This window comes from Protopterus annectens, chromosome 2.part1 (genome assembly GCF_019279795.1).
Source record: "Protopterus annectens isolate FY-2018-M chromosome 2.part1, PAN1.0, whole genome shotgun sequence".
Taxonomy (NCBI): domain Eukaryota; kingdom Metazoa; phylum Chordata; order Ceratodontiformes; family Protopteridae; genus Protopterus; species Protopterus annectens.
The window spans coordinates 534,427,814-534,499,902 of record NC_056729.1 but is presented as its reverse complement, the minus strand read 5'-3'; positions in this window follow the sequence as shown (position 1 = coordinate 534,499,902).

The window sequence follows — 72,089 nt, the reverse complement described above, 5'->3', positions numbered from 1 at the left end:
TTGATCTGCCAAAAACAAATGTCTTGATAGAAAAAAACATTATTAGTGAGGACATGCTCTGCAAGACCAACAAGAAAGGAATTGAAATCTTGTTCATATAGATGGGCTATATTAAGCCAGTGAGTTAACGCTTCCAGCCGCACCTGATGCCGGAATATTCGTATACAGAGAACTAACATCAAGTGTACACATCAGCCAACCAGGTTCCAATTGTGCTTCAGATATAATGTGTAAAAATTCAGTCGTGTCTTGCAAGCGAGAATGAACAAATGACAACAAAGGCTTAAGATGTCTAGTCAAAAACAAGGATAATGGTTCTGTAAGATAACCTTGACCAGAAACAATAGGTCTATCTGGGGGATGAACAGGATCCTTGTGAATTTTTGGAAGAAAATAAATATATTGATTGATAGGATCCTGAATAGTAAGTTGTTGTAGTGTAGAAGTGGTTATGAGGCCAGTATCTCTAGCACTAATAAGAAACTCATCAATCTGTTTCTTGAACCTATGTGTAGGATTTAAACACATTTCAGCATAGTACCGTTTGTCAGATAGTTGTCTCTTGGCCTCCTTGTCATAATCCGACCAGTTCATAACCACGACTGCCCCACCTTTGTCTGCTGAAATAATAACCAAATCCTTGTTTTGTTGTAGTTCAACAATAGCCTGTTTTTCACTAGATGACAAATTATTGGGTTTAAAACGAATATCAGAACTATTAAAATGTAGATCTTTGAGAATCATATTCTGAAACAAGTGTACAATGGGGTGCATCGGAGGAAGATATTTAGATTTATGATAAATAAATTTATTTTGATCATAAGATGCATCCCCAGCTCCAAACTGTAATTTCAAATTAAGAGTTCTACAAAATGACAAGACATCCTGGACCAATTGGTCCTCAGAAATAACAAACCCAGGGATAAAAGTTAAGCCTTTATTAAGAATAGCCACTTGTGATGAAGACAAAACACAATCAGACAAATTTAGAACATTAGAATTAACATTACTTATTTCTCTATTACCATTTCTAACAGACTCTGAATATTCTCGATTCTTTTTGTGTTTTCTGCCTCCACGTTTATATTTCCCCCTAAAGGGACAAAGCCTTGGGCTCTTTTGGGGTTGGGTGAATCCGATGCTGGCTGTATATAACTATCTGTATATGATGAAGGATCATCGGTAGATGATCCATTTGTTATAGATTTGTTAAGTAATATGGATCTGGGTCTCTTTCTTCTTGGTGTTTTAACCGGATGAGGGTTAAAACAAACATGTTTGGAAGGAAAACTGAAAGGGTTAGCTCCCTGATAATCATTTAGATCCCACTTAAATTTTTTGATTTTTCTAGATTTTAACTGCTCTTCAAGGTTGGTGAGATCATTGGCCACCTTATTAAGATATTTCTTGAAGAATATTTCCCCCTCAAATTTTTGTACATCATTGCATAAGTCTGTTACAGTGTTAATTTCAGAATCAATAATTCTGTCATAATATTTATCCAAAGCTTCAACAAATTGCATAGTAGCATGCTGTTGTATATTAGACCATTGGTTATTGAGATCCTCATCTGGCTGCCCCACATGTGGTTGAATTCGAATTCTGAGACCCCTTGGTGTAATTCCTTTTGCAATATAAGCTTTGAAAAGTTTGGAATGCCAAACATTAGATCTTAACAATTTTAAATGCTTATAAAGATTGTCAAAGGCCAAACTACATGATGGCTCAGGTCCCAAGGGGTCATTAGAAGAGTTGCTAATAGAACATGCACCAAGACCAAATGCACTCAAATCTGCTCTATCAGCAGAAAGCCCTGAAACCAAATTAAAAAGGTCCATTTTATCTGTTAATAGAGATGACAACAATGGCTTCACATAAAAATGCCACGTCAATATGAGGGGAACAATAATAGCTCTAAAGGACAGGCCAAATATCACCTGTCTTATGTTGCTACATTCCCAAAAACAAATATAGCCAAATACCAATGGTCAAAAACAATATATGCTTTATGAAATGTAAAATAAGATAAAATAAGATGAGAAATGAAAAGTATATAATAACACTGCAAAAAGACTTAGGCAATAATGCAAAAAATATATGTATATATATATATATATATATATATAATAATATATATTGGTTGTAAATGATTTCACCAAAAACAATAATGAAAATTCAATTAGATCATACTCAGAAAATCAGGGGGCTAACCCTGACCACTCACTACAAATTGTAAAGATCAAAACTTTAATCTTCACAAATATTGGACCCAAACATGTTAATAAAATTTGAGAGATGATATATACTACCATCCCCTAGATGGAATATTATCATAAATAATTATCACCAATAGAATATGACCCATATGTTAGTAAATAGAAACATAAACAAAAACTATGTTATGTTAAGAAACACTTGTCTCACCCAAATGTAAAATACAAGGGGGCGCTGTGCAAAATACTAAGTTCAGGTATAAACCTGTTCTAAAAAGACATACTATAGAAAAAGACAACAATTGTGAGAAACATGTAACATCCCCAATTAACATGTATTGATCAAGCTGGCAGTAATAGTTCTCCGAAATAATTTAAAAGATGAAACAATCAAATAAATTGAAATACATAGCCTATGCAAAGACCACCAAATCCAATACCTGTATATTATGAATAAAAAACAACAAGGCCTCTATATTGGATATGTGATCCAAAAAGGAAACTGTCTAGCATATAAAAAATGTGCAATGATCAAAATCTTGCTATAATGCTAAAAAAAGTTGCAAGACATTCAGTATGTATTAAGAAAAAGAATGTTACTAAACTCAAAAGTCGCTCAATACTGAAAAATCGAAGCCTGCAACTTGGAATGGTCTAATAAGCCAAAAAGAATCACAATAAGGCTAGATCAATTCAGTATACATAGGATACAAAAAAATAACATTAACAATGCTGAAAATCATATTATACTTATTGTTCAATAGTTTCCTCACAAGTGTCCACAATAGTCACTGATGTTTCAAAACTTCACATAAAGTGTAGATGAAGCCCATAAGCGTTTCTATGCATGAGTTCTTGGTCCAAGAAAGAACGACAATTCAACAAGGCAACAGTTCTCATCGCAAACTGCACTCCATAATATAATGTGGAAGCAACTCCAAAAAAGAAAGAATAACCCCAAAAAAAAAAAAAAAAAAAAAAAAAAATCCAAAATAGTTATGTAGAATGGATATGTAGAAAAAACACAGTACCTTGGTCCAGTATAATGATCAAAACTGGTATGTAGATAAGTTAACCCACAGGCCACGTAGCAATGTCACAAGATGATAGAAAGTTATTATGAACAACCTTCACAATTCCAACAAATAATCAAGTTGTCCATAAATCACATAACTGTAGACATTGTTGCCAAGCGCCAGGCCCATATATGAAGTATTGTAAGCCCCAATGAATAAAATTGCTGGTATCAAATAAAACACCCAAAAATGGAATCAAACATTAAACGAAAAGCTCGGAAATCATCTGAACCCCTGCCATCATCACAACTTCATGTAAAAAATACACTATAAACTACAACCCTATATAGATATATGTATATACATAAGGTCAGTAGTCCTGTAAGTTATTCTTGAAGAGATGCCAAATTAGCATGGAAATACGTCGACAGGAACAAAACAATATAAAATATTGTACAAAACAAATCACACATCCCAACGAACCATGCGCTGTAGTAAAGAGACAAATATAAAATCCAGATGGCACTTGGAAGCAAAAAATGAACCAAATTGAGACAAAAAAAGCAAAAAAGACGGCTGCAGATAAATCACACAGCCAGCATCGGATCCATGGCCCCCAGCAGGAAGTAGAACGAAGTGTACCAGTCAAAAAAATCCTCCTGCACGAAGAAAAGTTGCACGGCAACTAAAGCAAAAGCATCCACACAGCCAAAATGAAGCCAGCAACCAAAGTGGGTCCGATAAAAAATCTTTAATGTTAAATAAACATCAAAAAAGCTCAGACCGGTTTCGGCTGGCAAAAAAGCACAGCCTTCTTCAGTGACAAAAAACACAAAATCAATTGATGCGACTTAAATAGTGTTTTAAACATATCCTATTGGTTCAGTTAAAATTGCTCATTTAATCCAGGTGAAAAAAGAGCACCTAATTTAGTAATCCATTTCTTTTCCTTTGTATCTAACATTGAGTGGCATCCTGTTTTATTAAATTTAATACCCTTAACCAAATCAATCACCATAAAAGAAAATTTAGCAGTGTGATGTTTTACAGTGTGTTTGTACAATGCATTATTTATTTTCTTATTTTTAATATTGCTCATATGTTCAGAAATCCGTAGTCTTAAAGGACGAGATGTTTGACCAACATAGAAGGAGCCACAAATACATGTTGCCAAATAAATGAGCCATTCACTGCTACAATTTGCAAAGAATGAAATATCATAGACCCTTGGGCAATTCCTACTAGTAAATTCCTTAGATTTGACATACGTCACACACCACACATCTGACCCACAAAGGCCCTTCTGTATGTTGATCGCAGCACACATTGAGTCAACTATTGCTCCTAGTTCATAGTCATTTGCAAACATCAATAGGCAGATGCCTTCTGTATTAGTCTATGTGGTATAGATACCAAAGAGGGGGAGTACCAGCAATGAACCCTGTATTACTGTAGCTGGCACTGGTTTGATGTCCGTGTATTAGTTAGACACCTTCTGTAGTGTTGGTTCTGCCAGCAGTCCAGTTGCCAACCACTCTTGTGACATAGGAATATACACCTAGTTTACTGAGTGTAGCTGGAACACAGTATGGGTGATGGTGTCCTAAGACCTGGCAAGGTCATGGTATGCTGTGTGAATCAACCTTACTGTCATCTACATCTGTACTGACTACATTAAATAAGTTGATCACGGATTATGGCCTTACAGACCAGACTCAGAAAGGTAGTAGTGCACTATTTCCCATTATCAGTGGTGTCTCCCCCTTTGTGGGGTGTGATAACTGTTGCTGTGCACCATTCAGTGTGTACACAGCCTGACATGGAGCTATTATTGAATATGATGTGTATGTGGAGAGCAAACAGAGTCACAAATCAATAGATTCTGCTGCCACTATCAACATGATCAGGATATAATCAGATAGTGTAAGTCATCACCTATGAAGCAGTTATTACACATGGGCAGCAGTCTCCTACATCTAACACTCCTACTGCAAATGTTACACTGGAGGTAAAGATGCTATGCAACCTGTTTCATTACCAGTTCTGTGCACTACCTTACATACAGTATGTGCAAGCGGCTGTTAGGTTGGTAATGACAGGTTAGGCTACACAAACCTGGTAGTTCAACCAGTGTGTCCCTACTCTCAATATCCACTCTATGTAGGTGTGCACATAGCCATTTGGCCCAGCCATGTAACATGGGTCGCTACATATTTGCATAACATGTACACATGCACAGCTGTTATTGCTTGCAAACAATACTAGAGAGGTGGATATTACATGTGTTATGTGCATGGATAGTTACCTAACTCTTCCAATTATCTTTGCTATCATGCTGCTAAACTGTCAGATGAATACAAGTGATATGTATCCTGTTATTGAGTATTGAAATTGCCAATAGACAACTAATGTTTGCATAACATGACAGAAATGCTATGTAAAATAGAATACAGATCTGCCTAAAATACTGTACATTACACAGTTATTGGCACAATATCCCACAATGCAAACCATATTTGCACAGTAAGCCCACCTTTGACATGTTCATCTTACTTATACACCCATACATATGTCTACTGTTACAATATATCTGCATATACTATTCCCTGTTATAGCACATACATGTTGGACCAACCCTGACACTGACAGTGTCTGGAAGCGAATTGGTGAGTTCTAAGCCCATATATATCATCCCTTGTGGTGTATGAGGAGTTTGCTTTGTGACTTACATCAGTACATGCATAGAATACTACAAGCATTACTACTGCTCAACAATACATCGCTACAATATAGGTATTTCCACTATATGCATTGATTACACTGTAATTCTTACAGAACAGGTACTACATACACAGACATACTAAATGTTATACATACCTTCTTAGTAATTGGAGGTGTTATTGACTGGTATATTACTCGTTTTCGGTTTGTGTTTCAGTATTTTGTACTGTTCTACAGGTAGATACAGATGGTTTGAATGTGTGACAAGGCAACTTTTTATAGTTACAGATCAGTAACATGTGCTATCCCGATAACCAATTGGTGTTCCTAAGTAGTTAATTACATGCACATCAGCTGCGCAGCTACTGCCTTAGCCAATAGCATGGCAACAGTGGAGTATAACTGAGTACTCCACTTGGGCATTGTCCCTTTGCCTTACTTGTGAGGAAGACAGCCTGGAAGTGTTGTTTGAAATCTATTGCAACAGCTATATGGAGACGAACACTAATATATTGTGTGTAATGCCTAGAGGATTTGGTCTAAATGTGAGTACTGCTGTTATATTTCTGAACATTGCTACTTGTGCAGGGTTTGTCTGTACCTAATACTTCTGCATATGTTTCAGTCTGGCCAGGATGTTTGACCAGCTCAAGACTGCATAGCTATGCATATAATGTTAGGGGGTTTACAGTGTGCTTACCAGACATCTTTAGTTTGGTGTTAATGTGTATCATATTGTGCTGATAATCAGTAATCGGTAACATTTCCAGGTGTACTATCCTTTCAACCCTCTGAAACGGGATCAGTTCAAACAAACCCTGTAACATCAGCAGCTGTTCCATTGTAAAACAGTAACTATTTCACATAGGGCCATGTTAGGGTGTCTGTGTCCAGGTATGTTAAGGTTTCAGCAGATGTCGTACAGTGGTTGAATAATTGGTTATGGTATGACAGTATGTATTGATGTAATTAGTTTGGGTGTGGGGGAGATGTTGGTGGGTGTACATAGCAGATGCAGGTGTGTAGGAACCAATTTTATACATGTTCTATATGTGTGTGGGGTTTCTTTCCCTATGTGAACACCTATCCCTTAGTGGACTAATACTATGGTAATTGCAGGCTGATTCATTAAGGCACTGTTAAATGCTTCCTGTATAGCATGCAGGTACTGTTAGTCCTTGGATCCTTTTAGCAATACATTGGAATGTAATAAAGTTTTGCTAAATGAAAGCTGTCTGTGTATTTCTGTCATGCATATTTGCAGTCATTGCAGTTGTGTTGGTGACTGTGTCCATAGAACATATTTGTAATAGTGTATTGGCATATACTCTTCATATGTTATGTTCATATTGTTTTGGGGGGGGCAGAATGTGTGATTGCTATGGTCCATGTTATATTCAGATATGAACACTTCAGATGCTGTCTACACACATGCATGCATGTGTGTGTGTAGATATACATACATATATATATATATATATATCTATATATATATATATATATATATATAATGTGTATATGTATATAGTTATGATATATAATATATATTATTGCATACATTTATCTGTACCTCCATAGATGTGTAGATGTTTTTAACCTATCTATATATCTACATATATATGTATATCTCTATATATCAACATGTCTCTCTCTCTCTCTCTCTATATATATATATATATATATATATATATATATATATATATATATATATGAGCATACACCTTTCATTAGGTACATGGCGGTTTGTCCTATTTCCACACATTCCTCCCTTTTGTGTTTTAACCTATCTGCATACACAAATGGCATAGGTACATCTCAGGTAGCTTAGTGGTCGGTTACTCTGAGGATGGAGCACATGGTTACAGGTTCTAATCGTGGAAGGTGTTATTATTTTACCTCTCAGAGTAGGCACTGGTATGAAACGTTTGAATAACGCACATTTAAGCGGTTGTAAGCAGGTTTGCCCGTGGTCTGCGCAACATTAAGCAAAGGTTAAAACTGTGAAGCGCTTCTCCGTTTAACCGTGCTTACCATCGTGCAAACCTGTGCAAACCCGCTTACAACTGCTTTAATCCACCTGCATTCCACAGCCTTTATTCCGGCCTTCAAAAGAACTTAACAGCCCTTGCAGGTCTTGAACCCGGGAACACGAATACCACAGTCACTGACTTTACCACTAAGGCATCTGAGATATGTACAAATGTTATGGTGTGTAGAATATACATTTTACTACAGGCATTCCTCACTACTGAAAACAAATGTGGCAGTCAGTTGGTGTACATATGTCTGATTCATGTTAATGTTCATATGTTTTTGGAATTAGGTATTGCAATGTGACATGACAGGGTGATTTATGGATGAGATAAGTTCTTGTATTTTGTCCTTTTTATATTGTCCCCATACTCCATGTACACCCCTCCAGTTCATTTATTGAACATCCGACCCAGGCTTTCCTTGATGCATGATTTCATTACCTATCATTCCTCCCCCACCCCAATCTTCACGTACACATCAACCATCCCTTCTATGGTGAATTAGGTTAATATTAATAGTTATAATACCAGAGCTGCATGTGTTTTGTGTACACGTCAATTCTGTTGGATTGCTTCTTTATCACAAGGTGTGTTCATAGATGTTTTTATATATATGGCTATTGATATATATATATATATATATATATATATATATATATATATATATAGTTATATTTATATATAAAAATAAAAAAAATAAAAAAAAATATATCTATGTGCAGACATCACTGACGTATTATATATATATATATATATATATATATATATATATATATATATATATATTTCGTATTAATTTGTAATAGTTATACATATGTAGACTTGTATATGTTGGTTCACAAACTACAGTACATGACAATGTACTGTACATATGTACACAAAGTGACTGTTCCATTTGTCGTCATTACTGTGGAATGCATATGGCATAAGGTGTAGTCTAAAGACCAGGAAACATGTATACACCTCAGATGGCTTAGTGGTAAGTCCCATGACTGTAGTGTGCATGGTCCAGGGTTCAACACCTGCGATGCTTTAAAAATGTTTCTTACTCCAGAATAAGGCTCATTTAAGCAGTTGTAAGCATGTTTAAAGGTGTTTGTGTGTCATTAAAGCAGCGGTTAAACACAGCTAAACAAACTTTGTAACATATAATCTGTTTGTTCTGGCTTTGAGGCGTGGCCGGCACAGCTCCACAAGATGCTATAGGGTGTCCCTGTCCACCCTGTAATACTCTACTGTCTTCAGATCATGTAGACCCTGGTAGTTTACCCTGGGTCTGAACACTCTTCTCCTCCTCTGGTGCCTGAGGTGGTTGTGTGCATCAACCTCCACACCACCTTCAGTCTCCAACACATGCTGGTGGATCAAAGCTATGGCAGCCCCTAACATGTACATACTAAAAGTTCCCCGTCTATATACACCAATGGTGCAGAGTGTATGGGAATACACAAGTGTGTGTGAGGTGCTTTCACACTTTATACTATTTTGCTATGTATGCTGCTGATGTCATTGGGTGTGTATGAGCAATTACAGCTGCAGGGTATTTTAAATATGGGTTTTACAGTGAGTACTGCAAGTATGGGGCCTTTAGTTTGGAGTTATGCTTGCCTGCCTTGATTAATCTGTTGCCCTTTAATTCACTTTTAAGCCTGGATCCCCTCCCATTATCAGGCATGCATCCACATGCTGTCTTTCTTGTTTTGTACTTTCCTTACCCAGTCCTGTGTTGCAAAATGTGTGTTGTAGCTGATATACTGCAAATCTGCTTTGTTCTGCTGTGACACTTTACTGTTTTCTTTGCAGTACAGCCCCTCCCCTTTCCTGTTCTGCAGGTAGCTGCTTGCAGCCTTGTTAGCTGTTGTCAGTGGCCCAGTGTAGGTTTCTAGGTGTTAATTAGTCATTTGTACTCCAATTTCCCTGCTGCAACATTTCCTTCTTTCTTTCCTATACCCTTCCTGTTTCAGCTTCGGTGCATGTCGTGCAAACCCATTTACCAGGTTTAAGCTCGTTTTCATCTCCGTTAACATGCATACTCAGTTACCTTGTGTACTCTCAGCTAAGCAAAGCTATAGCCAGTTCGACACACCCCTATCCTACAGCTTTGCTTAGCTACGGGCAAACCGGATTAGCAATGCTCCAATGTGCTTACAGCAAAGGTGACATACCCGTCTCTTGATGTCATCTTTATCTCAAGGGCACACTTCAGTGTTATAATGCTATGCTGTGAGGTACATCTTTACACCAGTGGGGAATCTGTGATTCAATATTAGTCCTCTCATTTGCATGGAATTGCCTACTAATTCCTAGCTACCATGCATAACACTGTCACAGCCCCTTAGCAACCCTTGCGCCATGGTGTGGTGTAGCATGCCTGCCATTCACTATTATGGGGAAATCATGATATGTGTTACATTGCAGTTTTATTCTATATTTTTCTATTTTCCTTGCAATCCCGTTTGTGCGCCACTGCCCTGCGCTTCAACTTCGCAATAGTGTGAATATAAATATTAAATGTTAATTTTATATTTTGTACATGTTTTTTTTTTTTTTTTATGCCAATGGCTATATATTTAGCCATTGGCATATATTAACAATATAATGCATGTGTCTGGTCGGCTGTCATGGCTCCAATTTTATGTTTGCAAAAATATAAACCATTTTTTACGGTTTACATTTCTGCATGCTTACACTACGCCTGCACCACTTCCTGGATCGCTAAATACCTTCATCTGCATGCTACACTGCTGCAACTGAGGTAATTAGCATACAGGGGCCGGGAGCTGTGCGGTCGTAGCGTACGCAGGTATTGCACGTGGAAACAGCTCATACCTGGATCGCTTGCCGGCCATATTTGGTGTTGGAATGCCAATGCTACACCTGCACCTGGCACAAGCATCATGAATCCCGGGGTCAGTCATTTTGGAAATGTCTATAACAATTTAAAAGCACAGCATATGTCAGCTTTACATTTCTGATAACTCCTGTTACTGTAGCCCACACTGATTATGTGGTGGGTGCTGCACATCATTGCACATTTTCTATTATGACACATGGCAGTTTTAATGCATACATAAGCAACCATGAACATTTAGGAAAATGCTATTGCTGTAAAACATGCAACAACCTGACATGCCTAATTAGGAGTCTCAGCCTCTGTGGGCAACGTTATGACTTCTCATAGTACTGACCTGCGTCAAGTAATATAAAAAGATTAATAGCAGCATTTCCCATGATCAATTTTTTAGTATTTTACTCTTCCATGCAGGAGCCATGTGACATTGCCTGCACAGAGCTAACTAGATCACTGCCATAATGACTTACTTCATACTCACCTCATCAGAGTCACCCTGCCTTACTGCACTTTGTCTGCCTGTTATCTTGTGCATGTGGAGAGGTAGATCACCCTGTTCATATACTCCCATATGAATTTCTACTATTGTATTTAAAATGCAAACAATAGACAGTGCTACACACGGCAATAAATATCCATTATCCATATTCTGCAGATATGCACATTTGTTGAACAATTAGTAGTTAATATACACTGGTTGGATGACAAAGATGACTGTTATATTCTCATGTAGCACCTATGTTGTATGTGCAGCTGTAGGGGGTGATGTGTACTATAAAATTAATGTGGAAGCATCGACTAAAACCCTGCAATGTACCTTATAGTAGGACTGACGACTCACTTACCCCCCCCATAGGATGGCACCTGTTTTGTTGTATTCATTGTTCCACCTGGTGCTATGCAATATCCTCAGATGCCATGCAATGCTGTCAGCCTATCAGCAAATAGTTCATCATGTGACTATAGTGCATCTCAGTCACATATCCCCATAGGACTCTTTGTGTTACAGGAGTCAGTGCAAAGTATAGACAGTATTTATTATATTTTATAAAAAGCGATTATTATTGTAGTATTGTATACTGTTAATTATGATGCATATATTATCTATTGACATATTAATATGATAGTTATGCCAACCAAAGACATTTATTGCTATAATTTAGCTCACTGGTACAAGCAACTACAGAAACAGTACAGTTCATTAATTATGTAAAATTACTTTGAATTACATTCAGCTGCAACAAGAATGTTTCTCAGAAGCCACACATAATCATAGATTAGCAGTTATCCCTATGACTAATCAGCGTGTACTACACAGGTAAACAATTATGCAAGTAAACAATAAAATGCAAACAGAAACATGACAGCAAGCTCTTGGATAGTGCAGCAAGTAATATTCACAATGTAACCACTTGCAGACATAATATTGCTTTCATAGTCTAAAGCAGGGTTTCAGAACTGGAGCATAGTGGCTGTTGAACTGCAGACATGTAACCAGTGTATTGGCCATCCCCAGAAAGGGTCATGGCTATGGGTATGTTGGGAGTAATTTGAGGGGTTATTCTCAGAGTTACAAGGCCATTTGCTCAAGATGTGTTTTTGCAAGTTGTACTTGAAGACAGAGTTCTCAGAATTTCCATGAGGCTAGCCCGTATGGTTTTGCAAAGACAAATAATTACATTATTCATGCCACTGTCACCAAGATGCTTTAATTCGAGGCACAACCATCAAATTATGTGAGATTAAAAATCAGAATCCCCCATGTGAGGGCAGTGCTTAAGTGCACTGTCTCGATGTAGTATTTCTGAACTGCATATTATCTTTTTACTGTTTTGCAGTGTAACCTTTATCCTTGTAAATACTGTATTGCTGTTGTTATCTTGCTATTTTATGTAACAATGTTGTAGCTGAAAAGAGACCCCTTGTTCCAGTCTTTCTACTGGAAATAAAATAAATGAAAATAACTAAAACATTTGGCAAGGCACAAGATCAGAAACCCTGAAATTTTCAAAACAGTGGAGCAGTAATGTTGCCTGAAACATGTTGCTAAATATATTTAGCCAAATGCACCTCTAGGGGGTGGAATTAATTGATGTTACTAGCAGACACATTATCTGTTGGTAATAGTCTGCATTCAAGTACTAAGTATTTTCAGGGTAGCTATCTTATGTGTGCTGGACATGAGAAAATGGATGCAAACCCCAAGCTGTTATATGAGCTTTAAACACTGTCCGGGTATTTAAACATAAGGAGGAGATTAAACCAGACACTGTTACTTTTTGAAGGAATTAACTGTTTCTGAGTGTTCTCTAGTGTGTGTGTGTGTGTGTGTGTGTGTGTGTGTGTGTGTGTGTGTGTGTGTGTGTGTGTGTGTGTGTGTGTGTGTGTGTGGGAGAGGCAGGGGAGTTGTTACAGCATTTGAAAGTGTCCAGGTGTGCAAGTCTGTCCAGAATACTAGAACCGTTATTTGAAGAAGTTTGCTAAGAGATGTAGTGATCTGCTCACAGTGAAATCTCCACATAACTTTTCATGTGTGCTAGAGAATACCTTAGAATCATAGTAACACTGCATGATATGCACATGGGAATATTTATATGTTGGAGGTATCCCAGGTTAAATTGTTAAAAGAAGCAGTCCATGGGTGAAGCCTAGAAGCACTACAGGAATACTCTGTCCTAGTAAGGGGAGTTGTCCTTTATCTTGATAATAAGCTGCCTATCACCTCCCACTGATGTAACTGCCAAACTATTTGGCCATACTCACACCAAAATCAAGGTACTCAACTTGTCCACTAAAAGCAGAATGGGTGACAAAGCCAAAGACTGTTATCAGGTTGACAGCTCCATTACCTGCTGATACGTAGTCATCAATTGGATAGCTCCGTGAACTGCTGATACTATACTCTATCACTTACAGGTCATCTAGGGAGCAGAACTAACTGGAGCATTGTTACACAGCAACAATGTTAGGTTATCCTGAAACATTACATAAAGGCAAAGGCAATTAATTACAAATAAGCAGTTTTTTGAAGGCGGCTATTTTAGCCTTAAACTGTAACTGTAAGACTAATATGCACAATGATGCCATTTGCTGCAGCATTTTTCTATTAATATCAATTTTCTTAATCTGAGACACATAAAACACTTGATGCAAATATATGTGACAGTGATGCCAACGTCACAATATTAAAAACATCAAACGGAATGAAGTGGTGACATTAAGCATTAGAATTACATCTGCATTAAAAATTTAGTTTTAATGACATCATTTTTGTAACACAAAGATACACACACACACACACACACACACACACACACACACACACACACACACACACACACACACACACACACACACTATTTGTCTGCCATTATACATTCTCCATGACACTGTACTTACACTGTGTAAATGTATTGTTTCACACTGGTATGCTGTCATATTGTGTAATATCATTCTTAATATGCTCTGCCCCCAGACTGAGTGCTATGCCCATAACTGATTATACAAAGTAAGAGGAAGTCATTCTAAATGCAAAATGACAGTTCAACACAGCCTTTTGTTCCCTAGTGACACTTTTTTCATAAGCGATGTCAACATTATTATTATAAGAGGCAGCTTAGGAATGTGCCTTTAGGGTGTAGCTGTTTGTTATTAAAGCTGCATGTACATCAGTCGGTATTAATGCACTGTGATTATGGCATTCTGGGAGGAACCCAATGTGGTATTGATACAGTCACTTGTTTGTTTTTCATAATAGACAGGAACTGTTTGTTCTCAGATACGACTATGGAGAGTTAAAATATAAATGCAGTGCTTACACATTTGTAAGGGAATTTATTACCAACATTCAAGGCAGATAAACTGTATATGTGTAATGCAATGTGGACAGTACAAACAATAGACTCCCTAATAAAGAAACTATAGAACATATCAATGCTGAAGCAAAGCAGATGGGATCAGGTTTACAACAACTGCACTAATAGCATAATGTGATATGGAAAACAAATTTAAACAAATAAAGAATAGTACTGTACTATAAAATGTTCAAAATAAGTATCAGCCATATGCTACCTAGCAGATGCACAGAAGTACCCTGAGCCTCACTGGGTAAACATGGGGTGTAAGGGTCAGCTAGTCATTAGGTTAGCACAAGGACAACATTCAGAAGTTGTCCTGTGGAATCTGAATAATTCCGATTTGATATGTCTGTCCCTCAGCTGTTAACCATCTGATCTTCAGTATTATTAAGCTGAAAGAGTCTGAATAAACCTGTGGCTGCAAAAGTAGGAACATAGCTTATTAAAGCACAAATATATAAGGGAAGGAACTAGAATAGAGTGGGTTTGCTGAAAGATGTTAGATGACTGCAGCCAAAAAAAGGAAGATGTAATAGGTTGTACAGTGATGTACATAGAAAATCGGATAGGACACTGAGCAGGAAGGTGTGTGTATGCAATATCCTGATAGCCACATATTCCATGTGCAAGTAACTAAACCAAATAAACGGTCACCTGGTATATTCAAGTGTCCATGCTATCAGGAATTGTACCTAGAAATGCTGGTAGTAAAACTCCACACTACATATGTTTATTATATCCCTCCTTGGAAATTATAAACATAAGTAAAGCAGATCTATTGCTACCCTTTGGACACACAGTAAGTTGCATTTTGCAAAAATATATTTTAAAAGATCAGTGGTCTCATTAATTTACATTTCTGTAAAGCACTCATGAAGAAATAAAAATAATTCCAGCTCAAAATAATTTTTAAATACATTTTTTTTTCTTCTTTAATTAAAAATAAGCAGCTAGCTTTTTCTCAAATATACTGTTAAATGTTAAGAAACTAATGGATTGCAAAAGGAAAAGCAGGCATTTGTACTCTAAACATATACATTTTGTGGGTGAGGCATGACGTGCCACAAACTGATTAATTTTGGTGACCTCAGAGTAGATGCCCCAAATATCACAGGACAATATGTGGATTAAAGACAATGTGTACAGGGCAATGTTGTATTAGGATTGTTTCAGTTTGTTTTAGATTGCATTTATTAGCATCCTGTCTGTCATATTGTTTCAGACTGATTTATTTGCTTTAATACTTTTGCTGTGTTTCATTCACTGAGCATGCTTTGGCATTTTAAATTGACATATTTTGCATTATTTGAACTAAGTTTGCATGCTTGGTCACCTTGTCATTCAACGCAGTAAGCAAAAGTCACTTCAAGGTTGCTTGTGCTATTTTTTTTATGGGTGCAGTACTATAAATAAATCATATATATCCCCATTCATTAATAGTCCAGTAAAATAAAAAAGCACTTTTTGTTTACCTTTCTTATAATATTATTAAATGTTGCCACTGCATACTTATCTGTGCCATATTTCATGTAGAAATGTAAAAAATAGTGACGATTTTTATGCTTCTTCAGTATGGTAGACAGATGAAAGAAAGACGATCAGTTAGTAGAATGCCTTCCATAGTTAAAACTGTAAGTCATTTTTTTTTATTCCACGGCCAGGATTATATGTCACTTGGCCTTGTCAGAAATTCTATGAATATTCAATGAGGATTTTAATGCATTGTCATCGGGGAGCCAGTTGCTGTGCAGTCATATTAAATATGTTGTCATTTCTTCAGCAGGAATACATTGTTTTGTCCATGAACTGACCTCAGGCATATTCTGAATTTCTCTTGCTTTATGACAAGTGCCAAGAATACAAACATTTGGAAGATTATTGCTTTTTAATCATGTCATACTTACTGCTCATATGGGGGGGTCTCTCATGTGTTCCGCTGTTTGCTCAGCCCTGTTTTTGTTTCCTACAGAAACATATCTAAATAATGACAATGCTGAGGACTATTTTAAAACATTACATTTATTTAAGTAATCATCACAACTGTTTTGGGGTTAAGAATTACATCGTCCCATATAGATCACTATATTTAACAAGTGTAGTTTCAGTACTACTTGGGGTATTTTAAACCAAATTCATTAATGTTATTGTTGCTTTTTTGGGGTCTTTTGTTTGCCTTCTGAGTCTTTCTCATGCAAGCATTCAGATTTAATGAAATGGGAGCTGCTGCAATTTGCATCCTGTTTTGAGAACTGCAGAAAAAGGGAAAATGGAGATGAGGCATATCACTGAGGCTGCACATATGCATTTACTCCCCACCACCTCACACCATTCTTACTGTCTACACTAACAATCTACATACCTCCACTCAGCATGCCACACTCATACAGTATGCGGATGATTTGACTTTAATCTACTCAGCCCCTCTCTTTTCATTCTCCAACAACAGACCCAGGAATCCTTTAGCTCTGTGGAAAGTTGGATCACAAATATCCAACTCATCCTTAACCCTAATAAAACTAAATTTCTTTTATTTACCCCCAACAAATCAAAGTATGATCCGCTTTCCTTTTCTCTTACTTCCAAAAATGGTACTATCATTTCTCCTTCTGCCCATATCAAACTCCTCAGTGTTGTGATCAACAAAAACCTTCTGTTTGATGTCCATATCTTTCAAACCAACAAAAAGGTTCACAAAAAATGGGCTCATTATACAAACACAAAAACTTCCTCTCAGATCAAGCATAGATCACTTAGCCCAAACTCACCTTTTGTCCACACTAATGTATACAGCACCAATTCTTAACTATATCAGAAAATGTGACCTTGACAAACTTGAGTCAAGCTATAATAATATTGCCAAATTTGCTAACATCGCCCCCTTCAGGTTCCATCATTGTCTAAGGGACTTAAAATGGTTAGAATTTCCTCAACCACTAAATTACCACCAACTGGTTATTGTCTATAACATTCTGAAGTATCCTGATAAAACCCCATCACTAAGTCAACTACTTACTTACTATGCAACAAATCGCAAACTCAGCTCTAGTGACAAATCACTTCCATGCATCTCTAATGTAATCCAGAGATACTGTTCTGTCCTCCTGCCTAGGCGTATCTCCCTATCGAAAGGTAGCCCCCCACCACTACCACACACCGCGTGGCACCTGGACCCCTACCGCTGCCCTACGGACTCCAACCCGGTGCAAATGCACTAACCTGACCACCGCATCTGGAATAAAGACTCCTCTTAGAGAAAGACATTTCAGGGTAGCCCCCCACCACTACCACACACCGTGTGGCACCTGGACCCCTACCGCTGCCCTACGGACTCCAACCCGGTGCGAATGCACTAACCTGACCACCGCATCTGGAATAAAGACTCCTCTTAGAAAAAGACATTTCTGGGTAAAACACTATATCCTGTAGCCTAACATTATTCAGGAAAGTGTCCCACTAGCAGGAACCAGTCAGTACCTCCACCCAATTCAACGGCATATGCTGCATAATCAAATAATTGTTAATTCCATTTCTGGTAAAGTAGCAGCCTGGAAAGCAAGCAATCTAACAGTACTCACTACCAGCTGCCTTTAGGACCCTGTGAACTCCTGGCGGTATATTCTGGCCTGACGTCAGTGTGTTTTCAAAAGCTCTAGTGTTTTTCCACCAATTTCCTTGTATTCTGTAATCCAGAGGTACTGTTCTGTCCTCCTGCCTAGGCGTATCTCCCTATCAAAAGGTACGGTACAAATATAGAATCCTGCAGTTGCTACTTTTCGCTGCCTATGTTTATTCTAAAAAAATGGTGTTACTGTGACTATAAAGCTCTCGTACACATTTTGAAGTGGTCTACTGTGTATAATCACTTATGAATGCAGACAGGGATTTGCTAGTCGTGTTGGCTGTAAACTGTTAAATACTGGTCTAACTAAAAATCGTGATGTTTCTGCGACTATTATGCTCTCGCACATGTTTTAAAGCGGCTGTTTTATTTTACTAATGAATGCAGACAGAGATTTGCCTAGTCGTTGCTGGCTGTAAGTTGCAGAATATTTGTATAGCTTCTGTATTACCTCTAATAACCGGACATTAGTGTAATGCCTATGTCGCAGATAGCGTCAGTGCCAATACTAACTTAGTAAAACTGCAAGCAGTCTCAGACGCCAGTACGGCGTACTTTACCTACCTCTACACAATAATCTGACTAGAATAAGAGTGTTTTCTAGGGTTGTCTCTAGATGCTAGTGAATTTCAGTGTATCGTAGCTTGTATATTAATGTTCACAAAACAAACTAGCTAACCTGACATAGTAAATGTGCAACCTGGGCCTTGCTTACCGCGTGCCCATTAACTCTTATGTTAGACTGTGCATAAGCTCTACTGCTGTAAATTGGTAGGTGCCTTACAACTGAAACTTAACCATACAGGCTGGAAATAACCCTCTCTGCTTAGAATGTTTAGCGACAGTTACTGAAAAGTGTAATTGCTTCTTTGTTCCTGAATACAATTTCATTTGCCTAAATAATCATTAAGCTGTATTTTTGCTATATTAAACCATGTCTCTTGCTATTGTTCAATCCTAGGTAGCCCCCCACCACTACCACACACCGCGTGGCACCTGGACCCCTACCGCTGCCCTATGGACTCCAACCCGGTATGAATGCACTAACCTGACCAACGCATCTGGAATAAAGACTCCTCTTAGAAAAAGACATTTCAGGGTAAAACACTATATCCTGTAGCCTAACATTATTCAGGAAAGTGTCCCACTAGCAGGAACCAGTCGGTACCTCCACCCAATTCAACAGAATATGCTGCATAATCAAATAATTGTTAATTCCATTTCTGGTAAAGTAGCAGCCTGGAAAGCAAGCAATCTAAGAGTACTCACTACCAGCTGCCTTTAGGACCCTGTGAACTCCTGGCGGTATATTCCCCGCTCCGCTTCGCCCTCGCTTTGCTCGGGCTTGCTCCACTCCCCACCCTGCCCCCATATCCCACCCGCCCCCACTACCTCTACATTTAATCAGTCAAATAGCCCCTCCCACTACCCTCCATCTATAACACCCGCCCCCACTCTGCCACTACCCCTCCCATACTTTCAGCCTTATTCTCTCACCAAGTAAAGTCTTCTAGCCCTCCCACCTTGACTTTCTCTTCCTCAGGCCATCATGGGCAAACTCACTTTTAGCATAACCCCTCTCATAGCAATTTACCTACTCATTCCCTACTACTTAACTAGATATGAAAACCAAACTCTACTGGAAATCCCCTTCCCAAAGGGACACACTTCCAACCATCCAAACCTATCCTCTCCTGTTATCTTTACTTCTCCATACCTTGACAATAGGTTAAGTTCCAAAATGGTGCATCTTACCCTCTACCACCCTAAGATATCAACCAATAGAGCCTATCACAAACTGATCTGTAAACTTCAAAGATTCTTAGACCACCTAAAAAAATGTATTACCACATATGGCGATATCCACCCCAACCCAGGTCCTACCAAGATCCTGGACTCAAACATCCACAAACTCACCCATACTTCTTCAACCTCCCTGCTCATATTCCATCTCAACTTAAGAAGCTTGAATAACAAAGTTCACAATCTACATGCTATCTTAGCTACCCACACCCCCGATATTATGTGCTTATCGGAAACTTGGTTAAAACCCTCCACCAAGGACGAAGAGATAATCCCACCTGGGTATAATATCCACAGGTTAGACAGGGGCAACAAAAGGGGGGGGGGCATAGCTGTTATGTATAGGAATACAATGAATGTCACCAGGTATTCAATACAACCTCCCAAAGCCTCTAACATTGAACTATTGGCTCTAAAGCTCTGCCTAAACTCCCAAAAATCGATAAATCTTATTGTAATGTATATTCCACCAGGGAAGAACACAGAAAAATTAGAACAAACTCTTAGCTGGTTAACATCTGACTACCCTCAAGAAACTATAGTACTTGGGGACTTCAATATTGACTGGTCTCACTGCACATAAAAATTAACCCCCTTCCAATCAACCTACATGGCTTCTCCCAAACTATCGCATCACCAACTAGAATAGGAAATGCACAACAAAAAGAAAGCACCATTGACTGGATACTAACCAATAAGGATCCACAAAAATACACGTCGGGAACCCTTCCCAATGACCTTAGTGACCACCTAATCACCTATATTATCAAACACAGAAGCTCAATAACTAACCCCCCTCTATATAGATCTGTAAGGAATAAGAAGAAATTTAACGAACAACAATTTCTTGCCGAACTTAAATCCTGTCACTGGTCCATCCTCAAAACCCTACCCCTACAGGAGAGTGTTACCTACTTTAACAATACTTTCCTCAACATACTTGACCATCACGCCCCCATTCGGCAAATTAGAACTAAAGAACGTATAGCACCTTGGCTAACCAAGGAGACTAAAACTAAAATCAAACTCCGTGACCAGGCCTGGAACAAATGGAGAGCGACTAAAACTCCCCAGGACCGCATTCAATTCCAACAACTCAGAAACTTGACTAAAACAGCCATTGTTCAAGACAAAAAACAGTATTACTGCCACCTCCAGGACAAACACCAGAAAAACCCAAAAAAATTCTGGGCTGGTTTTAATAACCTCCTCCATCCTGGGAAATCTACCACCCCCACCCCTGAGAAACTCATAGGGAAAAACCCTGTCGAAATTGCCAACGCCTTTAACTCCTTTTTCACGGATACCATACAGTCTCTAGCCACCCAGATAACTAACACTTCCTCATCACCTAAGTTTTCTGGTGACTCAACTCCACTTCCCTTTAAATTAGAACCTGTACCTAACCAATACATCCGCTCCCTCCTAAAAAAACTAAGACCAACCACCCTAGCGGCAGATCACCTCCCAGCGGAATTCCTTCAGATAGCATCAGACGTTATCTCCTATCCCATATCTATCTTGATCAACAGAACTATAAATGAAGCCACAATCCCATCTATTTGGAAAATCTCATACATCATCCCTCTCCACAAAGGTGGTACCTCCACGGAAACATCCAACTATAGACCAATAGCAATCTTGTCTCCTCTAGCTAAAATCATGGAGAGGTGTGTTCACAGACAACTCCTGAACTACCTTACCCATAATAGTCTCTTATCTAATTCCCAACACGGGTTTCGCCCCTATCACAGTACCACCACTGCTCTCCTCTCCTTTATTGACTCAATCAACAATAACCGTAATAATAAACTCATATCCTCTGCTCTCTTTCTGACCCTATCGAAAGCTTTCGACATGGTCAACCACCAGCTTCTCCTCCAAACCTTGGAAGGCTTACATCTTGACAACCCAGCCCTAAATTGGTTCAAAGCCTACCTCACTGGTAGGCAACAGGCTGTACAATGGCAAAACAGGCTATCAGGCCTACTCCCCAACACCATTGGTGTCCCCCAGGGCTCCATACTTGGTCCCCTCCTTTTCTCAATCTTCATCAACAATCTTCACCTAGTTATACCCAAAGCCACCTGTATTCAATATGCAGATGACTCTACCCTGATCTGCTCTGACATCTCCATCTCACAACTCCAAATAAAAACCCAGAACTGCTTTGCGCAAATCGAAAACTGGTTCACTGAACTGAAACTTCTACTTAATCCCGCAAAAACCAAGTTGCTGCTATTTTTCCCCTCAGCAGCCACTCCCCTAGGCAATGAACCTCTATCTCCTAACAATTTTCTATTCCATGTAAAATCCACCAACGGGACCATCATAGAGCCTGTTCCCAACACTAAACTATTAGGAGTAACTATTGATCACAGGCTGAAATTCGACACTCACATTAGCAACTCCATCAGGACAGTTAATAAAAAACTCGGTTCAATGTATCGCATAAAGAATTTTCTGACCCCTCATGCCAAACTAACCATTGCTCGCACTCATCTTCAATCCACCCTCCTGTACGCTTCCCCTATCCTATCTTTCCTCAATAAGCGCGAACTCAATATGCTCTCCATTGCCTATAATCACATTGCTAGATTTATAACTGGAACTCCCTACCGCACTCATCATTGCCTTAACCTAAGGAGACTTGGCTGGCTTGAACTGCCTAATCTTCTCAACTTCACCCAACTCACGGAAGTATTTAAAATAACTAAACAACCTGACAGAGTCCCTGCTCTGAATAAAGTATTTCCTCCGTACTCAAACCTTACTTGCCTCCGATCAGCTACCAGTGTTCAAATAAAAACCATCAAATCCCAGAATTCTGGCGGTGATGCCATCTATGCCAACTCCATAGGGAAAACCTGGAATTCACTTCCAAACAACTTAAGAAGTATAACCTCCCTTAACCTATTTAAAATTAACCTCAGCGAATTCCTGAAATCACACTGGTTATGTCCCTGCCCTAAACCAGACTAAACCCAGCCAACAACCACCTCACTAGACTTATCACCTCCTGGCGACTAGTACCTCCTCCTCCTCTAGGTTTCCCTCGCCAACCTACCTCCTCAGCGTAGGAATGGTAAATTAGTCACACGTGTTGTTAGCTGTACTCATTTATGCCTATGTTAAAAGTATTAATTTTTTCTCTGTATGTTCAATTTTTTCTCTGTATGTTTAATCTCTCTCATATTATTATGTTGGAGCTTTTCTCCCCGGGCCTCTACTGAAAAAGGATATGTATCCAGCTAGACCAGCCCGGTCAACAAATGTAAAATAAATAAAATAAATAAAATAATGCTAACAACACTGCTGGAAAAGCACTATTCTCCCACACTGTTGCTAAAAACTGGAACAACCTCCCCCCATCACTGACCTCTATCCCCACCACCTCACACGTCAAAAACTGTTTAAAATCACATCTCATAAGCACCTGGCTTTGCCCATGCATAACCTAAAAACACTGCTTAACTATGTGGAAAGTTGAAAGGCATATTACTTGCCGAATATAAAGACTCCAGTTGTTTACTTCCAATATTTTCTTTATCCCTTTAATATAGGTACTTCATTTTAACACGATGTATGTCATGACTCTCAATGCTAAATGTATTTAGCCTGTTCAGCTGCTGAGTTGTATACTGTCTGTTTTACATTTCTGTCTTACTAGCTGGATTTTTGCTGTTATAATGTGTTATTATCAGTTTTTACTACTATGTATTAAATTCTAGTATTTCTGTTAATATATGTGGAGCTTTCCTCCCCGGGCCTCTGCTGTAAATGGACCTGGTCCAGTTGGATTGTCCTGGTTAACAAATGTAAAATAAAATAAATAAATAAATGTAAATAAAATGCATTTCTATGCCTGCTGCTATCAGCACAATAAATGTTAATGGCTAGTGAGTGAGAATGACTAGTGCTCACTCAGGTCGCACTGGGGCAAGTGCAGCTTCGCTGAGGTGGTTATAGCACAAGGAAGATCATCACATATGAAAGTTAAATTTAAGTCAGTGCTTATGCAAGGCTTTAATCTTTTTTTATTATAAGCACATGCAACTGCTGCAAATAATGGAGTTGGTGTTGATGATGAAGCTGATTTTGTTAAACAGAATACTGCAGCTTAAGGTGCTCTGTTAGGGAGTCAGTTTCTCCAGTTGAGAATCTTGCAGAACATGCTGAAATATAATGACAACAATACTGTCACAGAGAATAGTGTCTGTGCATTCAACATCTAATCTCTGAAGGCACAATGGAATATTTAAAAGGAACTTTTCTTTCCCTTGACTGAAAAGGTCCTGTGTGTCACTGCTGTACAGGACTCTGATTTATGGAATAACCATACTTATGTGAAGCACTGTTTGCTGATAACCAGTACAGTAACCTTTACATATGGACTTATGTTTGAACTAGAGATAAGACATGGGAGACTTTAGAGCCCTATTCATACTAACAAATGGCTCTTTGTACTGCTGAAGCATCTTTTTTTGTCAAAGGCTACCATCTGGTGAGCCGAGAAATTATCTTATTATCATGCTTATGCCATGTTAGAGTCATGAAAGCATTTTTAAAGATGACACGACTATTACAAGCAGACTGTGGAGATGAGGCATTTGCTTCATTTCAAGGTCTTAGGGTATTACAGAAACACTACAATGTATTCAGGCAGTAAAAGCAAACGTTATACTCTTAGGGTGTGAAATAGCTTGCTCAGGTAGTCTATTAGTCATAAAATGTATCTTTTTTTACCCTTAATTTGATTAAAAAACACTTAAGAACAACCTGCTGAAAGTAGTCTGTGTATACTGAAGTCTATTTTTTGCCTCATAACAACAAAAAGTCTGCTTGGAAAGTTGAATTCTAGAGAGTAACTCCACCTACCATTGCAGCCCAGAGTGGGAGATAATTTTTTTTGAGTATGTTTTCCATCCTGAGGGCTGGCTCTAAGTTAATTATAACTTCTTGCAATCCCCTTCACCTGGGGAAGTAGCTCCTCCCATCCTCACCCATTATCAGGAGCTAGTTATTTTACCTTGTTGGAGTTACAGGTACCATTTTATCACCTATGCTTTGCATCCAGAAGGTTAGTGTGCTCACCAGTTAAGTGCCTGCATTGAAGAATAAACTGTCTTAATCTCATTCCATGGCTAACACTTTGCAATGATGCATTCTCTTGTTAAATTAGCTAGCACTGTGCCTTAAAGTCAGCATCATTCAATATACGACTCTCATTTAAAGTTAAAAATTTGTAGCTGTATTTTACTGTTATTTCAGCCAGTGTTGTGTGTTACAGCCAGTATTGTTCTATGTGTGACTCTTGGTTTAATATTTCATGTTTGAAAAGCTGCATTTTTTGATAACTTAGCTAGTGTAGAGTTACACTCAGCATCGTTCAGTGTGTGACTATCATTTCAATGTTAAAGGTTTAAAAAAGCTGCTCATCCTTGTTAATTTATCTACCACTGATTTTTTTTCAGTTAGTAGCATTCAGAATTTGACTCCTATTTTTCTGTTAAAGGTGAGTTGACTGGATATCTGTTAATTTAGCCAGCGTTGTGGTTTAGAAGTTAATATTAGTCAATGTGTGACTTTCATTCCACTGTTAAAAGTCTGCTAACTGCATTGTTCTTAATAATTTAGCAAAGTGTATATTATTACTGATCTAAGTTTATTGTGAAGCTGAATAGATGCAGATAGTGAATGCCTGTAGTATACTAAAAAGTAGTACAAAAATGAAAATCTATACCAAAAAAAATAGCCTTTCCATCACTAGAATCTATAGAAAGTGCTTGGAGAACTGTAGGAATCACTGATTATTATTACTTATAAACTTGTTAGTAGCTTTAGCATATACTGAACATAGTACTGCTGTTTTTGAAGGTTATGCTATGTTTCACTTCCTCACAAGTTCCGTGTTCTCCTAATCCTAACCACTGTCTTCCTCTCTTTTTTCTAGTTTCCTTAAAATCAAAAATCTCAGCAGCTAACTTCCCCGAGTCCAACTTAAATTGAACTAATAAGCAACTGGGAGTCCTACATGGTATTTGGAAAGAAAGGGCACCTCCTAAAACTCTAATGGAGGTTAAAAGATCTAGGATCTGGTTTAAAACATAGGTATTGTAACCAATACTGAGAGCACACTGCCAGGGACATCAACAAGCAGAATCGTATTCCACCTTAAAGTTACTCTAGACCCATGTCCATAAAATTACAGTAATTGTTGACCCATTCCCCAGTACATCCTTTAATGTTTGCAATCAGAAGGTTATTCAGGCAGTAAAATCAAACATTATGCCCTTAGTGTGTGCAACAGCTCCCTCAGGTATATTAGTCATAAAATGTATAACGTCTTTGCCCTTAATCTGATTAAAAAATGCTTAAGAACAACCTGCCAAAAGTAGTCTGTGTATATGCAAGAGCATTTTTTCCCTTATAGCAGCAAAAAGTCTGCTTGGAAAGTTCAATTTTAGAGTAACTCTACCTACCACTGTAGCCCACAGTGAGAGTTAGTTTTTTTAAGTACAACATCCATCTTCAGGGCTGGCTCTACTCACTCTGTTTGCCCTCACTCTGCTTGGGCTCACTCTGCTCCCTACCCTGCCCCCTTTTCCCAGCCATCCCCACTGTTAGAAAAATATGTATTAGTAATATGCATGCTTAGTGCATTCGAGGTTTAAAAGTGTTAATACATTTATTCTGTTCACACTGCATGAATCTGCACAACTACTAGAGACATTCCAATCCTGCTTATGTCATGAAAAATATGTGCAGCTATGATCTGCTTATGCCATGGAAATTAACAAGAAGCATTTAATTTCTGCTAATGTCATGAAAATAATAAGTGTTTTCTACTAGCGTCATGAGACTTAACAAAGAGTTATTGATTTTCTGCTTATGCCATGAGAAAGTACACAGCTGCTGAATCTATTGATAATGAAAACAAAGGCTGCTTGAAAGTATAAACCGTAGTCAGCATTACTTGTACCTAAGCTAGAAATGTACCTTGAATCTAGGTAAAATTTAACACACATATATTAGAACTGCACAACTGAAGAATAGAAAGATTGTAGTGGGCTAAAAATAAGCCCCAAGGCCAGGTTGTTTTTCTCAAATGTTTTTGTAAATCAACAATAATCCAGTCATGTCAGCAGGAAATCTAAGTAACATTTTCTATGTAACACATAGTGAGTTTTAAATCTGAACATGTCAGCAGAAAATCTAAGTAACATTTTCTGTAGAGTAATACAGAAAGCTGTGTCTAACTACATCAACAATAGAATAGTAACATTTCATAGAATTGTATAAAAACAGCATACTGCTCACTAGTAATTCAGACAAATCCTGTATCTGCATGCTTTGTCTCCTTGCTGCAAGTAATAAAGGGTGCCATACTTGAACCTTAGTCCACCCCCACGATATCCTGTTGTCACTTAAAATAGTGACATTGTGAAAATAAAACCGTATATTAGAGATCCCATCGGGAACAGGTCTCGAACAAGGGCAGGTAACTCAAATGAAGGCATTGAGTTATATCAAATGGTTAAGAATTCACGATCTATGAGTGAAGAAAAAATATGCCCACTTACAGAAGTACCCAATCCTCAGGCAGGACAAGATAATCAGGACCCAACTATTTTAGTGTATAGACCCTGGACTCTGGGAGATATCCGGAAAGCCACTGAGGGAATTCCCCATCCAAAACTTAATTTTAGAAAATTCTCAAAAGATTTACAAGGAATGAGGCTGAGTTATAACTTAAATGGAGAAGAGGTAGAAAAAGTAGTTAGACAAATTGTGGGGCCAGATTGGCACATGATTTGTGGCAACTGGAATACCCGTGATGCTGCACAAAGACCCCTCCCACATAGCAGTGCAGAACTAGACAACAGAGTAAAAGGTCTTACAGACCGCATCTTTGAAAAATGGAAGCCTAGGGCAGACTGGACTTGCATTAATCAATGCATCCAACAAGAAGGTGAAACTATTGACCGGTATTATGCCAGACTATTAGAATGTTTTAATAACCACTGTGGAATACAGGTTCCTGAAGATCAAACACAAGATTCCCCATATGAACAGCAGTTAAAGAATGCATTTTTAAAAGGCAGTATTGCACCCATAAGCAGTTTTATTACAAAACACATGGTAGACCATCGTACAAGCAGGTTACAGTCATTACTTGAATATGCTAGGCATGCCGAAAGGCATTTTAATAGCAAAAAAAAAAAGAAAGCTGAAGTATTTTCTGTAGAAGATCGAGCAGAAGTTTATGTAGTACAGTCTAGGAAAAAGGGCAAGAAAAATGCACAGGGAAACAAACAATCTGATCAATGATCAGAGGACTTTGAAGGGCGAAAGAAGGGGTGAATGTTTCAAATGTGGTAAAAAGGGACACTTGGCAAAGGATTGCAGGAAAAATAAGAAGGCAACCATGGAAGACAAGGAGGGTGAGGACTGACTATATGGTCAGGAATCACTAAAAGGAGATAGCAGAGAAAGGACAAATGAGAATGTGATAGAGGGAGTAGAAGAAATAGAGGAAGTGCAAGAAGTTAGTGACAGTGAGGAAAATGAAATATTAGACCTAGCTTTATTGAGCTTGGAGCTCTATTTAGCAGACATGAAACCAGAAGTTACACTCTTGGTAGAAGGGAGGGAAGTCAAATTCTTGTGTGACTCAGGGGCATCACGAACCCTGATACATACCTCCAAACTGCCAGAAAACACAGAGTCACCTGATTATATACTGGTAAAATCAGCTAATGGACAGCTGTATCGGGAGCCCCTCTCGTGTAATATTGCAATAACTGACCCTGTTTCAGGATTGACTCAGAAAAGCAAAATTGCTGTTTCTGCAAAATGCCCAGTAAACCTCTTGGGCAGAGAACTCATGCAGCTATTTGATATAGCAGTAGTCCCAACCATGCAGGGTATGGAAGCACAGTGACAAATTGATACCTTTGCAGTGCAATCGGAGGGTGAAATATTTTATTGGTACTGCCAGGACTTGGTTACGACTGGTCCAGAGACTGTGACCGAAGAATTAATGAATGTAGCCATCAGCAAGTTCCCCTCCCTTGACATTGATAAGCAACACCTGCTGCACTGTACCCTGTATTTTTGCAACACACCAGGACTTGATAAGGAATATGAGCAAGAATTGTTTAAAAATCATGCAAACAGATTGATATTACGTAATATGTACTGGGACACAGAAGGGAACAGTGTAGCCAGCTGTTCATTGCCCCAGGAGTTCTTTACACTTTATAAATCTAATTGATTACCACGTTAGCTTAACCAAGAACAAAAATATAGAATGGGCAGACCTAGGAGAAAAATTCACGAGATGGGAGAAACAGACAGAATTAAAACTGTCAGGACAGGGAATACAAATACAGAAGTTGAATTGGATAACTCAGACCAACCGAGCTGTACACTTGCAGTCTAGTAAGGACAGCTGATTAGCACTCCTATTAAAGGAGGAAGAGAATGCCTTACAAAATATACCAGAAACTCTCTGGTCAACAGGAAAGTCAGATGTAGGACTTATTTGTACAGCGGGACCAGTAACTATCACGCCAAAGTCAGCATTCAGACCACAGAAAAGACAGTATCCCTTAAGAAAAGATGCAGAGGCAGGGATAAAGCCTATTATAGCAGCCTTACTTAAAGGGGGAATACTGGTAGAATCTCCCGACTCACCATGTAATACACCCTTATTTCCAGTTAAAAAAGCAAATGGAGAATGGCAGATGCAGTAATACCAAGGGCACCTACGGTGCCAGACCCACACACCCTGTTGAATGATTTAATACCTCAACAGAAGTATTTTTCTGTGGTAGACATTAGCAATGTGTTCTTTTCGATACCAATACACCCTGACAGCAAGTATTGGTTTGCGTTCACATTTCAGGGGAAAAGGTATACATATATGTGACTACCACAGGGGTACTGTGAAAGTCCAACAATATTCTCACAAGAAATGGCAAGCAACTTGGCGGGATTTACCCCACCAAGAAGCAGTCAGATTTTACTTTATGTTGATGGCATCTTGCTGGCGGCCCCCAACCAGCAAGATTGTAGAGAAGATACCATAGCGCTATTATGATTTTTAGCCGCTGGCGGACATAAGGTAAACAAAAATAAACTGCAGCTTTGGAAAAAACAAGTCAAATACCTAGGATATGTAATATCCAAGGAAGGTAGAAAAGTAGCAATTTTGCAAGCATCAAAACCCACTACCAAGAAGGAAATGATGTCCTTCCTGGGTACAACTAATTTTTGCAGGAGCTGGATTCCAAACTATGCCTTGGAATCTGCACCTCTGACTGACCTGATATATAAAAAGCCTATGGCAGCACAGGATTTGTTACAATGGACACCAGAGGCAGAATCTGCTTTCTGCAAACTGAAACAATTAATAGCGTCCTCATTAGTTCTGGGATTACCAAACTACCATAAACGTTTTTTCCAAACTGTAGATTGTAAGCAAGGTTATATGACATCAGTGTTAACACAACAGCATGGGGACAAGCAATGCCCCATTGCTTACTATTCATCACAACTAGACCCAGTGGCATGGTCCTTACCCCACTGTGTACAAGCAGTAGTTGCAGCTGCCATGGCAGTACAGGCTTCAGCCTCAGTAGTTTTATTCCACCCTCTCACTTTGAGAGTGCCTCATGCAGTCGCGATTATTTTACTGCAAGAGAAGGTAGCATATCTTTCCCCTGCTAGGCATCTTTCCTGTATGACCATATTGTTGAGCCAACCTCATATGACAATTGAATGATGCATGACTTTGAACCCTTCTACCTTGCTCCCAACCCCTGCAGATGGCACACCACACCACTGCCTGCAGGTAATTGAGGAAAAGACACTACCTAGAAAAGATCTCACGGATGTCCCCTTGGATGATGCCGAGGTGACATACTACGTGGATGGTTCGTGCAAAAGGGGTCCTGCGGGACAGAACCTAGTAGGATATGCAGTAGTTTCTGAAACTAAGATTATAGCAGCAAAACCTTTACCACACAACTTATCTGCACAGGCAGCAGAATTGATTGCCTTGACACGGGCATGTACCTTAGCAAAGGGTAAATGCGTAAATATTTTTACTGACAGCCAGTACGCTTTTTCTACTGTACATGTTTTTGCGTAACAGTGGAAAAAACGAGGAATGATAACATCTACTGGCAAACCTATCAATCATGCACAGTTTATTTTAGACCTTTTAGAATCTATTCAGTTACCTCAGAAGTAGCTATTTGTAAATGCACAGCTCACACCAAGCAACAAGATAGGATTTCAAAAGGTAATGCAAGAGCTGATACAGCTGCAAAACAAGCAGCTTCAGAAGTATTTCTTTTAAATGATGAACTACAACCCTCTGAGATTTTAGACTTAGAAATGTTAAAAACAATGCAGACACTCACTACAGAAGCTGAAAAACAAAGATGAGTAAAACGAGGAGCAATTCTCGAAAAGGGGCTGTACATCTCTAAAGAAGGGAAACTGATACTACCATCTAATTTGTTTAGATATGCAGCTTTGTTGAGCCATGGGCAGTGCCATGTCTCAACAGGGGGGATGGTACAGCTGGTGAACCAGGTGTTCACAATGTACGGATTTACAAACTACACTAAAAAATTTTGTTTGATGTGCCAAATTTGTAACAAACATCATGCACAAGGGGCATTAAAGCCCAAGCAAGGGAGTTTCCCCACACCACCATATCCATTTCACACTATCTGTATGGATTTCATAGAATTGAACAAATGTGAAAATAAGAAGTATTGTCTTGTCATTGTAGATATGTTTTCCAGATGGGTGGAAGCCTTTCCAACCAAAACTCCAGATGCAGCTATGGTGGCAAAAGTACTTGTCAAAGAAATCATCCCTAGATTCGGCATTCCGGAAAGGATCTACTGTGACAACGGTACACACTTTGTAAACCAAACCATACAGCAGTTAAGTAAGCATTTTGGTATTTCTTTAAAAAATCATTGTGCATACCATCCGCAATCTGCAGGGCTAGTTGAGAGACATAATGGAATATTAAAGAATAAATTAAGAAAGTTAATAGCTGAGACAGGGAATAACTGGATATATTGTTTGCCCCTGGCACTCATTGAGCATGAGAACTGTTCCGACTGCAAAAGGATTGACTCCTTTTGAAAAACTATTTGGAAGGGCTTATTATACACCCCAGTGGAAACTTCTCATGTCCTCAGACCAGGAGGCTGATCTTACACTAGCTGAATATATGAGAAATTTGTTGAATTCTAAACATCTGTTGCAGTCAAATTCTGTTTCAGATAAAGAACAAACCGAAACATCGGAAGTGGCAGTGATCCCAGGGGACTGGGTGTGGGTGAAGAATATAAAAAAGAAAAACTGGTCGTCACCAAGGTGGGAAGGTCCATACCAGGTGCTTCTTTCAACACCCACTGCAGTCAAAATTGCAGAGCGAGCTTCGTGGATCCACCTGATGGACTGCAAACTAGTTAAGAACTTTGAACTGGACAAAAATCTTACCTCTCCATCGAGGCCCTCAGCACAAAGTCTGGCTACAAAGGGGGGGTCAGATCAATAGGACTGATCCGTCTCAACCCCAGTGAAGAAACCATCAGTGCTGAAGGTCCTATTAGGGCAGAGAGTAAGAACACATGTCTGAAATAAAGATGACAGGATCCCGTAAGATCCAGATGCACCTATTTGGAAGGGTCGGAGAAAACAGGAATGCAGAACAACCATTTCCTCAGAAGTATTGCATAATCATCCTGTTGACTGTACTAGTGACAATAATCTTTTTGTTGTGGCCATTCCTTTTCCTAGCCACACAAACTGAACTGAATAAGCGTGGAGAGTTGCACGTAGAGTGGCACCCAAACTTCAACACTTACCAGGCAATCAAATATGTGTATGCTGAGACCTTCAATGTTTCGAATTGCTGGATTTGCACAGCTTTGCCAACAGTATACGGGGGGGTGTTGTTAACTTCAGTCCCCCTAGGAGCCAACAAGACATGGGAAAATTTAATCTATGATACATCAGATGTTACATCACAAGATAAAGTAGCATTGCACTTGTCTGTTCGACAGAAGGGGACTGTGGGTTTTTACAATAATGATACAGTTCAGGTGGGTTGGAGCAATTGCAATGTGACTGTTCCCTATAGATACTACAATAAAACTGATAACACAGGTTCCTATTGCAACACAAGCTATGATTCATTTTTTCAACTGATGCATAGGACAACTGATGAAGTAAAACATAATGCTGATCTTTATAAACAACTGATTATAGTTGACAAAAAAATGTTTAATCCAAAACCAGGACATAGTAAAGTTACTACCAAAGTAGAAGACTGTTATTTTGTATGTGGTAGGAAAGCATACAAGTGGTTACCTGAGAACTGGTCCGGCAGTTGTTATTTGGGATACCTGGTTCCAGCCATAAGACACACAGCAGTTTTGCCTCAGGGGAAAATTTGAAATGTTCAACGAGAAATCAAGAAGCCTGTCAATCCACTGGGGCAGATCAATGTGGGCTGGAAAAACCATCATGCTGTGGGCCTAGGGAAAAATGGACTGTCGCATATGGACTTGGGTGATACCAATATCTCATGGGCAGGTGTATTGCCAGCATATGGAGCAACAAAATCAATCTGGGAACTGAGAAAACTGTCTAAACTTCTCAAAATAATGAGCAATGCAACCTTTTCCGCTCTAGAATTGGTGACTGATGAACTGACTGCCATGAGAACTGTAGTACTTCAAAACCATATGGGTCTTGACTTCACCCTAGCGGTGAGAGGAGGTACTTGCGCTTTAATCCAGGAGGAGTGCTGTTCATATATTCCTGTCCACAAACACGAGATAGACAATCACCTTGAGGTAATTCAGCAAGTGTCGGCTATGACCAAGCCAGGACCAAATCCATTGACGGACTTTTTCCAGAGACTGTTTGGGGGGTGGGGCAGTATCCTGATGAACATCCTGATTGCCATCTGTGTAGGAATGATCGTACTGGTTGTATGTGTTTGCTGCTGCATCCCCTGCATGAAAAGACTTATTAAAGACTTTATAGACATGTCAGTTTCAGAAACCTTATATCAAGGTGCTGAAGTTGAAGAATTATTGAAAAAATGAAAATGCTTTCATAAGTTTAAACTGAACGACTCTCTTAACTGCAAATCCTGAGCAGGAAGAGGTTAGGGGAAGAAAAAATTGTTTATGCTTATTTTGTAAGTAGAATAAAAGTATTAAAAGGGGGGAAATGTTAGAAAAATATGTATTAGCAATATGCATGCTTAGTGCATTTGAGGTTTAAAAGGGTTAATACATTTATTCTGTTCACACTGCATGAATCTGCACAGCTACTAGAGACATTCCAATCCTGCTTATGTCATGAAAATATGTGCAGCTATGATCTGCTCATGCCATGGAAATTAACAAGAAGCATTTAATTTCTGCTAATGTCATGAAAATAATTAGAAGTATTTTCTACTAATGTCATGAGACTTAACAAAGAGTTATTGATTTTCTGCTTATGCCATGAGAAAGTACACAGCTGCTGAAGCTATTGATAATGAAAACAAAGGCTGCTTGAAAGTATAAACCATAGTCAGCATTACTTGTACCTAAGCTAGAAATGTACCTTGAATCTAGGTAAAATGTAACACACATATATTAGAACTGCACAATTGAAGAATAGAAAGATTGTAGTGGGCTAAAAATAAGCCCCAAGGCCAGGTTGTTTTTCTCAAATGTTTTTGTAAATCAACAATAATCCAGTCATGTCAGCAGGAAATCTAAGTAACATTTTCTATGTAACACATAGTGAGTTTTAAATCTGAACATGTCAGCAGGAAATCTAAGTAACATTTTCTGTAGAGTAATACAGAAAGCTGTGTCTAACTACGTCAACAATAGAATAGTAATATTTCATAGAATTGTATAAAAACAGCATACTGCTCACTAGTAATTCAGACAAATCCTGTATCTGCATGCTTTGTCTCCTTGCTGCAAGTAATAAAGGGTGCCATACTTGAACCTTACGTGAATTGGTCTTTGAAGTTTTTTCCTTTGACACCCACTATGCCTACATTTAACTTTAATTAGCCAGGCTCACAATCTCCATTGACCAATCACACAACTATTCCTCTATTCCAATTGTAATTCAATTTAAGTGCTCAATTCTATTCTCACTATAAATTGTCTCTACACAAATTAAGCCTACTAACCCACTTTAAGCTATCTACCATACCATAGTCAAATAAGTATCCCAGTACTAAATTATATTTCAAACATTCCTATAACTAAATAACCCATCATTATCTATATATTTATCAAAATAACTACCAATCCTTAAGCACCAGGCCCAGGAACCAGATCTTCATAATATCTTAAGTCCTCACAATTGCTTCTAGACTACATAAATTAATATTAAACAAAATGCATAAAAAGTCATACCAAAAGCAACATGCTGGCCTTATACTCTACACTTCTTATTATTCTTACAGTAAATGACCATTGTACTTTCCATCATATTTATCTAAACAACCCAAACTCCATCCTTACTACCCCCTCCCTATCCCCAGAACAAATTCTACACAAACCTATCTTGATATCACCTTCCATCTACAACATGACATGCATAGATCAGGATTTATATGTTATTTTCTCTATTAAACCTTTTCCACCCATTTCCCTAAAATAAAATAAATACATAACATAATTCCAAAATCTGATTGCACATGTAGCATCTCAGCTCATTCTTAGTGGTGATATATACCCAAATCCTGGACCCAAACTAATACAGCCAACTCAACCTCCCAACCCATCACTCAACCACAAAGTTTTTGCAACCTTCCCAGAAAAGGAGCTGATCTACTATTACATAATATTAACATTAGAAGTATTCTTAGGAAGGTACAAGAATTACATGCTACCATTACTCTTTACTCACCAGACATTGCTTTAATAATGGAAACATGGCTAAAACCAGACATCAGCAATAATGAAATCATACCTCCAGGGTATAATAGCCTTAGGTTAGACAGGAAAAACAAAAGAGGAGGTGGCATAGCCATTCTAGTAAAAATAATATCATAAAGAAAAATACCCCAGTTTGAGACCTTCACATGTGTGAGTTCAAAAAATGCAGCATAGTCATATAATCCACGAAATTGTATTGTAATCCACTTCATCAAGCACTTTCATCCCTCCACACTTAATACTGGGACTTCATCAGAACAAATATAGTGTAAATACAACTTCCTTGTAAAACCTACCCAATTAACTAATATGGTCAATTCATCAACTTTTAAAGATATATGCTACTATAAAAACTTTAAAATAAGATTGTCATGTTACTTTTATATACCCAAAACAATTCCTGCATTTCATGCTAATAGAATTATATATACATTCACACACCTATTGGAAAATAAAAGTGTATGTTAATTTGAATACTGAATATATTCTAAAATATATGGTTTACACATGTACCATTAATAAAAGTTCAAACTTGTGTGTAACTGCTAAAAATGTAGATACGAGTATATAAGGCACAGTTTCAAACAGAAACACCAACATTTAAAACCATATCAGGGAATCAAAAATGGTAGAGAAATATACCATACCCTTACCTCTTGAATAAATAGATACTCAATTAGCCCCTAATGCCTGTTCTAACTAACAACTTGAGAAATCACAGTTCTAATGCTCTCTTCTTTAGAATAAGGTGTATGGAAATATTTTCATTTAAACCTGGTATCGGACAGAATTTAATCTTACTTGCCATTGAAATTCTTTTATTTCTAGCAATAGTTTCCACCATCCTCCTCTAGGATCCACATGTAAAACCTCTAAAATTCCAAATGTAAATCCAGTATAGTTGGGGCATTCCATGGTATGTCTAAACAGTGCATGGTTAGTATTTGCCTTCTGTATTGCATACAAATGTTCATATATTCTCTTCTTTATTCATCTCTCCATTTTACCTACATAGTACTGCCCACATCCTTCACAGACCGCTATATAAACTAGTCCCTTGATATTGCAATTTCCCCTATGTAGATTAACCACAAATGGTATACCTAGAAGGGTAACAGTCCTTCCTTTCCAAATATGCTCACACTGCTTACAGGCACCACAGCTTGTGGTGCCCTTGACTGTGATGCTCCTACTTATATGTTGTTTGAAAAGAGATTTACAATTTCTCCCTGTTTTATAAATAAAATATGGTTCTTTACCTACAAAATTCAAAATCTCAGAATTCCCTTTAAATATCACCCAGTTTTTCAGAATAATGTCCTTGATATTATTACTATTAGAAGTGTAGGGTATCACCATCCCCTTGTTAAAGTCTGTACTGTTTCCTGGGGTGTCCTTCCCATTCTTCAATCCACTGGTGCTACCCCATCCTCTTTTTATCTGTCCACACAAATCTTTCACTAATTTTTGGGGTATCTTCTTTGTAAAAACATGCTACTTATTTTGTTTGCTTCAATTTCAAACAGTTCGATTTCTGAACACATACGGGTGGCCCTAACCAGCTGTCCTTTAAGTATGTTCCTTTTAGTATGACTAGGATAGCAAAATAATCTCAGTCTAGTATCCATCAATAAAAACACCCCTGACTTCAATAATGCAGAAACAATGTTTACAAAACTAATAATTAAGTCTAGAAAACACTTGAATATAGTTGGTGCCCACATTCCCACTGGTAACAACCTGTCCAGTATTGAACACATTCTCCAATGAACATCAAACTCACTACCGCAAGAAACAATCATCATGGGAGATTTCAACATAGATTGGTACACCTGTGACTCTCAAAGTCCAACTAATCACATAAATCTTCACGGTTTCACCTAAATAATTCAATTTCCTACCAGGGTTGACAAAACATCTAATAGGCAGTCCATCCTGAACTGGATCTTAATAGATGCATTCTCTCTCTACACTCCAATTTTCTCCCAGATACTCTTAGTGACCATCTCCCAGCTTACTTGCTTAGATACTGTGTAAATCCATTTAAACTCAGTACTTACCAAGAAATTCATAATAAAAGAAATTGACCCCCCTCGTATCCACCCTTAACCTCTGTAATTGGTCTGCACTCAAGTATTTCCCTCTAGATTAAGCCATAGATTTTTTTAATTCCACTTTCCTTAGCATCTTGGGCAAACTTGCTCCACCAACAATAATAAAAATAAAATCCAACTTTGCATATTGGTTAACCAAGGAAACAAGATCACTACTAAAAATGACAGGTAAGGCTTGAGAAATGTGGCATGCCAGCAAATCCTCAGCAAATAAACAGGCTTATCTAGAATTAAGAAATATAGCTAAAAAACAAATCAGACAAGGTAAAATAAACCATTATAGTGCTATCCAAACAAAACATCAAAATAACTCTCAAAAATTTTGGTCAGCAATAAAAAATATCCCACAGCCATGTCAAGCTGGCACACCTTCCACATCAACTGACAATAGTAAAGATACCATTGAAATGCAATTTAATAAATATTTCACAGAAACCATCTTAGTCCTTACAAATAACCACTCCCGTACACCTACACCACCCCACTTAACATCAGATCAGGACAGCAATACCTTTTCCTTCCAACCTGTCCATACAGAAATTATTTAAAAAATCTAAAAAATCTTAAGCTGACAGCCCTAGCAGCTGAACAATTACCTGCAGAATATCTTAAAATAGTTTACCTCCATCTGTTATCCCGTATCAATCCTTATTAATCAATTCATCTCTGAACAAAAAGTAGCAACAATCTGGAAAATATCACATATTATCCCATTGCATAAAGGTGGAAACTCAACAGACCTAACCAGCTGCAGTCCTATAGTGATCTTGTCACCATTATTCAAATTGTAGAAAGAAGCATTCACTCTCAGTTACTAAACTATCTCTTAACTAACCATCTTTTGTCCAGCACTCAGCATGGATTTGATAAAACATAGCACTACTACTGCCCTGATGTCCTTCACTAACACCATTAATCAGCACAGAAGTGATGACAAACTAGTATCCTCTATCTTTCTCAACCTATCAAAAGCTTTCATTACTGTCACTCATAAACTCATAACAGCTCTTTCAGATCTTAACCTTTATCTGGCTGGATGACTGCAAACTGTTAAATGGCAACAAAATCTCTCTCCTCTTCACTCAGTCACTCTGGGAGTTCCACAGGGATCTATCCTAGGTCCTCTCCTCTTCACCCTAACAATCTTCATACTTCTACCCAACATGCATCCCTTGTCCAGTATGCAGACGACTCAACTCTAATATGTGCTGCTCCCACTCCAGTAACTTCAACTAATAACCCAGCAATCCTTCTTGGCAGTAGAATCTTGGCTAACTAATGCCCAGCTCTTTCTTTACTCCAATAAGACTAAACTCATGCTTTGTCACCCACCAAGAGCCATTCTTCCCCCATCCGTCAATATCTCATCAGCAAATAATACAATTATTTATGCAGTATCCCATACCAAACTTCCCAGTGTAAACATTGACAGCAACATACATTTCAACATTCAGGTAGCCCAGTCAATAAAGAAAATACACAAGAAAACGTTGCATTCTATATAGACATAAACACTTTCTAACAAACAGCACAAAAGCCACCATTGCTAGAACTCACTTTGTCTCTACCCTCCTCTATGCATCTCTCCCATTCTCACTAACCTAAAGATTTCAGATTTAAGTAAACCTGATGCCTGCTACAATATAATTGCAAAGTTTGCCACAGAATCTGCTTACAGATCACCTCATTTGCATAGCACCAGGACAAGTGACTTTGTTAGAACTGCCCAATCTCCTAGCCTACAACCAACTAACCATAGCCCATCAATTACTCTATCAACAAGACAAAACCTGCCCTTCTTAACCTCCTCCAACCCTGCTCTACTAATCGTGTCCTGTGTTCCACTAACAAATTATTATTAAAGATATTTAAAGGTAACAGCACAGCTGGAGAATCACTCTATTCTAACTACATAGCAAAACTCTGGAATTCTCTGCCTATAAACATAAACACTACCGTCAGCATTACTAAATTCAAAAAGATCCTTATAACACATTTAACTAATGCATGGATATGCTCCTGTACTATCCCTGGTTAAGAAAAACTCTATAACTACTGGCCACCCTAGGAATTGTAACACATAACTACTGTACATTTTATGAGCATCTCTACTTTTTGTCCTTATCAAAATCCGGCTATATTACTGTTAAGACAATGTACTGTAAAACTATGCATACTGTGAAAATATTGTACTGTCCAGATGTAAAAATGTTGTACTGTCTGTATCTGTATCTTTGTAGATACAATCTGTTTTGTATACTTTCTCTATGTATTCATGTGGAGCTTTTCCAGCTTGTCCAGTCAGACTTTCCCAGTAAACAAATGTAAAACAAAATAAATAATAAATAAATATAAAATTATCTAAGAACACCCTCAAGGCATGTTGTTTTTTCTACCTTTATTACATGAATGCAAATCACCATACTAATTATAAACTTTACATGTTGAAAAGTCTATGTTAATGGTCTCTTACTCTCTTTACCTTTATTGTGACAGTACAGGATGGCAGCACTTTCTGTAAACATTTATTCACAACAGATTTCTAATGCAGAAGCATGCATAAGTTAATTGTGAGTGTCACCTTCTCATACATAAATAAAAACAAAGATGTTCCCCATATGGATCAGTGCTGCCAAATATAACAGTCAGCCAGCTTCCAAAGCTTAAAGGTACCTTCTACACACCCAAACTGTCAGGCAGAATGAATTGAGCTGACTAAAAGACAAGTTTGGGTGTGAAGCCCTTCAAAGCTTTATTGCAACTGAAAAGTACACTCCTATGAGGCTTTCCAGGATCAATGGTTGGCTTGGGCTTTCCTTTGCTGAGCAGATATGTCCCCTTTGGGGAAAAAACTTCCATTTTTTTAATTTTGTTTATGTATTATTACTTTCCCCTTAAGGAAAGTTATTTTAAAGCTAGTAGTGTTGTGTTTTAATGGACTGTCTCAACACTGCAACTTACTTTTAAACAGAATGCTCTTTTTTCGGTCAGGTTAAAAGTCGTATAAAGTAATTGAAAATTTTCTTATATTGAGAAATTGAGTTTATTTTAGTTTTGTGGTGCTGGCATACTGTTTTAAAATGCTTATTACTGTTTTTTTTCGATTAAAAACTTTAGTGGACTGGTAGTGTTTTCTGGCAATTGCTGCTTGTTTTCCCCAGGAAAGAGGCACCATTTTTGGGTTGACCATGTAATAGATCACTGATCCCATGGTCGGTCTTCCACAAAAAGAAAAAAATAAGAAAACAGCCTTTGCCTCCACAGCAGGCTAGCAATTTGCCTCAGTCACAAGTGAGTGACTCTGCAATGGCCATTTTTTGTACCTCAGACCACACATCTTCTACCTGGATCCCTCTGGTATAACACCTACAGTCATAATGGAGTTTAGCCGCATCATCTGCAGCTGTTGGGGTAGCCTCAGTGGGCAAGGGAGAGTCACTCTTGTTGTTCCTGAGAGAGGGAGCAGGTAAAGTTTCCCCTGTTGTGTCAAAATGCTGTGCCCATCCCTGGTAAAGCCCCTTCTGCCATTAGTAACATCATTGGCCACATTTTCCTGCCAAAAAGAAACAGAAAACCAAGCATATATCTACTTCTCCTCACTCTTCTTTGGATAGGAGTAGTTTACTGGGTCTGGCTCAGGGTTTAATTCAGGCTGCTGATCTTTCTTATAAAGTAGTTTCTGGTAAAAGAAAGAGGGATTGCTCCTTTCCTGAAGAGATTTAAGATTCTGAATCTGAACAGGAAGATGCACTGATGGATACATTTTTTTTTTTACTCAGATTTCTGACTCAGACTCAGAGGAGACCTCAGTTTCAGATTCTCCTTGTAGGTAGTTTCTCTTTTACTGAGACTATTGTTAGAATATGGCAAGGTTTTCAGTGGGAGAACACTGAGGTTTTCAGTCTCTCAGAAGACATAATGTGTTGTTACAGAAGGATTTTCCAGATCCTACTCTGATTCAGCCTACTCTATCTGCTTTAGAGGATGTGTGTTTTACTGCCTGCAATATTCTTAATAGTCAGATAGATGCCCATAAAAAGGCAGATAGGATATATAAAGTTCCTCAGTCTTTTAATTTTTTATACATTATTCCCAAACCTGATCCAGCAGCTATAGCTTTAGTTTATCCCACTGCTGCTAAGCACTTAGTTAATTCTAGTCCTAATCTTTCTGATATAGATGGGGAAATTATTGATAGATATGTGAAAAAGTGTATACTTCTGCAGCTTTGAATTTCAGAATTTTGAATTGTAAGGCTCTTATGTTGAAGTTTGTTCTGACAAATTATGAAAAGTATGAGGAAAGTTTTATCTGCATTTTTTTTCTTGTGAGAAAAAAATCTGTTTTAAATAACTTTTTTCAACCCCACAGATCACTATTCATTGTTTACAGTATGTGCACGACTCTTCTGTTGAAACTTTTTCCAGGGCTTTGTCCATTAGCATTGTTTTGAGGAGGTGTGCATGGCTGCATTCTTAAAACCTCCTAGATGATGCTAAAAATGAGAAATTAAATTCTCCCTTGGGTAGAGATTTAGTGTTCAGCCCCTCTGCGGCAGAGGGCAAGCTGATCCAGGGAATATCTAAGATTTTTCATCCCTCCTTTTCCAAATTTTCCACGTTATTTTCTATCTCCTGATCCAATTTTGGAAAAAAACAGAATACACAATCTCAACAAAATACAGATAAACAGACATTTAAAAGGAAATGGCAAAGAAGTTCCAAAAAAAAAAAGTGTCAAACCTCCACAAACTGAGGACAGTTCAACAAGTTTGAATGACTAATCATGAGACCGTGTGAACACTCCCATCCTGGCCCCTTTTTTACTTCCAGAAATTCCTAATCCCTATTTTCCTGTTTGGCAACAGATAGTTTCAGGAAAATGGGTTCTGAAAATAATTCATCAAGATTACAGACAGCATTGCAGGGCATTTAAGTTGGGGGCCCTACTCAAGAGAACATCAAGTGTGACCACAATGCCATCGCACCCCCTTCCCTGCCAAGCTCATCCAGCACCATTTAACCACTAGTGTAACTACATTCAGATCATTAAGAATTGATGTGCATTTAGTACCAATGTTACATTACGGCAAAGCCTTATACCACAGCAAGGTAGCAACTCACAGGTGCACACACTGACTGGCATTTAGTACTAATGTTAAATTATGACAAACCCCTGTACCACAGCAAGGTAGTGACTCGCAGGTACACACACTGACTGGCATTTAGTACCAATGTTACATTCCGATAAACCCCAGTACCACAGCAAGGTAGCAACTCACAGGTGCATGTACACAATGTCATTTAGTACCAATGTTACATTATGACAAACCCCTGTACCACAGCAAGGTAGCAACTCACAGGTGCACACAGCAAGGTAGCAACTCACAGGTGCACACACTGACTGGTATTTAGTACCAATGTTACATTATGAAATCCCTGTACCACAACAAGGTTGCCACTCAGCTGCACGCACACCAAATGGCATTTAGTATGACTGTTACATTATGGACAAATCCCTGTACCACAGCAAGGTAGCCACTTACAGGTGCAGACACTGACTGCGTACTCAACTGCCCAGATTTTCAAAGAATGTCCAGATGTGACTCATGTTTGATCTGTTCCTTACAATTTGTAATTTTCTGGATTTTTTGTGGTAAATTATTGATGACTGAATTCATTAAATGACATGCATTTCAGTTTAACTTCATATCCTTCAGAACATGCATGGTAACACCTTTTATTCTAGAAACTTTTTCAGTTTATAAGAGCAATATTTAAAATTTGCCCAGATCTTTTGGGCTAGAACCCCATTATCTGTGGCTTTATCCAGATTTTGTGCCATGAGATCGAGAACTATGACTAGCATTTAGTAGCAATGTTGTTAAATTATGACAAGCCTCTGTACCACATCAAGGTAGTCAGTCCCACAGAGGTACACAGAGACACCCACACTGACTCCCCACAAAGACACCCACACTGACTGGCATTTGGTAGCAATGTTGTTACATTACGACAAGCCTCTGTACCGCATCAAGGTTGCCAGTCCCGCAGAGGTACACAAAGACACCCACACAGACTCCCACACAAAGACACACAGACACACACAGACTCCCATACAATGACACACAGACACACAAAGACTCACACACAAAGACACACAGACACAGACTCCCACACAAAGACAAACAAAGACACACAGACTCCCACACAAAGACACACAGACTCACACACAAAGACACACAAAGACACACAGACTCCCACACAAAGACGCACAAAGACACACAAAGACACATAGACTCCTACACAAAGACACACAAACTCCCACACACAGACACACAAAGACACACAGACTCCCACATACAGACACACAAAGACACACAGATGTCCACATACAGACACACAGACACACAGACACACACACACACACACACACACACACACACACACACACACACACACACTCTCACACAAAGAGACTCCCATACAAAGAGACTCCCACACAAAGACACAAAGACATAGACTCCCTCACATAGGACTGAAGCACACTAAAAAAGAGACTCTTGCACACAGGATAGACACCCACATATGATAAAGACTGCACTACAGCAAGACTGAACATTAACACCCACACAGACACAGGACAGAGGCACCCACCCCCACAAGTACAGAGACAAGACTAGGACAAATTTACTTCAAGACTGAACATAAACCCACACAAGATTAAGTCAGCACTACCACAAAACAGAACTAAGACACCACTCCCAAACACAAGACAATGACAGCAATACAGCCAGACTGAAACAAGCAGTATTAGATAAACTGACATCACTCAAGGCAATTACTGACATGCAGAACAGTCACACTGCAGATGTACACAACACAGCTATGGGACACAGAAAAGACTACAGACACAACATACAAGGGAAAGCCATGGGTATTACAGAGCCTGAGGCAGACTCAAACCCAAACAAAACCAAGAGAATGCCATGGGGATTACTGAGACTGAGGCAGATGACTCAAACCCAAACACAGAGAGTGCAATGGTGATTACTGAGCCTGAGGCAGGCTCAAACCCATGCACAAGAGAGCAATGGGGATTACTGAGCCTGACACAGAGACTCAAACCCAAACAAACACACAAGAGAGCCATGGGGATTACTGAGCCTGAGGCAGACAGACTCAAACCCAAAGAAACACACAAGAGAGTCATGGGGATTACTGAGCCTGAGGCAGAGAGACTCAAACCCAAAGAAACACACAAGGGAACCATGGGGATTACTGAGCCTGAGGCAGACTCAAACCCATGCACAAGAGAGTAATCAGGATTAGTGAGTCTGGCACAGGCAGACTCAAACCCAGAGAGAAAAAGGTGAAGACTAGAGTGTCATTTGTTTTCCGTGTGCATTTACCTCTTCAGCTTCTGACTGCTGCCACTTGTCTGTTCTTCCTGTGCTTCTGTCCTAGCCCCCTGACGAGTCCTGCCACTCCCAACTGTCCTAGCATCCTGACGAGTCCTGCCACTCGCCACGAGTCCTGCCACTCCCCTTTTGCTCCACATAAGTCCTGCCACTCCCGATGAGTCCTGCCACTCCTAGCTGCCTTTGCCTAACATCCTGCTAGTTCCATCCTCATAGTCCTACCTGTTGGGAGGTAAGCAAAAAAAAAACCGTGAATACACATCATACAAGCCACACTAAAGTGCTACCTGATATTTACTGCCTGACAGAATTATAAAAGATTACTGTAAAGGAAATATGAGCACATACCTACAGTTTTACTGGGATCTTACAAATTTTCTTCCAGACAAAGTCTTCAATGAAGCTGCCATGTGATACACTTTGTCCCACTTCATGCTCAATTGAGAGCACAGCTAAGCCTGAAAGTCTCTCCTGACTCATTGATGAATGCAGGTATGTCTTTATGAGTTTCAGCTTAGAAAAGCTGCGTTCTGCGGTAGCCACTGTAATGGGTGCAGTCAAATAAATGCTCAGTAAAACATAAGTATATATATATATATATATATCTATATATATATATATATATATATATATATATATATATATATATATATATATATATATATATATATATATATATATGTGTGTGTGTGTGTGTGTGTGAATGAGGAAATTTAACACAGTCAGTGGTGATGACTCATTATCAATCATTCGAGAAAGGCTCGTGTCCAAGTTCAGAGTCATCAATATCACAGTGGCCACTTATCCTGTCAGTCAGTTGTTCTTTCAGAGCCTTGCAGTGTTGCAGCAATGTGTCTTCTGCAACATCACTCAAGGCTTTAATATTTGATAAAAATCCAAAGGCCTTATTAAACTCTTTAAGCTGCTCAAACCAGTCAGTAAACGATTGGATTGTTGTGTCCAGCAGTGCATTGAGCTTTACTTTCCTCTGTCTCTTTTCTTGAAATGTGGTGCTAACATCTAGTTCTTCTGTTATCTTGGAGGCTTCGCCCATGGCATGTTGAAATCCTGTCTCTCTGTAATTCTTCAGCAGGTCCATAGTGGATGCCAGCACTTTGACACATGTTGAAATATCAACAGATGGACTCTGCAGAACTTTGCTTGCATGATTTACCTCTGTCAGCACATCATACTAAACCACTAAACATACAATGAACTGGTATGACATAAGTTCTGAGCACAGTCCCCTTGCTTGTTGATATGTTGCAGCATCATTTGTACGTACTGCTTAACCTGTCTCCTGTAATGCCTCAATGACTCCTTTCAACTGAAATCTTACTGCCTTGACAGAGTCTATCCTGCATTCCCAGTGAGGCTCCGATAGTGGCTTCACAGTGACATTTGTGTGCCGTTTCAAGATCTGCCATTGGCTTGTTGATGCTGAACAGAGTACATAAATGTTCTGCAAACATCCAAAGAATGACACTGCCTGTTCTGATAAATGTGCTCCATCACTATGGCAGGTACACGGCACATAAAAAGCCCCTGAATTCATCTGTTTTATCCGGGCCTGCACTCCAGCTCATTTCCCCTTCATGTTGCTGCCATTGTTGTATCCTTGTCCTCAACAGTCATTAATGTCCAGTTGATGATTTTGAAGAGTCTGAAGAAGAGCTTCTGTATGTCCTGCCCCAGTTGTATCATTCACAGCCACAAATCACAGAAAATGTTCCTAAACTGTGGCTGCAGTCCATGAAATATCCACATACTGAACTACTGCAGTCATTTGCTCTTGATTGCTGATGTCTGGCATGCAATCAAGAATCACAGAAAAGTACCTAGCATCCTTCACCTTTCCTACAATGATCCTTAAAAATAGCATTTGCAATCAGCTGGATAACTTCATTCTGTATGTCCTTCCCAAGATAGTGATCCATTACCTCTTTATTCTGAATACGACACAAATGTTCAGCCATGACAGAGTCAAACTGCGTCAAAAGGTGCACTTGTCCTAAGAAATTGTCATTGCCATAGGTGCCCAGGGCATCACTTGTACCACGGAATGCCATGTTCCATTCCACCAAGTACTGGACCACATCAATAATATGTTCTAACACACCACACCAGTGATTTATCTCCTTTTCATCCACTGCTTGTCTCGTATCGTCCATACTCTGCCTACTCTTTATTCTATTGTCCAGTTCCTTCCACTTTAGCATGCATGCCATATGCTTGGTCATGGCTGTGTAAAGCTTTGGACATCTGTCTCCATGCTTTGCAACCACCTGACCTAAGAAGATGGTTAGAATGTCCAAACAATTTGCATGCAAAGCAAAACAGTGCATCCTTTGAGACCGAATATGTCAGCCAAGTGCGTTTTGCTCTCTCTCTCCATTTGGCAGCACATAGAAATAGTTCTCCGATGTAAATCTTCTTTTCTGCTCATTCACTGGGAACTGTGATAACACCACTTGCACAAGTCCATGCTGAATGGCAGCTACCCTAAACTCATCCCTTATCAAGTCTAGACAAGTCCCTAGATCCTCAAAAGATGTACCTGACACTCCCCTGCAAGTCATAGGCCACATCTGTCACTACAAAAGTATGAGCTCCTTCTGTATCAAAGTCTGGTGGTCCAGGCAACACCTCTGCAGTTGAATCTACATTTGCTGACATGCTTTCACCCATGGTAATAGCTGTAGGTCTACAGGAGGTAGCCTGTGGTGTAGCCGCAAGAGAGTGGTCAATTTCTATTGAAAGGATGCTGGCCTCACAGTGGTCAGACTGTAATGCAGAGCCATTGTGTTGTTCTGAAGGCAGACTTTTTCCTGAATCTCCCCTCTCCGATGACACTCAGAAAAATTTCATAATGGAACCCTGTCTCTTTGGATTCTCATTCCTCTGCTGCTGAAGCTTTCTTTTTGCTTCTCCTGACAAATATGTACGCTTCATCTCTAACTGGGAATGGAAGTAAAGCAGAATTACTACACATGCAGACAGAGTCCTTTTGTCATACTGTTAGTAAAAATGCATAATGACTTGCATTGACATCAGTCATTATTGTACTAAAGGCAGAAAGACTGAAGAATGATTAACTAGTAGGCACAAAAAAGTAATGAAAAAGGCCCAAGTTACAGAGGCCCCAAATGATACAAAAGATTGATATTACAAGCTGTCTGGAACAGACTAAAGTCTGAAAGAACTAATGACTAGGAGAGGCACAAGTCTGAAGGGGAACACACCAAACTGAGGCAAGACAAATATTACAGTACAATAAAAGACTACACATGCCCACTACCTCTCAATATCTTAGCACACCTGAAAAAACCAAAATCATTGGTTGAACAAAGGAGTGAAATCATGGATTTGCTAGAAAACCTCATTTGTGAGGGATGTAGAAGTGGCAAACACATTAGGAAACATTCCCTCAACCCCTCTTAGCACAGGATCTGTGTACAAAAGCATAAAGCCAGGGAATATACTATGCATTATGTGGGGGGTATGAAACATGAAGTCCATTTCTGCTAGAAGCCTCAGCCCTCTGCATTGTGCTATGCAAACATTTTGAGAGAGAATAGGCCAAAAAGCAAAAACATCTGGACACACATTCTCGCAGACCCCATCAACCTCCTAAACTGTCAACATAATTCAGGCAGCTAAAAATAACTGCAGAAGAAGGTGTAACATCATGGATAGTTTAAAACATTAACTTAGATAGCAGAGCAGTGTTTGCAGTAGTATACATTAAAGACATCAGTACATTCTGTGGAATTCTCACCCCCCTCCCACAGCCTCTGCACAATAATCCTGGATAAAGTGAAAACCAAAAACATAGACGTAGCATTAACACTGTGCTTATACAGTGCATGGCCCCACATTAAAAAAGTCCCAGGCAAACATTGAACATTGCAACATTCTCACAGCTGCTAACTACCCTCCCGCTATTAGGCTTTTTAAACAATGTACGGGCCGCATCAACCTCCAAATAGCATAATTTAAACAGCCAAATATAACTGCAAAGCAAGCTGTAACATCAGGGCTAGTTAAACAGTACTATAAACCTAGACAGCAGAACAGTGTTTGCATTAGCATGCATTACGATATCAGTCGATTCTGTGGAATTTTCACTGCCCCGCCCCCCCCCCCCCCCCAAGTCTAGGCGCAATTCTGGATGAAGTGAAAACAAAAAGGTGTAGCGTAAACAATGTGCTTATACAGTCCATGACCCCCCCATTAAAAATACTCCAAGCAAACAATGGACACTGCAACATTCTCACAGGCCCTAACCACACTCCCAAACTTTCAATACAATAACTATGGACAATGAAAAAAATTGGTCATTGCAACAAGGCATATCAATGACATTATTATGCATTAAGATATCAGTACATTCTGCGGAATTCTTACTCCCCCCAGTCTCTGCACAATTTTGGATGAAGTGAAAACAAGCGTAGCCTTAGCAATGTGCTTGTACAGTATGTGACCCCACATTAAAAAAATTCCAAGCAAACATTGAACACTGCAACATTCACAGTCACTAACTACCCTCCCAACATTAGCCATTTTAAACAATATACGGGCCCCAACAACCTCCAAATAGCATAATTCAAACAGCCAAAAATAACTGCAGAACTAGATGTAACATCAGGGAAAGTTAAACAGTACTATAAACCTAGGCAGCAGAATAGTGTTTGCATTAGCATGCATTAAGATATCAGGCCCCATCAACCTCCAAATAGCATACCTCAAACAGCCACAAATAACTGCAGAACAAGCTGTAACATAAGGAATGTTTAAACAGTGCTATAAACCTAGACAGCAGAATAGTGTTTGCATTAGTATGCATTAAGATATCAGGCCCCATCAACCTCCAAATGGCATAATTCAAACAGCCACAAATAACTGCAGAACAAGCTGTAACATAAGGAATGTTTAAACAGTGCTATAAACCTAGACAGCAGAGCAGTGTTGGCATTAGCATGCATTAAGATATCAGTACATTCTGCGGACTTCTCAGCCCCCCCGCCCCCCCACAGTCAATGCAGAATAATTCTGGATAAAGTGAAAACCAAAAACATAGGCGTAGCATTAACAATGTGCTTATACAGTGCGTGGCCCCACATTAAAAAAATTCCAGGCAAACATTGAACACTGCAACATTCTCATAGCCGCTAACTACTCTCCCAACATTAGGCTTTTTAAACAAATGTACAGGCTCCATCAGCCTCCAAAGTGTATAATTCAAACAGCCAAAAATAGCTGCAGAACAAGCTGTAACATCAGGGATAGTTAAACATTACTATAAACCTAAACAGCAGAACAGTGTTTGCAGTAGTATGCATTAAAGACATCAGTGCATTCTGCGGAACTCTCACCCCCCCACCCCACCCCCCCACAGCCAATGCACAATAATCCTGGATAAAGTGAAAACCAAAAACATAGGCATAGCATTAACAATGTGTTTATACAGTGCGTGACCCCCCCATTAAAAAAAATCAAGGCAAACATTGAACACTGCAACATTGTCACAGGCCCTAACCACACTCCCATATTTTCAACACATTAACTACGGACAACAAAAAAATTGCAGTCATTGCATCAGTGAGTAGAACATTGCGGTTATACACAATAGTAGCATAACAGGATTTGCATTACTATACATTCAAAACATCTATGCCTTCAGCAACATTCTCACAGCTGCTAACTACCCTCCCAACATTAGGCATTTTAAGCAACATACAGGCCCCATCAACCTCCTAACCTCTCAGCATAATTCAAAAAGCCAAAAAACTGCAGAACAAGGTGTAACATCAGGGATAGTGTAAAACAGTACTATAAACCTAGATAACAGAACAGTGTTTAACAATCTTGTAAAAAACTCAAAACCTACTGCAAATTCAGCTGACAATCTACCAGCAGAATTTCAGAAAATAGCAGCTGAAGCCGGTTCTTATCCTGAATACTTAAAAGATCCATTACTGAGCAATATGTCCCAACCATCTGGAAAATATCATACATTATACCCTTGCACAAAGGTGGAACTTGACAGAAATTACAAATTATAGGCCAAGAGCAATACTTCTCCACTACCTGAACTCCTAGAGGAATGCATTCATTCTCAACCAATAATTTACTTGCCAAATCCCAACACGGCTTCAGGCCTCATACTGCAACTGCTCTCCTCAGTTATACCAACACCATCAATTTACAAATGAAGGTAAAATAGGATCATCTGTCCTTCTCGATTTGTTAAAGGCCCTTGTCAAAGTCTCTCAACAAACTACTAACTACTCTTGCCAACCTTAATCGCATCCTCCTAGCCCTCCACTAGCTCCAAAACTACCCAACAGGTCATAAACGGCCATAAAATGTCTCCAGGATCTACCCCCTTCTACTTCCACTCACATTAGGAGACTCACAAGGCTCCATCCTTGGTCCACTTCAGTTTAGTGTCTTTATTATCAACCTCAATACCGCCACATCCCTAGCACTCACAATCCAATATGCTGACACCAATACACTTGTGTCACATCTACCATGCAACAGGTCATGTCCCAACCCAGGCTGAAATAAGCTAATCTTCACCACTTACCCCATACGGCTAAGACTATTGACTTACACAGCATCTCACAAGAATGCCCATCTATCCCTGCTGTAGCCAACTACAATACCCTTCCATTACTTATCTCCTTTCCTTTTCGTCACCCCTATCCCATTCTCTCTACCTTTACATATACAGCATAGATACTACCAAAAAAATAACAAGCCAACTCTACCTCTTGCCTCAAATAACTAACTTACACTCTCTCCTAACCCAAGGGCAATCAAAATTAAATGTATATTACATTTCACATTCCCTTATATTGTCCCTCGTACAAACAGATAAACCAAACTTATTTTACATATTTCTAGCACTTGTGTACTAAGATAAGCATTTCTCCCTGGGCCTCCACTGAAAATGGGTTCTATCCCAGTCAGACTATCCAGTAAACAAATGTAAAATAAGTAAAGTAAAACTGGTATAACTACAGCCCTTCACCCACAAATCCTCTAAGCACAACATGTCGCTACATAAAAGTAAAACAAAATTGGTACAACCACAGCCCCTCACCCCCATCCTCTTAGCACAAGAACTCTACATAAAAGCAAATTAAAACTGGTAAAATCACTCCCCACCTCCCCAATCCTCATAGCCCAAGAACACCACACAAGTGAAATAAACTGGTAAAACCACAGCCCCTCCACCCCCATCCTCTTACCACCAGAGCACTGCACAAACATAAAATAAAACTGGTACAACCACAACCTCACCCCTCCACCCTCTTAGCACAAAAACTCTACGCAAAACCAAAATAAAACTGGTACAACCACAACCCTCCCATCCTCTTAGCACAAAAACTCTACACAAAACCAAAATAAAGCTAGTACAACCACAGCCCCAAAACAAAACTGGTACAACTACAGCCCTCACCCCCCCCAAACATCTTAGCACAAAAACTCTACACAAAACCAAAATAAAACTAGTATAACCACAGCCCTCACCCCCAAACCTCTTAGCACAAGAAATATGCACAAAAAACAATCACCCCCTACAAAAAATAAATTTTAAACTAAACCCAAAAACTTACCTTTTATGCTTTTTACAGAAGGCTTTTTCCAATACTCTGCTCCCTCTTCATGACTGAAGGCTCAAATGGTTTTCTTGCCTTCCTCAGACCACTCAGTCCTTTTAAAATTGCTGTTAAAAGGACAGTTTTTCAGACCTTTTGAGAAATTGCCCTTAGAAGGACAGTTGAAAAAAGGGGTATAATCCAATGACTATGACCACTTCAAAGGCTTGAATCCATCGCTGATCTGTTCTCCGATGTAGTCTGTCCTCACGCTGGTCCAAACCCGGCTCGATCTCCACAGTCTGCTGCTGCTAAGGAATACTCCTCTGTTTAAAGACAAGAGAAGTGCTCCTTATTAGCTGCAGGTGCTTTTTTAAAGGCAGTTTGTGCAGGAAGTGATTTGCAAGGACCAGTCAGGTCCTTGCTCCATCACGTCCTACTTTAAAAAATGAAAAAAAAAAAACAAAACCTTAGTTTGTAGGCTGCTGCAGCCAATCAGATCCCCTGTTTCAGTGAGTGAACCTGACTGAGTGCAGCTTGCCAGCGAATCAAAAAAAAAAAACAACTGCAAACACAGTTCTAATTTTCACGGTGATGACAGGGAACTATGCGGACGTCCATGAGGAACCAAGCCGAAGAATAGTAATGGTCGGAGCACCTGCGGCTGCTGGATGGGGGCCCTCATTCACGGGGAGGTAATCAGGGGCTCCCCACAGCCGTGGATTTTGTGGGTGCCTAATGCCGGCTATGAGCAGTGGAAGGAAATGTCTCCTTTCTAGGGGGTCATTTTCATTCTCCAGATCAGACTCTTTTGTTTCATCTGGTTCTTAATCACATGCTGCCCCAAAGAATAATAGAATGAGTTCTTCTTTTTCAGGTGGCAAATATTTTGTTTTCAAGGATGTTCCTATTGCCAAAGAAAGAAAATTCTTGGAGACCTAAACCTGTTTGTGACACTGCCCAAATTCAAAATGATGTCACTTCACAACCTGTTACCTCTTTTGCATCTTTCAAATTTCCTGGCAACACTATACTTAAAAGATCTTATTATCACATCCCTATTCATCCAGACTTCAGACGTTTCTTAAGATTTTGTGTGTTTAGATTGCATTATCTGTTCTCTGCCTTGCCCTCTAGACTATCTACTCCACCAAGTGTGTTCACAAAGTGTCTATCTTCAGTTATAGCTCATAGCAGGCTACAGGGTATCCATATTTTTTTATATTTAGGTGACTTGCTGAGTCTTTTTCAAAGTGACAGGAATCTCTCTCACTCTCTCTCATGGGAAAGATATCTCTTACATAAGCTGGGATTCCAAAAGAACATTCAAAGTTTTTCTTGACTCCTTCACATAGGATTATGTCCCTGGAATGCCAACTAGACACCTCAGTTCAAAGAGCTTTCCTTCAACAAGAAAAATAGACATTTATTTATCTCTATTTCTAAGATTTTCTGCTCAGACTTTGGTCATTGAGAGGGTAATTTTCAAGATTTTGTGTCTTGTGGCATCTACGATTCTCATGATACCCCTGGCAAAACTCCACATGAGAAAGATATAATGGTATCTGAAATCTCTTTGGTCCCAGCATAAACACCCTTTATCTTTTCAAATCCCAGTGCTGGAGTTTGTCAGAATGGAAATCTTTTGGTGGAGACAGCAGTCACCACAGATACTTTGGACTTTGCTTGGGGAGCAGTTTCAGGAGGGATATAAGTATAGGGGTGTGGGACACCAATAACAGATACAATCGCTTAAATATCAAGGAGATGTTTTTTCCCCAATCAAGGCACTCAACTTTCTGAACCATCTTTGGTCTCCAGAACCTCCTAAAGTGGTTACAGACAATACCACAGTCAAGTGGTACATCAGGTCAACAGCAGGTCATTCTCCCTTTGCAGACTAGCCATGTTAGCTTGTGATATAGCTTCACAGCACAATCTTGCCCTACAGGCATCTTAAATTTTGTCAGAAAGAAATTGTGTAGCAGGCAAGCTAAGCAGGACCAGGGCAGATCCTCACAAATGGAAACTAGATCTGGGGTCTTTCAAGGTTTGATCCATATGTGGGGAGTTCCTTAAGCAGAACTATTTGCCTCCTCTCTGAGCAATCAACTAGCAATATTTTTGTTCCAGGACTACATGCAAGAAGGCCTGGAAGACAGATGCCTTTTCTTTTCCTTAGACATGAATGTTCCTGTATGCTTTTGCATCCTTTACACTAACATCCAGGGTACTTCTAAAGATTTAGAAAGAATCCCCTAAGATCATTATAGTGACTCCCTTCTGGTCCAGACAACTGTGGTTCCCTTCTTTTGGAAATGGCCAGGGGCAATTACCACAAACTTGCTCACAAACTGGACCTACTCGCACAAGAACAGAGGTGTTTGATACACCCTGACATCAGTCAACTTCAGTGGATTGCCTGGATGATAAGGCCATGATTCCTTTTAGACATTGGTTTACTTAGGACATGCAGCAGCTACTAATGGAGGCAAGAAAGCCTGCTACTAGAAAATCATATATTAGCAAATGGAAAAGGTTTTGTAGTTGGTGCCAGCAACATAACCAGCACCCATTCTGGGCTAGTTTAAATTTTTTTTTTAATTTCTTTTTATTGTAATTTCACATATACAAAATGCAAAACTGCATACAAAATAATAGAGACATTACAGCATTTATTACATAGATGAGTAAAGGTAACCCCACTTTCCAGAGAAAGAACATTTAAACTTTAACAATAAATCTTGAAATTAATAAATGACATGAATACAACATATCTAGGGGTTACAATAAAGCAGAGTTATGACATAATATTGGATATTTGGCTAGTATATATAGGGTACCTTTAATTACAAAAAGTGATAAAAAAAGAAAAACATAATAAACAAAAAGAGATTTAAGAAACTTAAATAGTTGAAATATTTATGTGAGTTTCTATCCTATGGCCTTTCATATTCCTCTAATAAGAATCATTTGATGGCTATTTCAGCATGTTGGTCCATGCATCCTCCTTTTTCAATGCACAATCAAAATGTTCTTGAATGTGGTTTTGCACAATGGCCTCCAAGAAAATCTGTGGCCCCTCCTTGAGATCTTAATTTTGTGTTACAGAAAGTAACACTTGCTCCATTTGAACCAGCTAATCTGGCCAACTTGAGGTTCTTAACATGGAAAACAGTTTTGCTGATTGCTCTTACCTCTGCAAGAAGGGTATCTGACTTGTAAGCTCTTATGGTGAGTCAAACCTATATAATTTTCCATAAGGACAGGGTTTCTTTGTGAACAAATCCTTATTTTATGCTTAAAGTGGTATCTGAGTTTATTTTAAGCCAGACTATCCATATTTCCTTACTCCATACCTTGGATATCCACAGACAAGTCAGGTACTATCTTGACACTTGACAGAACTAAATCTTTCAGATCTTTGGCTCAATTGTTCATTTCTTGTGAAGGCAAGAAGAAGAAGGGACAACCTGTGCAAAACAGGCTTTTTCAAATGGTTGTGTAAGGCTATTACCTTTTGTTATACTCACCATAACAAGACCATTCTAGGCAAGATCGATGCTCACTCTACCAGAGCCTTGGCTTCATCTATGGCTTTTTGAAAATGGTTGGATTCTACAAATATTCTAGAAGCTGCTAATTTGTCCTCTACATATACTTTTACAAAGCCCTATATGCTTGATTCCTTCTCTAGGTCCAGATCAAGCTTTGCTGGGACCATTCTCCAGGGGCTCCTGGACTCCTCTTCCTCCACCTGTAAAATGTAGGTAGCTAAGGTAATCTACCCAATATGATAAACATAACAGTAGATGTTCAAATGATCACTGCTGCAATAGCTGCTCCCCCTAATTTTTTGGTGTTTATTTTATGCCAGGGCAGGGACATTTATTTTTGTTGTTCCTTGCATTATCCTTCAGGGCTCACCCTCCTTCTCTCTGCTGGGAGGAAAGCTCTGAAGGGCTTCACACCCAAACTTAGCTTTTAGTCAGCTTAGATCCAACTATTTGATAGTTTGGGTGCATGTAAGGTGCTCTAAAGTTTTGGTAGCTGGCCTGGTGTTATATCCTTGGCAGGAAATATCCATATAGCTAAGGTTACTGCAGAAGTGATCATTCAAACATCTGCTGTTATGGTACGTTTTATGTACACAAGTGTACTTTTCAAAGCTAATCCTAACTTGCCTTGCATCTGTGTTGCTACAGTCCTGAATAAACATGCATACGTAACAACATGATGCGATCTAAAGAGGAAAAAAATAATTTTTTCACTGCTTTATGAATGTCTTGTTACACATGGTCATCATTTAACAGAAAAATAAACATTTTTGTGGTAGAAATTTACCAAAGACACCATGCTAAGTAAACATATAAGTCACAAACACAAAAACCTGAAGGAAGATATTGTTATATGTAAAGGAAAAACACAATTTAAACAGTAAAAACACAAGTAAAAAGTCCTGAGACTAGAGATCAAAAGGACAGAAATGCCATGAAGTAAAATTATTACACATAATAATACACTTTTCTCAAAAATAATTGTGTGGGAGGTAATCCTCAATATGGAACTTATCTGGCCAGCTTTAATAAAGTACCAGCCAACAGCTGCTTACTGCACTCTCAGCAACAATAAAGTTCAGATCTTTTGGTACCCTAGCCACTGCTCTCTCATGCAGCTCTAATGCAGAGCAGGGGATAAGGCTTAAGGAAGGAGCCCTAAAGCTTTGGAAGCTGTCAGGCTGGTCCGACCCTTGACAGCATATCCCATAAAGCTTATGCTACTGCATCAGTGATCTAAAGAATAACATCAGATTTGATGCTTATATAGTGACCAAAATACATAACATTGGATGGTAAATCTAAGAATTCTAAACATTTCATAAAGTAAAACAATTGCTTTTAAGAATGTAAAAATAGAAATCCAATGTCAGTTTTTTGTATTTTCACCCACTTACAGAATTATTATGATACTGCCCTAAGAATACAAACAACAATTATTTTTGAATGCCTTCAAAAGGTCTGGTTCATGGAGTAGGTAATATATTTGCAATACCTGCACGTCCTTTTTGTAGCCAAATTGTCTAGGATCCATGTTTCATCACACATTTAAAAGATATGCAGGTGGGTCAATTAGATGTATATACAAAATTACTTAGATCGGTCTACAGTGTGAGTGTGTGTGTGTGTGTGTGTGTGTGTGTGTGTGTGTGTGTGTGTGTGTGTGTGTGTAATACAGGTGCATTTACTCTGTGAAATTGGCTGCTCATCATCTGAATGAATGAGGCTGAAATGCCATCTGTTCATCAACATTTGAAAAGTTTGAATGAGCAGAAAATTGCATGCATGTTGGCAAGGTAAATATGGGTTTGGGAAATTAATGCTAAAACTTTTTGAAAGCTTTCAGCATTAGGGCATAGGGGTGTTTGTGTGAATGTATATGGGTTAGGGTTAGAATAAGAGATAAGTAGTAGAATATATTTAGTGTTGTGCATATTTTTGGTACATTTGTGTGCATCCAGGTGTCAGTGTTACAAGAAGGGGTTTTCTAAGGTAAGTTGCAGGGTTAGGGCCTGAGGTTGCAAATCTCATGAACTAAGGCAGTAATTCTGTGGACGTTTTGCCTTGAATCAAATTTTGCATAGTGACATGTACCTCCTGTTTTGAACAGTGCAATAACAGTGATATTATTTATGAATTGGGTCTCATAACAACAGCTCCAAAATTTGGGGTAAAAATACAAAGTAATAGTGAACTGTTGAAATGTCCATTGAAAAGTGTTGAAATGGATACTAAGAGGTATGTTACAAGTACTTACCTCAGTTCACAGTTATATCCTGAAGACTGAAAGTGTGTAATTGGGTTGGCAAGGAGACAACCCTATAGCTCTAAGTGGTAAGTACTAGTGACAGAAGGATTTATGATTCCAGAAATGTGCAAAAACCTTTCAGGAAATGGCACAAGGGATGGCTTTCTTTATTTCAAGGACTAGGTACTGGTGGGCTGCATACCTTCCACTGTCCCAAATGGGGCCAAAATGTCATAAGCTATTTGAGTACCACCACTATCACATGATTATGGTACACTTACACAGAGTTGGCAGGCAAACCTTTCAACTTCTCAAGGGAATAATTCTAGACCAAGCCAATAATAATGGGGAGGCCAAGGCCCAAATTTATAGACAGATATTAAACAATGCTTTCATAAACAGACATTTTGGTAGAATAAAAAGTTTTGCATTAAAATGCATTTTTCTGAAGGATAGGAAGTTTGAAACTCTAATAGCTGCCATTAATTAGTGACTTCATTCCACAACGATTTGCCTGAAAACCACACATTTTATTAGGTACAGACCAAAATTATGAGAAAAAATCTGGACATTCTACAAACATCTGGGCAGTTGAGAGGTATGTATATAGCAGGGCTATGTAAAATAATATATTCAACCTGCATTTATGCTTATGTAGGATGGACATCCGTATTTTAGGGATCAGAACTTGAGTGTCTTGTGTGGTAGATACTGAGTTGGAACATTCAGGTAGAGTGAATATAGGGCTGTTTATTTTAGTATATAATATATATTAATTTTTATATGTAACCTAGTCTACTGCTTTAACAACTTTAACAAACAGGATACCAAAATTGTATTCTTTATGAGTAATGATACCAACTGGTATGATCAGCTGTGTGTGTGTGTGTGTGTGTGTGTGTGTGTGTGTGTGTGTGTGTGTGTGTGTGTGTGTGTGTGTGTGTGTGTGTGTGGGTGTCAGTTTGGGTGGGTGTGGGTGTGAATGCGGGAGGTGTCTGTGTGTGGTGGGGTGGGGTGGGGGTTTAGAGGGTGATGTGAGGATATATGGTATTGGCCATTGTTACTGAAGGAACTAGGGTACAGATCAAATTAACTTGCCTTCAGAATTTCCCAGTAAAGCATGCTGCTTTGAACTGTAGCCTAGAAGAAAGAAGAACAATATGTTGTTTATGCAAGTATAACTGACTGTTTTCTTATACTAGAATTAAAAGTAGGGTGAAGTCTTTAACTATCTGATGTCATGACTGTTAAAAAACTGTCTCCCACTGGCACGTGCCACATAACTAGCACATGTTGTAGTAGGCAAGCGTAGAAGTGTATATGTTAGGATAATATGTAGCATAAATGAACACAATCATAATATAAGAATTCAGTCAGCAAAAACGTTAAAAAGAATACCTCAGCACTGTCATAACATCTGATAGTAAAATGTTTCTATAGAGACAATAATATACAAAAAACAAAAAAATTCTAATATGTACAACTGATGCCCATGGGATGTGAAATTGTAACACGTAAAACTGATTGCCATGGCATGTGCAATTGTAATATGTCAAACTGATGGCCATGGGATGTGAAATTGTAATATGTACAACTGATGGCCATGGGATGTGAAACTGTATGGCCATGTGATGTGAAATTGTAATATTTACTACTGATGGCCATGGGAAGTGACATAGTAATATATACAACAGACGGCCATGGGATGTGAAACTGTAATATCTACAACTGACAGCCATGGGATGCGACATTGTAATATGTACAACTGATGGCTATGGGATGTGAAACTGTAATATGCACAACTGATGACCATGGGATGTGAAATTGAAATATTTAACACTAATGGCCATAGGATGTGAAATTGAAATATGTACAACTGATGGCCATGGAATGTGAAACTGTAATATGTACAACTGATGAACATGGGATGTGAAATTGTAATATGTACAATTGATGGCCATGGGATGTGAAACTGTAATATGTACAGCTGACGGGCATGGGATGACTAGTTGTAATATGTACAACTGATGGCCATGGGATGTGACATCGTAATATGTACAACTGATTGCCATGGGATGTGAAATTGTAATATATACAACTGATGGCCATGGGATGTGAAATTGTAATATGTACAACTGATGGGCAGGGGATGTATAATTGTAATATGTACAACTGATGGGCAGGGGATGTATAGTTGTAATATGTACAACTGATAGCCATGGGATGTGAAATTTTAATATGTATAACTGATGGCCATAGGACGTGAATTTGTAAAATGTACAACTGACAGCCATGGGATGTGAAATTATAATCTCTACAACTGGTGGCCAAGGTATGTGAAATTTTAATATGCACAACTAACACTGATGGCCATGGGATGTGAAATTGTAATATGTACAACTGATGGCCATGGAATGTGAAATTATAATAAATTGCAAAAAACACAACTGATTGCCATGGGATGTGACATTTTAAAATGTACAACTGATTGCCATGGGATGTGAAACTGTAATATGTACAACTGACAGCCATGGGATGTAAAACTGTAATATGTACAACTGACAGCCATGGGATGTGAAATTGTAATATGTACAACTGATGGCCATGGGATGTATAATTGTAAGATGCACAACTGATGGCCATGGGATGTGAAACTGTATGGCCATGTGATGTGAAATTGTAATATTTACTACTGAAGGCCATGGGAAGTGACATAGTAATATGTACAACAGACGGCCATGGGATGTGAAACTGTAATATGTACAACTGACAGCCATGGGATGCGACATTGTAATATGTACAACTGATGGCTATGGGATGTGAAACTGTAATATGCACAACTGATGACCATGGGATGTGAAATTGAAATATTTAACACTAATGGCCATAGGATGTGAAATTGAATTATGTACAACTGATGGCCATGGAATGTGAAACTGTAATATGTACAACTGATGAACATGGGATGTGAAATTGTAATATGTACAACTGATGACCATGGGATGTGAAATTGTAATATGTACAACTGATGGCCATGGGATGTGAAATTTTAATATGTATAACTGATGGACATAGGACGTGAATTTGTAAAATGTACAATTGATTGCCATGGCATGTGAAATTGTAATATGTACAACTGACGGCCATGGGATGTGAAATTGTAATATGTACAACTGACGGCCATGGGATGTGAAATTGTGATATGTACAACTGAAGACCATAGGATGTGACATTCTAATTTGTACAACTGATGGTCATGGGATGTGACATAGTAATTTGAACAACTGATGGCCATGGGATCTCATATTGTAATATGTACAACTGATGGCCATGGGATGTGAAATTATAATCTCTACAACTGGTGGCCAAGGTATGTGAAATTTTAATATGCACAACTAACACTGATGGCCATGGGATGTGAAATTGTAACATGTTCAACTGATTGCCTTGGGATGTGAAATTGTAATATGTACAACTGACGGCCATGGAATGTGAAATTGTAATAAATTGCAATACATACAACTGACAGCCATGGGATGTGAAATTTTAAAATGTACAACTGATTGCCATGGGATGTGAAACTGTAATATGTACAACTGACAACCATGGGATGTAAAATTGTAATATGTACAACTGATAGACATGGGATGTAAAATTCTAATATGTCCAACTGAGGTCCATGAGATGTGGAATTGTAATATGTGCTACTGATGGTCATGGAGTGTGAAATTCTAAGATGTACAACTAATGGCCATGGAGTGTGAAATTCCAATATGTACAACTGAAGGCCATGGGGTGTAAAATTCTAATATGTACAACTGATGGGCATGTGATGTGAAATTGTAATATGTTCAACTGATGGCCATGGGATGTGAAATTGTAATATGTACAACTGATGGCCATGGGACATGAAATTGGAATATGTACAACTGATGGCCATGGGATGGGAAATTGAAATATGTACATCTGATGGCAATGGGATGTGAAATTGTAAAATCTACAACTGATGGCCTTAGGATGTGACATTGTAATATGTACATCTGATGGCCATGGGATGTGACATTGTTATATGTACAACTGATGTCCATGATATGTGACATTGTTATATGTACAACTGATGGCCATGTGATGTGAAATTCTAATATAGCCCCCTGGCTATCCAAACATACTCTTGCCATTATGAGACAAAGAGATAAAGTCTGGGCACGCTACCAAAAAATTAAGACAAATCTGCTCCTTAATGAATATAAAATGCTTCGAAATAAAGTAAACAAACTCATCACTTCTGATAGACGAAACTATTTTTCTACACTCCAAAACCAAAATAAAAACAACCCTCAAAAATTCTGGAAAGGGATCTCTAGTCTCCTTCACCCTAGTAGTCCAGATACTCCCACCCCAGACCCGAAAGCCTCGGAACTAGACCTGGCCACCCAATTTAACTCATTTTTTATTGACTCTATTGCCAAACTGACCTCTTCTTTCTCCAACTCCACCATACCCTCAAGCATCCCCTCACCCCCCCACTCACTCATTATCCTTCCCAAATTCCACTCCCCCCACTCACACTCTATCCTTCCAAAATTCCACTCCCTGCTTCTCTTCCTCTAACTCCTCCACCTCTTCTGCTACCCAACCTTTACCCCAAACACCTCCACCCTCCAACTCTCCCTCTCCCAACCCCACTCCCCTCTCTTTTTCTCCCGTACCAACATCTACTATAAAGAAACTCCTTCTCAAACTGAAACCTGGTACCAACGCCCCTGATAACATACCTTCCTACTTTCTCAGTATAGCTGCTGAAACACTTGCATATCCCATTAGCATCCTAATCAACCGCTCCCTAAAAGAATGCGCAGTTCCCCAAATTTGGAAACAGGCTTATATTATTCCACTCCACAAAGGGGGCAACAACAACAATGTCACTAACTTTCGTCCCATAGCCATCCTGTCCCCTATTTCAAAAATCCTAGAAAAATGTGTTCAACTTCAACTTATTCCTCATCTCCTAGACAATCACCTTATATCTCCCACACAACATGGCTTCAGACCCAACCACAGCACAATGACTGCCCTCCTTTCCTTCCTAGAAACAGTAAATAGAGTTCGTGATTCTGGCTTAATTGTTTCTACATTGCTACTAGACCTCTCCAAAGCCTTCGATACCATCTCACATAGCCTACTCATTACTAAGCTCTCTGAACTTAACCTTTCTTCTTCCTCCTTAGATTGGTTCTCCAGTTACCTATCCAACCGAAATCAAGCAGTAAAATGGAAAAAAACTACCTCCTCATTTCTTAGTACCCCCACAGGTGTTCCACAAGGCTCCATTCTTGGTCCTGTTCTCTTCAACATATTTATAAATGACTTTCACAAATCACTCCCTTTCTCAAACATCATCCAATATGCAGATGATTCAACAATCATTTGCTCAGCCACCTCTGTCACTACACTTCAAAAACTAACTCAGGATGCTTTCTCTACAACAGAGCAATGGATGTTAAAAAACCACCTTGCTCTTAATGCCTCCAAGACCAAACTTATGATTTTTACTCCTTCTAAAGCTACTTCTCTCAATATGAATACATTTTCAATAATTAGCCAAAATAACTCACCCCTAGAATTGGTGTCAGACACCAAACTACTAGGGGTACAAATTGACAACCAACTTAAATTTACCTCTCACCTACAAAAAAACATCAAAAAGACCCATCAAAAACTTGGTATGCTTTATAGACAAAATGCATACCTCACCTCTGCCACTAGAACAACTCTCGCTACATCCTTCCTTATCCCCTCCCTTCTCTATGGCGCCCCACTCCTAACTAACATTAAATCCTCTCTTAAAAAACAACTTTCCTCTTGCTACAATAAAATTGCAAAATTCGCCACTAGCCACAAGTCTTCTACCCACCACTGTGTTTCCCTCCAGAAACTAAAATGGCTAGAGCTTCCTAATCAACTAACTTACACACAACTAACTCTAGCCCACAAGCTTATCCTTAATCCCTCCCTCTGTCCTTCCCTATCTTCTGCTTTTAATATGCACCTACCCAATAGAGTATTAAGATCAAACAATCAAAACCTACTCAAAGTACATAAACCTACTCATCCTCCAGGCAAAAACCTTCTATCCTTCACCCTAGCTCGCCTCTGGAACTCCCTTCCCCCACTCATCCGCACCACCTCTAATCACACTGCTTTCAAAAAATCCCTTCATACACACCTGACATCACATTGGTAATGCTCCTGCTCCCACCCTACATAACCTACTCTTCACCTACTCCAGGCTCTGCTCACATCTTTAATCAACCAGACAAGTCCATATAAATAATTGACTCCATATCCCTCCTCTTCCCCCACTTCTTCAAGTCATTGTACCTCCTCTTCCTTTCTAGTAACCTGTTCTCTTAATCTACTCTGCATAAATGGATATCTTTAACTGTTGTACCTATTGTTAAACTTTGTTTGTATCTAAGAATGCATGTTCAAAATTACAAAAATATATTTTTTGGAGCTTTTCTCCCCAGGACTCCATTGAAAACGGGTTCATTATGGCCCAATGGACTATCCTGGTAAACCAACTACAATAAATAAAATAAATAAATAAAAATATGTACAACTGATGGCCATGAGTTGTGAAATTGTGATATGTACAACTGATGGCCATGGGATAGGAAATTGTAAAATGTAAACTGATTGCCTTGAGATGTGTAACTGTAAAATGTAGAACTGACGGCCATGGGATATGAAATTTTAATATGTACAACTGACAGCCATAGGGTGTGAAATTGTAATATGTACAACTGATGCCCATTTGATATGAAATTGTGATATGTACAACTGACGGTCATGGGATGTGAAATTGTAATATGCACAACTGATGGCCATGGGATGTGAAATTATAATTTGTACAACTGATGGCAATGAGGTGTGACATTGTAAAATGTACAACTGACAGCCATGGGATGTGAAATTGTTATATGTACAACTGACGGCCATGGGATGTGAAATTGTGATATGTACAACTGACAGCCATGGGATGTGAAATTGTAATTTGTACAACTGATAGCCATGGGGTGTGAAATTCTAATATGTACAACTGATGGCCATGGGATGTGAACTTCTAAAATGTATAACTGATAGCCATGGGATGTGAAATTCTAATATGTGCAACTGACAACCATGAAATGTGAAATTGTAATATGTACAACTGATGACCATGGGATGTGAAATTGCAATACATAGAACTGATGGCCATGAGATGTGATCTTGTAATATATACAACTGATTGCAATGGGATGTGAAATTGTAATATGTACAACTGACAGCAATGGGATATGAAATTGAGATATGTACAACTGAGAGCCATGGGAATTATAATGTGTACAACTGATGGCCATGGGATGTGAAATTATAATATGTACAACTAACTGCCATGGGATGTGAAATTGTAATATGTACAACTGATGGCCATGGGATGTGAAATTGTAAAATGTACAACTGATGGCCATGGGGTGTGACATTGTAATATGTACAACTGATGGCTATGGGATGTGAAATTGTAATATGTACAACTGACGGCCATGAGAAGTGAAATAGTAATATGTACAACTGACAGCCACGGGATGTGAAGTTGTGATATGTAATGCTGACGGACATGGGATGTGACATTGCAAAATGTACAACTGACAGCAATGGGACATAAAACTGTTATCTGTACAACTGACGGCCATGGCATGTGAAATTGGGATATGTACAACTGTGGGTCATGGGATGTGAAATTATAATATTTTCAACTGACGGCCATGGGATGTGAAATTGTAATATGTACAACTGACGGCCATGGGATGTGAAATTGTAATATGTACAACTGATGGCCATGGGATTGGAAACTGTAATATGTACAACTGATTGTGATGGGATGTGAAATTATAAAATGTACAACTGACAGCCATGGGACATGAAATTGTAATATGTAGAACTAACTGCTATGGGATGTGAAATTGTAATATGTACAACTGATGGGTATGGGATATGAAATTGTAAACTGTACAACTGATGGCCATGGGACATGAAATAGTAATATGTACAACTGACAGCCACGGGATGTGAAATTGTGATATGTACAACTGACGGACATGCCATGTGAAATTGTGATATGTACAACTGTCAGTCATGGGATGTGAAATTGTAATATGTACAACTGATGGCCATGGGATGAGAAATTGTAATATGTACAACTGACAGCCATGGGATGTGAAATTGTAATATGTACTACTGATGGCCATGAGATGTGAAATTTTAATATTTACAACTGATGGCCACGGGATGTGAAATTTTACTATGTACAACTTATGTCCATGGGATGTGGAATTGTCGTACATACAACTGATGGCCATGGGATGTGAAATTGTAATGTGTACAACTGTTGGCCATAGAATGTGAAATTGTAATATATACAACTGACGGCCATGCAATGTGAAATTGTAATATGTACAACTGATAGCCGTGGGATGTGAAATTGTAATATGTACAACTGACAGCCGTGGGATGTGAAATTGTAATATGTACAACTGACAGCCATGAGATGTGAAATTGTGATATGTTCAACTGACGGCCATGGTACGTGAAATTGTAATATGTTCAACTGACAGCCATGGGATAAGAAATTGTAATATGTACAACTGATAGCCATGGGGTGTGAAATTGTAATATGTACAACTGACAGCTACGGGATGTGAAATTGTGATATGTGCAACTGATGGACATGGGATGTGACATTGTAAAATGTACAACTGACAGCCATGGGACGTGAAATTATAATATGTGCAACTGATGGCCATGCGATGTGAAATTTTGATATGTTCAACTGTCGGTCATGGGATGTGAAATTGTAATATGTACAACTGATGGCCATGGGATGTGAAATTTAAATTTGTACAACTGATGGCCATGGGGTGTGAAATTCTAATATGTACAACCATAGCCGGCTTTAGGCACCAGCGAACCCTGCAGTCGCTGGGGGCCCTCTGTTCCTGGGGCCCCCCAACCACAGCAAGTTATCTTATCTTAATATTTTGTAACATGTCTGTCAGACCAACAAAAGCTAGTACAGCTGCCTTGTATAATTAATAAACCAGGTGAGTAGTAATCATTCTTGTTTATAGTTCCTCTAAAATTCTCTCTGGTTATAGTAACAGTGTTTTATCAAGTAACAGGCTTCACAATGCCATTTAATATGTTTTACCACAGTCAAACCTTCAAGTTGTGCACAGCAGGTCATTATAGCTTGTGTTTGGGTTGGGGACAGTGTGGTCATTGTTTCTTTTACTTTTCTGACAGACCTCAGAAGTGTAAAACAAAGGTTAATATAGTTTGTATAGGGCCAGTGTACTGTCTAAGAGCAACAAAGTAGCATACAATATATTTTTTTCAAATTTCTCACAATCACACATCAGGAATGTATACAGGTGGCTGCCTTTGAGGGTTATGGGTGGGAAATTAAGAGGTACATATGTGTATATGTATGACAGCAGTCACTTCAAATACATGAGTGCGGCAGTTTAAACCTTTGCTTTTATCCCAGTCTAAAACTGGAGGGATGCATAGGCAGTGACTGTCTTTTTTTTTTTTGGGGGGGGGGCAGATATCCGGATAGGACCTGTGTATCCTCACAACAATTGTCTTGTTAGTTTCTTGTGAGATACTATTTTTTCAGTTTTGAACATTTAGCCTTGGGCTGAGTTTATGCCTCCCTTGAAAGAAAAAAAAAATAAAACTGAAATTCTTTTCTTACTCATAATTATTGTTTAGGCCACTCATGGATGAAAAAGATGGAGAAAATGCTCTAAAGTGGATACCAGAGCATCTATAGCCCAGTAGCTTCTGGAGGCACTGTGCTATCATGATCAAGAAAGGTATGTTGAAATGATGCAATGAAAACTGAAGCTGAACAGCAACACTGGATTTCTTTCCTTAATCATAATTTCTGTTCAATCCATTGTTGGTGAAGAGATTGTGGAAAAATTAAAAAAATATATATGGTCTGAAGTGCATTTTAAAGTCATGAATTCTTGAATAAGCTGAAAAGTAAAGCAACATGTCAAAAAAAGGAAGAAAAAAGTAATCTGCATAGTATGGGGACCACAAGATGGGGGAACAGAGTGGAGCACTTCAGGATGTGTGCGTGTGTGTGTGTGTGTGTGTGTGTGTGTGTGTGTGTGTGTGTGTGCGTGTGTGCGTGTGTGTGCGTGTGTGCGTGTGTGCGTGTGTGTGTGTATGTTTGGGGAGTGGTGGGGGGTGCTGAAACAGTAGACAGTGCCAGGGGGCACCATTTCACTTAAGTTCAGCCCTGTACATAAAGTTGTTATAACTTATCATTGTTGCAGCTAAATGCCAGTCACTGCAAATGTACTTTTGTGAGATGTGTCAACATAGTGTGGTACATATGCCTGTTGCAATGTAACAGCATTGTAGCTACAAGTCACTCTGTGCATACTATTCCTAAAATGTTGCGGTATGAACTAAAAGGTTGTTTAGAAGGGGTGGCAGTGACAGATTGATACTCAGACTGAAAGTGCATAAGGGGCCCCCAAATTGACATTTCCTGAGGGCCCCCAAAATGCTAACACCGGCCCTGTGTACAACTGATGGCCATGTGATGTGAAATTGTAATATGTACAACTGATGGCCATGGGATGTGAAATTGTAATATGTACAACTAATGGCTATGGGATGTGAAATTGTAATATGTACAACTGTTGGCCTTGGGATGTGACTTTGTAATATGTATGACTGATGGCAATGGGATGTGAAATTGTAATATGGAGAAGTGAGGCCATGGGATGTGAAATTTGAATGTGTACTACTGACGGCCATGGGATATAAAACTGTAATATGTACAACTGATGGCCATGAGATGTGAAATTTTAGTATGTACAACTGATGGCCATGGGGTGTGAAATTCTAATATGTACAACTGATGGCCATAGGATGTGAAATTGTAATATGTACAACCAATTGCCATGGGATGAGAAATTGTAAAATGTACAACTGACAGCCATCGGACGTGAAATTGTAATATGTATAACTGACGGTCATGGGATGGGAAATTGAAATATGTACAAATGATGGCCATGGGATGTGAAATTTTAATTTGTACAACTGAAGGCCATGGGGTGTGAAATTCTAATATGAACAACTGATGGCTATGGGATGTAAAATTGAAATATGTACAACCGATTGCCATGGGATGAGAAATTGTAAAATGTAAAACTGACAGCCATGGGACGTGAAATTGTAATATGTACACCTGACGGTCATGGGATGTAAAATTCTGATATGTACAACTGGCGGCCATGGGATATGAAATTGTAATATGTACTACTGATGGCCATGGGATGTGATATTCTAATATGTACAACTGATGGCCTTGGGATGTGAATTTGTAATGTGTACAACTGATGGACATGGGATGTGGAATTGTAGTACGTACAACTAATGGCCATCGAATGTGAAATTGTAATCTGTATAACTGTTGGCCATGGGCTGTAAAATTGCAATATATACAAATGATGGCCATGGGATGTGAAATTGTAATATGTACAACTGATAGCCATGGGATGTGAAATTGTAATATGTACAACTGACAGCCATGAGATGTGAAATTGTAATATGTACAACTGATGGCCTTGGGATGTGAAACTGTAATATGTACAACTGATGGCCATGGGATGTGAAACTGTAATATGTACAACTGATGGCCATGGGATGTGAAATTGTAATATGTGCAACTGATGGCCATGGGATGTGAAATTTAAATTTGTACAACTGATGGCCATGGGATGTGAAATTGTAATATTTACTACTGATGGCCATGGGTTGTGAAATTGTAACATGTACAACTGATGGCCAAGGGATGTAAAATTGTAATATGTACAACCGATTGCCATGGGATGAGAAATTATAAAATATACAACTGACAGCCATCGGATGTGAAATTGCAATATGTACAACTGACGGCCATGGAATGTGAAATTGTAATATGTACAACTGATGGTCTGGCTGAGACAAATTTAAAAACACAAACAAATGCAAATTTTGAAAAAGTTTGGCATAGCCAAACGATAGCGTTTAACTTGATTGTTTGTATAAATTTATCTCAACCAGTGGGATATCAGTGCTCTCATTGTCTTGAAATTGTAATATGTACAACCGATTACCATGGAATTGGAAACTGTAATGTGTACAACTGATTGCCATAGGATGTGAAATTGTAAAATGTACAACTGACAGCCATGGGACCTGAAACTGTAATATGTACAACTGACGGTCATGGGATGTGAAATTTAATATGTACAACTGTTTGCCATGGGATGTGGAATTGTAAAATGTAAACTGACAGCCATGGGATGTGAAATTGTAATATGTACAACTCATAGCCATGGGATGTGAAATTGTAATATGTACAACTGACAGCCATGAGATGTGAAATTGTGATATGTCCAACTGATGGCCTTAGGTTGTGAAACTGTAATATGTACAACTGATGGCCATGGGATGTGAAATTATAATATGTACAACTGAGGACTATGGGATGTGAAATTGTAATATATACAACTGATGGCCATGGGATGTGAAACTGTAATATGTACAACTGATGGCCATGGGATGTGAAATTGTAATATGTTCAACTGATGGCCATGGGATGTGAAATTGTAATATGTACAACTGATGGCCATGGGATGTAAAATTGGAATATGTACAACCGATTGCCATGGGATGAGAAATTGTAAAATGTAAAACTGACAGCCATCGGACGTGAAATTGCAATATGTACAACTGACGGCCATGGAATGTGAAATTGTAATATGAAAAACAACTGGCTGAAAAACACAAACAAATGCCTCATGGTCTATGAAATTGTAATATGTACAACTGATTACCGTGGAATTGGAAACTGTAATATGTACAACTGATTGCCATGGGATGTGAAATTGTAAAATGTACAACTGACAGCCATGGGAT